Below are 71,354 nucleotides of genomic sequence, written 5' to 3' on the forward strand. Positions count from 1 at the left end.
AGGGAGGGGCTGGAGGGTCTGTAAGAATGGCCTGGGTCTGGTGGGTGAAAGGTACCTCAAGGTCAGTGCCACTGAGGTGTTGCAATGCAAGGACACCATTTACAAGGAAGATAAGTGGCAAAGCCTGGACTTGGGCAGCACGGAGACCCTGCCTGAGGACACTTCACTTAGATGAGCAGCAGGTCACTGGATAGAAAGAAGACAAGAGCCAAGTTAAGTGCTTTAACACTCTGCCAAGCTAACTGCACAACATGAGGCTCAATACCTGGAACACACCAACTTGTGCATCAAGTATGTCACACAACTGTTTTTCCCACTAATAAAAGTTGGCATATTAAAAATGGTGGGCACCATGGGCAGTCCTGAAGGTGTTAGATAGAGTGCTTGTTTGTCTAACATGTTTGCCCATCCCCCTTATTGTAATTCCTATGGGAAACAACCTTCCCAACATACTACTCTCTCACATACACATATGCCTACATACATACACACAAATATGTGTTCTAATCACCTTTTGCTCCAGAACCCATTACCCCCAGGCTCAGCGACTTAGGACAACCATTTTATTATGCTCATAGAGTACAGATTCTTTAGTAAGGAATTTGGGGGAGGGCAAACAGGGTGGCTTGTTTGTTTGCATGACATCTGGGGCCTCACCTGCTGCTGCTGCTGCAGCTAAGTCGCTTCAGTCGTGTCCAACTCTAAGCAACCCAATAGGTGGCAGCCCACCAGGCTCCCCCGTCCCGGGGATTCTCCAGGCAAGAACACTGGAGTGGGTTGCCATTTCCTTCTCCAATGCATGAAAGTGAAAAGTGAAAGTGAAGTCGCTCAGTTGTGTCCTACTCTTAGCGACCCCATGGACTGCAGCCCACCAGGCCCCTCCGTCCATGGGATTTTCCAGGCAAGAGTACTGGAGTGGGGTGCCATTGCCTTCTCCAGGGGCCTCACCTAGGAGGGCTCAACCCAGGGACAGGAATCCTCTTGAGGTATCATCACTCCCATGTCTATGGTTGATGTTGGTTGTCCACTAAGACCACTGCTGAGGCAGTCAGAAAACCTGCCCATGGCCTCTTTAGGTGGCCTGGGTTTCCTCACAACATGACAGCCTTGAACTTCTTAAATGGAGGTCCAGGGCTTCACAGGTGAGTGTCTCAAGAGGCAAGAGGTGAAAGTTGTCAGTTTCTAAAGGCTGAACTTGGAAATGAGGACAGTGTCATTTTTGCCATATTCTATTGGTCAAGGCAGACACAAAGTCTGCCCAGGTTCAAGAGGAAGGGACATAAACTCAACCATAGATAGGAGGAGTGTCAATATCACATTCTAAAAGAGTGTGCAAGACGGGAGTTACTGCAAAGGCCATGTAGGGAAAAACACAATACACACACACTCAGGCTCGGTGTGCTTGTTGATTATGGTGCCCCTGTTTTTTCCCCAGGAGTGGTCACCCCGTCTATGCTGGTTAATGAGATACTCCATCCCTCTGGCAACAGTGAAATGTTCAAGGTAAATATACGACCCAGGCAGGGTCACTAGAGTTCTTCTAGGTGTTGATCTATGCATTTGGGAGAGGAATTTTCTGGAAGGATGAGATTCTGGGTCCAGGCTAACCTTGTTTGCTGCCAGCTGTGGCAAGCCTACTTGCAGAATGATTCCAAGCAGACTCACGCAGAGCCTAGAGTTGGAGAGAGACAGAGTTCTAACAATATTGCTTCTGCTATGGGTAGAGTCATGCCCCCAACCAGGTCTTGTCCAGGATTTCATGTTTCTGACACAATGAAAAGGATTCTTAACAACAGAACCGGGGGTGGGGGGGAGGTATGACTATATCCCAAAGGTGTAAGTGAGAAGGCCGAGATTTTGAGCCCCCAGTCTCACTCTGTGGAGGGAGAAAACTCCTCCAGAGGAAGGCAGAACAGTTTCCAGGGAGCATCTGCCAGGAAGGCAGAACATTTTCCAGGGCTGCTTTGTGGGGGTCTCTACCCTCCATGAAGTCTATCACTCCCATTCCTTCCTCTCCTCCCACCATGATTTTATTCCCCAAAGAACCCAATAATCGTGGAAATGTCCTAGAATTGGGCTAATTAAGGGGAGCTGCTTTTCATTCTTATGATTTTAAACAAACCCCTTAAATCTCTCCTAACCTCAGTTTTCTCAACTAAAATATGGAAATCATGCGTTATTGTGAGGATTAAGTGAGATGGTACATAGGGAACCCCAAGCACAGTGCTGGGCACACTTGCAAACTCTTGAAGACTGAAAGCTGTGATTTGATCTCTTTGGGTGGTCAAGATTCCTCTGATGTTAGTATAAGAATGGAAGTCTCAGCATCTCCAAAACAGCCTCAGCTCTGCCCAGGCTTTGCTCAATGCAGCCTGTGGAATTATTAGAGATGACAAGAGGCTCTCTTGCAGATTTATATGTATGGGCAAGTGGTAACTTCCATAAAAAAACAGGCGCACAGGGATTCCTCCAAGGCCCAAGAGCTGCAAAAGGGAACACCTGGTAAATCAGGAGTGGTGGATAAAGCTCAGTGTGTCTTCCTCCCCTTCCCCATGCTAATGAGCTGGCAGATTCCAATTATGAGCCCAGTGGAAGGGCTTGGCCATGAGGGAATTTGCCAGTGGCCCTGAAATTGAAATAAGAATACATATGCAGTGGCTGTGTGGAGCACAGGAACCTTGAGGTCCTAGCATACCTCCTGAGAATGACTGGAGGGGTTGCAGGAGAGCCAGGGCTTGAATGGGGTGAGGGGAATAAGCCCTTGCAGAGTGAGCTTCTGGCAGGTCCCTCAGGAAGAGTTAGGATTTCTCTGAGTGAGTTGTAAAGGAACCTGACCCCTTCTAACTCAATTTGTAAGTTTGTGACTAATCCTGGTGATCTCATGGTCTCAATTTTCCCATCCTGAAAAGTGGGCACAATGATATATATTTTCTCTACTTTTGGGAGGGGTGGTAGGAGGAGGTTTGGGGGGACCAAAGGAGATCTAGAAAATGGGAAATTCAGGTCCTAGGTCATTGTTGACAGATTTACAGACAGCTGGAGCTAGAGAATCATGGAGTTTAAACAACCCTCCTTATTTTACAGCTGATAAAAATGAGGCCTGGGAAAATAAGGGGATTTGTCTAATATCCTCAAATGAGTTAGTAAATGGCATGAGACCAAGCACCATGGGCTCTGATGCTAAGCAAACTGATCTTTGTTTTTCTTCTCATTGTTCAGTTTGCTCCCTTCCTGGTGGTTGTATGGATGCAAATTCTCAAGGTACTTATGGCTGATGAGCCTAGTTGGTCTTGCTCATTATGCATTTGTGGTCTCTTTGGGCCTTCTAGCTAGTCTGGGAAGGAGCATCCCTGTCGTAGTAATGCTTTAAATATCATATACGTTAACGGTTTTGTTCACCACAAAATTGATAGTATATAGTCTCTCCCATAAGCGTCCCATCAGGTGAGGTCTGTTTCTCAGATGATGAGCCATGAGGAGTGGATTAAGTGCTCTGTATACCCTTCCTCCCCAAGTGGCAGCCCATGAACTGAGAGTTTGGGAATAGTTGGCATAAAAAAGGCAACAGATTTCATTTCTAGATGAGCCAAGTAGCTCTGAAGTATCATTTCACTCACTCTTTCAACAGTGTGCATCCATGCTAAGTCACTTCAATCGTGTCCCTCTCTTTGCAACCCTATGGACTACAGCCTACCAGGCTCCTCTGTCCATGGGATTCTCCAGGCATGAATACTGGAGTGGGTTGCTATGCCCTCCTCTAAGGGATATTTCCGGCCCGCGTCTCTTAAATCTCTTGCATTTGTAAGTGGGCTCTTTGTCTCTAGTGCTACCTAAGAAGCCCCTTTCAACAGTAAATAGAATATAATATGTGACTTTGTGTGTGTTCTCTCATTGTTTAGTCGCTGAATCATTTCTGACTCTTTGTGACCCCATGAAATGCAGCACGCCAGGCTTCCCTGACCTGTTCATGAAGCCCATGTCCTGTTCATGAGCCCCATGAACAGTGTTATCTCGTAATATTTCACAAATGTATGGCATTGGTTAGAGGAAGGACTGGACAAAGGAAGCAGGGACTTCATTTGGTTCATTATTGCATTTCCAGTGCTTAGCACAAAGCATGGCACACAGTAGGCTTTCCATAAATATTAGTTGAATGAATGAAAGAATTCGTGGTACCATATTTTAAAGAAAATGTTTCTAGATAACCCGCCTTTTCACTCTTAGAGTGAATGGTATTCTTGCATCTAGGTTTCAGAAGGAAAGTAAGTTGGGTCCCAGGGGCCCTGTTCTACCCAGGTACTCCACTGATAATTCTGAATATGAGAAACTCCACTCACCTGGGCATTCCCTGAAGTGCAGTTCCCTTGGGGGAACACCTGGATTGGGGGAAGGAGGTAGGGGTGGAAGGGAGGTAAATGTTGCATGTTTTCCAAACCAGTCTTCTCATCACACACACATTTTTAATGCTGACAGAATTTAATTTGTTATACAAAGCTGGAAGCAATAGCGTTGTGTGTAAATAGCAAACCGTGGGAAGAGTGCTTTCTGCAAATACGTTTTGCCCTCCCAGTCTATTTCCAGAACTAGTTAATACACGAGCCGCTGTCCCTGGTGCTGAAACAATCGACTCAGCCGGGAGCCTGCGCTTCCTGCAGGGGCACCTCTATCCACGATGTTGCAACAGCCTCTGGGAGCTGCCCGGCAGCTTGTGGTCACCATGCCCCGACAGAGGTGGGTCACACTGCAATGATAGCTGCTAGAAACCACAAAGCTGGGCTCTAATTCAATTTTCGTTTGCCACCTCTCAAAAGTTCATCCTGGAGCTGCTGTAACAGCCATCCTACTCTGCTCCAGGAAGAGTGGCAGGGCAATGGGATGGTAAGCCCTTTTGTAGCTGGGAGGGGTGTATCCAGCCTCAACTGTGAACCGCCTCAATAATGCCATGAGAAAGCACAGGTGTGACACAGATCACAGATCACTGTCTGCACTCGCCATGACCCCTGTCCACCCAGCCTTGGACTGCATGGTCTGTAATGGTGCATTCAGGGCCCCTGAATCCTCACGTGTGCTATGGGCAGGCATGTTACCAGTTCCCTCAGGGTAGAAAGTAAAGCACAAGCTCTGTGAATGTTGTGAGCCTCCAGAAGTGAAGGACACATGATAATTTAAAATCTTGAGTATGGTGCGATGGTTTAAAAATATTTGTTAAAAATCTTGAGGTGAGGCTTCCCTGGGGGCTCAGTAGTAAGGGGTCTGCTTGCCAATGCAGGAGACACAGGTTGGATCCCTGATCTGGGAAGATCCCACATGCTGCAGAGCAACTAAGGCCATGCGCCTCAACTACTGAGCCTGCGCTCTAGAGCCAGGGGGGTCACAACTACCGAGCACATGTGCCCTGGAGTCCACAATTCAGAACAAGAGAAGCTGCCACAGTGAGAAGCCCACACACCGAAACTCGAGAGTAGCCCCCACTCACCACAACTGGAGAAAAGCCCTCCGGCATCAAAGACTTAGCACAGCCAAAATTAACTAAGGAAATAAATGAAATTATAAAACCTAACAGTTAAGAATTAGTGTTAAAATAAGTGAAAACTTTGGAGGTGTAACATGTAATGTACACAAATCTGAAATATACAACTTAAAATATGTTGTATGTGTGCATGTAATCACCATCCAGATGAAAATAAATAACATTTCCAACACCACCTGCCTGTGTTAACTCCCACTAAGGATAACCACACTTCGGACACTTGTTGGTATAGACCCGTTTTTCTTGCTCTTGAACTATATAAATGGGGTCATTCAGTAGGCTCTCTACTGTGTCTGGCTTCTTTCATTCAGCATGGTGTCTTAGGATTCATCCATGCTCACTTGTTACTAGCTCATTCTTCTTTAGCGCTGTATAGTATTGTTTTGTGTGAACAAAGCACTGCTGATTGATACATTCTACTGCGGATGAACATTTGGGTTGTCTCCAGTTTGAGGCTGTTGTAAATAAAGCCATGAATATTCCTGTGCATGTCCCTTGAGGACAAAGCACTCATTTAGGTTGGGCATGTACTCAGGGGGGTATGTACTCAGGGGGGTATGTACTCAGGGGGGTATGTACTCAGGGGGGCATGTACTCAGGGGGGCATGTACTCAGGGGGGCATGTACTCAGGGGGACATGTACTCAGGGGGGCATGTACTCAGGGGGGCATGTACTCAGGGGGGCATGTACTCAGGGGGGCATGTACTCAGGGGGGCATGTACTCAGGGGGGCATGTACTCAGGGGGGCATGTACTCAGGGGGACATGTACTCAGGGGGGCGTGTGCTCAGGGGGGCGTGTGCTCAGGATTGGAATTGCTGGCCATAGTGGTCACTTTACTTTACAGTCACTAAAAGAAAAAAACAAAAACCATTAATCCCTCCTTCCTGATTTTGCCTTTTCTGCATTCTCTGATTGACAGAGATGTTCTAGGGAAGGTTTGTTTAAGTAATGTGGCTTTAGATTTTTCTGGGACACTTTATTGGTCAATATTGACTAGATGACTATTCTCTACTAATCTCTTTCTAGAAACTAGAGACATTCTTCCCTCACACCGTTCTTCTTTTTCGGTTATCACCATGACTGATTGCTGTAATGGAATCTGAATGAGGTGATGCAAAGTTTAAGATGAATAATTTTCCCTTCTTCCTCCATACCCCAGGCCACAACCTGTCTGAGAGAAGAATCTGGCCAAGGAGAGTAGGGAGCATGGAGTTGACCCCCAGTGCCAGTGGAGAAATCCTGGAGGCGCTACACACGCAAAGGCTAGTTGAAAAATCTGTAAAGAGCTTTGTGCGCCAAGAATGGGAAGGGGGACAAGTAGCAGGGAAAAGAGTAAGCTCTTTCTCCTTTGTTCTGTTCCCCTCTTGCCTTTCCCAATTTTATGAGATTTTATGAGATTTTAGAGCCTTATATCTACTTATAATATACGGTGTTTAAATAATTTAGGGTTCAAATTTGAACTGTATTATAGACAGCTCAACAATCTCAAGAGCACAGAGGGAGCACTTTATGGATTGTCCTAAACATTGATCCATTCATTAGGAGACCAAGTGTCCACAATCCACTCACCCTTGTGAATGTTCTCTCTCTCTCTCCCCTTCTCCTCCAACCTCCGCTTGTCTGGCATATTCTCTGGAGAAAAGATCTCTGGATTTAGAACAGCCAAAATGGCTGGAGAAGAATAAAATGAGGCTCTAATGTCCTTTTGAGATGAGTCAAAGCTTCTCACATCTCTTCAGAGACAGCAGTAGAGACGGATAATGGTTTGTGCCTCATGAAATGAGGGCAGCTGGGGTTATGCCAACAAGAACCAAAGACCTTCCACCCTTCCTTTTCTCTTTTGTTTTTATTTGCTTTTGTTTGGCTGTGCCAGCTCTTCGTTGCTGGGCGGGCTTTTCTCTAGTTGTGGCAAGCGGGGGCTACTCTCTAGTTGCGATGCATGGCCTTCTCATTGCAGTGGCTTCTCTTGTTGCAGAGCACAGGCTCTAGATAGTGCAGGCTTCAGTAAATGCGGTTCCTAGGCTGTAGATCACAGGCTCAGTAGTTGTGGCACCCAGGCTTAGCTGCTTCCAGGATCAGGGATTGAACTTGTTTCTCCTGCATTGGCAGGCAGATTCTTCCCACTGAGCCACCAGGGAGGCCCCACCTTGCCTTTCTTGGTTGGACTGAGGGTTCAAGGACTTGACCCTTGAGATGAAAAGGCAGAGTAGAACACATTTGTGGTGGTACCTAGGCTTGAATGCCCTTGGCCTGGAGAGTTGGGGGTCAGATAGGCATGGTGGGACAAAAGAGGGTGCAGTGTTTATCCTGGGGCCTTGAAGGTGCATGTGGATCCTTGACGTGACTTTAGGGAGCCCCTACAGGACTTGGATTGAGAACCCTGCCTGTCTCAAGTTTCCTTAACATCCCCATCAGCCATCAAGTCTCCCTACAGGTCACACAGGAAGTGTTCTCCAAGTCTACTACAGCTGTAGGATTCTGCTGTGGCCCACCCCAGCCCTCTGGCCCGAAGATGGTTGCTGTCAGCACTTTCCTTCCCTATGTAGATCAATAGGGCCCTTGAATATGACCTCAAGTTCAATTACGGCTTCAATTATGGAATAAAGAGGCTGTTACTGCACACCTACCTCTTATTAAAAACACTGCACTGGGGGCTGGCAGAGACTGGACCTGGGGAAATCATTAGCTTACTAATTTGAAATCAATTTAAAGTGCATTTGCTTAATGGTATGAGCATTGTGAATTATCACTAAATTGTTCATTTAGTTGAATGTCCCACTAGATTTTGCATTTTGGGGTTGGCGAAAGTGTGTTTCCTTCCTTCTCCCTTCCCCTCTTGCTTTCTCTCTTTTTCTGAAACAAAGCTTGATAATCCTGTCTTCTGGGATTCAACCCATAACAGGAGGGTCGAATGAAGTTCAAGTCGTAACAGGAGGTCTTATGCGCAGTCACTCATTCCCCAGGAAGCTGACACTGCCTTGTGAACAAGCCTGGTGAGTTACATGTGGCCTGTGACCCTCGCTCCCCTAGCCTGACACCAGCCAACCCCTAGAGCAAAACCACTCAGCTAACCTACAGCTGACTACACATATGTGGGAGGCCTCTAGGATCAGAAGAACTACCCGTGTGAGCCCAGAATAATTTAATTACCTCACAGAATCATGAGCTAAATAAATGGTTATTGTTTTAAGTCACTGGATTTTGAAGTGGCATATTGGTGGCAATAAATAACTAGTATACTGAGGCGGAGAGAACGTCTGACTTGCACAGGTTGCTCAGGTATAGGTGGTGCCCAGGCAGCCTCATGGTTATATTGCTGCACCACGTGGAAAGGATGTGTCCCGTGGTGTCAGATTCCTCCAAGTCTCCCTGGGACAAGGGCCCTATTAGGTGCATGTGTGCATGCATGCTCAGTTGTGTCTGATTCTTTGCGACCCCAGGGACTGTAGCCCTCCAAGTTCCACTGTTCATGGGATGTTCCAGGCAAGAATACTAGAGTGGGTTGTCATTTCCTTCTCCAGGGGAGCTTCCCAATCCAGGGATCAAACCCAAGTCTCCTGCATCTCCTGCACTGGCAGGAGATTCTTTACCACTGCGCCACCTGGCAAGCCACTAGGTGGGACCTCTGGAATTCAGTGACTCAGGGGACCAGGTGAGAGGAATGTTACACCAGCTTCACCATTTGCTTTGAGACCCTGGGAGAAGTCACCTCACTCCGCTGAGCCTCAATTTTCTCCTCTGTAAAATGGGGTGGTAAGAAGCCTGCCTTGCAAAGTTGTGAGGAACCCATGAGATTCCGAATGTGGCAGGCTTTTGTGAATTTCACAGGGCTGTACACAGTTTAGGGAGTCTCTCTTTACTGTAATAAAGTCATTGGTGCTCTCTGTCCTCATTGACACCACCTGCAACACCAAGGTGCTCCAGGTCATTGCTCTCTGTGAGGGCAGCTGCATATAGTAGAAACTGACCTTGGAGTCGCCAGCCTGGGTTAGACTCCCACTGCCCACGGGAAGGTGGCCGAGTCACTATCTCTTCTGAGAACTACGGACACACCTTCCTTCCAAGGTGGGTTGAAATGAGCTCATGGGTGGGGAGCAGGCATTGGAGGAGACCCAGTTATGTCTCAGCTTCCTCCCCTCCATCCTTCTCTCTCCTGTCCTCTTTCTGCCTGTTCTCACAGGACAAGGCAGGTCAGTCCTGAAGATGCTCCAGCTGGCAGACTGGAGTGAGTGGGGATGACCAGTGAGAAGCTCTTCTCTCCCTAATCAAGCCAAGTGAGCACAAGTAGCATCTCTGTTAGGCAGATAGAGTGCAGAACAAAGGCTTCATTGATCTTCCACTTACAATCTGTGTCTTTCACCTTGAGTCCCTTTGAGAAGAGTAAGGGAAGGAGTCTGAAAGCAAGGAACAGATGCAAGTTGCTGGAGAGTATAAGGTACCCGCTAACCTCTCCCCCAATAGCAAAATAAGATATAGGCATCACTCTGCCCCAGTTCCTTTTTTAAAGTCTTTATCAAGATTGCCAGGAGAAATATCAATAACCTCAGATATGCAGATGACACCACCCTTACGGCAGAAAGTGAAGAAGAAATAAAGAGCCTCTTGATGAAAGTGAAAGAGGAGAGTGAAAAAGTTGGCTTAAAGCTCAACATTTAGAAAACTAAGGTCATGGCATCTGGTCCTATCACTTCATGGCAAATAGGTGAGGAAACAGTGGAAACAGTGTCAGACTTTATTTTTCTGGGCTCCAAAATCACTGCAGATGGTGATTGCGGCCATGAAATTAAAAGATGTTTACTCCTTGGAAGGAAAGTTATGACCACCTAACCTGCCTCTTGAGAAATCTGTATGCAGGTCAGGAAGCAACAGTTAGAACTGGACATGGAACAACAGACTGGTTCCAAATAGGAAAAGGAGTACGTCAAGGCTGTATATTGTCACCCTGCTTATTTAACTTATATACAGAGTACACCATGAGAAACGCTGGACTGGAAGAAACACAAGCTGGAATCAAGATTGCCGGGAGAAATATCAATAACCTCAGAAATGCAGATGACACCACCCTTATGGCAGAAAGTGAAGAGGAACTAAAAAGCCTCTTGATGAAAGTGAAAGAGGAGAGTGAAAAAGTTGCCTTAAAGCTCAACATTCAGAAAACGAAGATCATGGCATCTGGTCCCATCACTTCATGGGAAATAGATGGGGAAACAGTGAAAACAGTGTCAGACTTTATTTTTTTGGGCTCCAAGATCACTGCAGATGGTGATTGCAGCCATGAAATTAAAAGATGGTTACTTCTTGGGAGAAAAGTTATGACCAACCTAGATAGTATATTCAAAAGCAGAGACGTTACTTTACCGACTAAGGACCGTCTAGTCAAGGCTATGGTTTTTCCTGTGGTCATGTATGGATGTGAGAGTTGGACTGTGAAGAAGGCTGAGCGCCAAAGAATTGATGCTTTTGAACTGTGGTGTTGGAGAAGACTCTTGAGAGTCCCTTAGACTGCAAGGAGATCCAACCAGTCCATTCTGAAGGAGATCAACCCTGGGATTTCTTTGGAGGGAATGATGCTGAAGCTGAAACTCCAGTACTTTGGCCACCTCATGGGAAGAGTTGACTCACTGGAAAAGACTCTGATGCTGGGAGGGATTGGGGGTAGGAGGAGAAGGGGATGACTGAGGATGAGATGGCTTGATGGCATCACGGGCTCGATGGACGTGAGTCTGAGTGAACTCCAGGAGATGGTGATGGACAGGGAGTCCTGGCGTGCTGCGGTTCATGGGGTCACAAAGAGTCGGACACGACTGAGTGACTGAACTGAACTACTGAATATGTTACAATATTGCTTTGGTTTTATGTTTTAGCTTTTTGGCCACAAGACATGTGGGATCTTTGCTCCTCAACCAGGGGTTGAGCCTGTACTCCCTGCATTGAAAGGTGAAGTCTTAGCCAAGGAACTCCCTCTGCCCCAGTTCTGATGTGATTATTCCCCTTTAACAGGTGGGCAGATAGAGGCTTGAAAGGTAGGAAATTCATTCAGTCAATAAACATTTATAATGAACACACTGTATATCAGGAACTGGGGATACCCAGGCTTTGCCTTCAGGGAGTGTGTCCAAATGAGGAAAGAGGCAAATAGGAGGTCAGGAAACAGCCAGGGCACAGGAAATACAAAGTGCTGTGAGGTCACTTCCCAGGACAACTGGCCCAGACTCAAGGCACCAATCAAGGCTTCGAGGAGAAAGTTGAGGCCTGAAGGATTAGGAGGAAGCAGGAAGGTGCTTGATGACCCTGGTGGCTCAGACAGTAAAGAGTCTCCCTGCAATGAAGGAGACCTGGGTTCAATCCCTGGGTTGGGAAGATTCCCTGGAGAAGGAAATGGTAACCCACTCCAGTACTCTTGACTGGAAAATCCTATGAATGGAGAAGCCTGGTAGGCTACTGTCCATGGGGTAGCAAAAAGTCAGACACAACAGAGTGACTAACACTTTCATGAAGACGCCGGAAGGAGAGGAGGACCATCCAGGCAGACAGAACAGCATGTGCAAAGCCTGGACCATCAGAAACTGAAAGAAGATTGGTTTGGCTGAAGCCGGAAGGGCAAAGAGGAGGCTGCTGCTGCTGCTGCTAAGTCGCTTCAGTCGTGTCCAACTCTGTGCGACCCCATAGACGGCAGCCCACCAGGCTCCCCCGTCCTTGGGATTCTCCAGGCAAGAACACTGGAGTGGGTTGCCATTTCCTTCTCCAATGCATTAAAGTGAAAAGTGAAAGTGAAGTCGCTCAGTCGTGTCCGACTCTTCACAACCCCATGGACTGCAGCCTACCAGGCTCCTCCGTCCATGGGATTTTCCAGGCAAGAGTACTGGAGTGGGGTGCCATCGCCTTCTCTGAAAGAGGAGGCAGTGGCAGGCAATGGAGACAGGGAAAGTGTCAGTGAGGTCCAAAGGACTGTGAAGGCTGTAGAAAGAATCAACTTTATTATGAATGCACTGAACAATGCTTCCACCAGCTGTTGCTGCAATAATGTGTAACAAATCTCCCCAATCTCTGTGGCTTAAAACAATCATTAACTGATGTCAGCTGAGATGGGGGTGAGCCATGCCAGGGCCATGTGGGCTTGGCTCCAAGCTACCGTTGGGTCAAGTCTGCTCCATGTGTCTCTCAACCTACTGGGCATGCTCGTCCCATGGAGAGGCAGAAGCACAGAGGGCAAGTCCCCTGGGATGGGCATGCTTCACGCCTTTGCCTGCTTGACTCTTGCCGACATCCCAGTGGACAATGCAAGTCACATGGCCAGACCCAACATCAATGGGACAAGAAGACATATTCCACCATAGTCTGAGAGAAATGAATTGGAGAGGGAATAGTTCCTATTTATTGAAGTGCTTTGATACTCCAAGCACAAAAATGCTATCCTGAGTTGGGAGAACTCTGTTCTAAGAACAATGAAAATGATGGTGGTTTAGCAGCTATCGCTATGCGCCAACCCTTGGCATACATTACCTCATTTAAACACAACACTCATGCATGGTAGGTATTATTTTTCTATTTAATGGGTGAGCAAACAGACTAAAATAGAGGAAGGGACTTGCTCTAATTCACACAGTTAATGGAGGCAGAATGAGGATACTAATCCCAATTTCTAGAACGCCACACCACGGGGGTTACAGAGCCCAACTCTGCGCTCTTTCTATTACCCAGCGCTGCTCCCTTCCAGTCATTCCCTCTTTCGGCTCAACTACAAGGAGGTTCGGGAGCAGCATCAAACAATGCCACACTCCTGAGCACTCCAGGGGCTCTGGAACATCACCAGAGGGCCTGATGGTCCACATCTCTACTCAGAGAAGGTAGCAGGGAGCCAGCTGTTACCCTCCCTCCCGGATCCTGGCAGTGTCTGGGTTCAGAGAACTTCAGGTGAGGTTTATTGATGTCTTCTCTGGGAGGGGCACTCCTTTCTTCTCTCCTCACTGCTCTCCACCCTCCTGAGTGCATCATCTATCCCGCAATAAGAATGAGTTTTCTAAGAAGCAAATGAACACCATGTCTCTCCTTTGCTTAAAAAAAAAAAAATCCAGGTAATATATTCCTGTAGTCAAAAAATCCAAGAGTGTGAAAAGATTTGTAATAAAAGTCTTCCTCCCGTGGCTGTCTGCCATCTGCCTAGTCCCCACATCCCAATTCCCACAAGTAACCACTGCCTTAGATTTTTGTGTGTGTTTCCTCTAGTTTCTTTATATATATACAAGCAAAATGAGCATTCTTTCTCTCTCCCACCCATTTTTCAAGGTGTTTTACACACATTTTTTGCAACTTTCTTCTCATTTAATAGAGCTTCATGGTTTTTTTCATACTAGCACTTACAAACCTTCTTCATTCTTTGTTTACAGTCACAGAATATCCTATTGTCTGAAAGGACTGACTGTAACTTATTTCATTGGTTACTGAGCTGAGGGACATTGAGGAATTCCTAGTCCTTGGATATACCAGACAAGGCTTCAGTGAAAAACTTACCCAGTGTAAGTTTCTCTGCAGGATAAATTCTCAGAAGTGGGATTGCTGAATCAAAAGGATCATGCCGGGACTCCCCTGGTGGTTCAGTGGCTAAGACTCCTCGATCCCAATGCAGGGGCCCTGGGTTTGATCCCTGGTCAGGGAGCTAGATCCCATATACTGCAGTTAAGGGTTCACAGGCTACAGCTAAGACCTAGTGCAGTCAAATTAAAAAAAAAAAAAAAAGGATTGTGCCATTGTGATTTTGATAGTTACTGCCAAATTCCCTTCCACGATGGTAGAGCCAGTTCACACTCCACCCTGGCAACCCACTGCAGGACTCTTGCCTGGAAAATTCCATAGACAGAGGAGCCTGGTGGGCTATGGTCCATGGCGTTACAAAGAGTCTACATGACTGAACAGTCTCAGGCAAATCCATGCAGCCTTGGAGGGCAGGGCTGGGCAAAGACCTCAGGCCCTATACCAGCCTGAGCTCCCCAGGCATGGCAGTGTGTGGATTCACAGCCTCTGGCTTCTGGGCTCATATTTTAAGTTTATTTGGAGTGGATTGTTTTTCACAGGGCTCCTCTGAACCTTGAATGGCAAAGGCAATAGTATTTTGCCAGCTGGAGTGGGTAGGAACGCCACTCTTAAGTCCTCTGGAGGCCCCAGCAGGAAAAGGAGACTCAGTTCTGTCTGGGCATCTTTCTCTGCCTGGGCACCTCCCCTCCTCCCTCCCTCCCCTCCCCTCCTCTCCCCCAACTCCCTCCCTCCCCTTCCCTTCCACTCCCTCCCTCCTCTCCCCTCCCACTCCCTCCCTCCCCTTCTCCTCCTCCCTCCCTTCCTCTCCTCCCCTTCCCCCTCCTCCCTCCCTCCCCTCCCCTCCCCTTCCCCCTCCTCCCTCCCTCCCCTCCCCTCCTCTCCCCCTCCTCCCTCCCTCCCCTCCCTTCCTCTCCCCCTCCTCCCTCCCTCCCCTCCCCTCCCCTTCCCCCTCTTCCCTCCCTCCCCTCCCCTCCCCTCCCCTCCCTTCCTCCCCTCCTCCCAGTGACTGAGGTTGGTCTGAGAACCGTGCATAGAGGGCCACTCCATGCCTCCCTCTCGGGTCACTGGGTGGGGTGTGGGTGTGTGACTGAGCCCCTAGAATAGCCAGATGCTCTTTTGACCCAGCCTGTCACCACTTTCCCTGTCTGCAGAAGCTCCAGCCTTAACCCTTAAAATACAATGAATCTGTCCTTTTAGGTCTTAGCATCAGTCTGCAGGAGGCTGTTCTGTGGCTCAAGGAGGCCTGTGCTTGGAGGGAACAACCCTGTCAGAGCAGAGGAAACGGTCCTCATCCTTTAAACCTCCGTGCAGAAGCCACATCCCCAGCGGTCCCTGTCGCAAGGCTTGGGGCCCTTACCCTTCACTGCTCTCCCTCACAGCCCTCTGGCTTGTGGTTATGTATCTGAGGTTCTTTTACTAAAGAGATTTTCCCTACCTCAACTGTAAGGTCCATGGAGTCAGATCTGTGTTTGTTTTTGTGTTTCCTTGGATTACCGAGGTCTGGAACAATATGTGACACATAGTAGGTGTTCAGTTAATCATCGTTGAACAGACAACAGCTCCAATGAGCATCCTTCTGCTCATTGGATGTGAACAATGAGGAGACAGGAGAGGCTCAGAGAAGAAGATGGCCACGGAGGGTGGGCCCTGGGGCAGATTGACTTAGTTCAGTTCAGTCGCTCAGTCGTGTCTGACTCTTTGCAACCCCATGAATCGCAGCACTCCAGGCCTCCCTGCCCATCACCAACTCCTGGAGTTCACTCAGACTCGTGTCCATCGAGTCCATGATGCCATCAAGCCATCTCATCCTCTGTCGTCCCCTTCTCCTCCTGCCCCCAATCCCTCCCAGCATCAGAGTCTTTTCCAATGAGTCAACTCTTCGCATGAGGTGGCCAAAGTACTGGAGTTTCAGCTTCAGCATCATTCCCTCCAAAGAAATCCCAGGGCTGATCTCCTTCAGAATGGAGTGGTTGGATCTCCTTGCAGTCCAAGGGACTCTCAAGAGTCTTAAGATTGACTTAAGGAGACTCAAATCCAGCAGCATAGAAGTGGGAGGAGGCAGAGCCCTGGATTTCATGCTGTCCCCTTCCCACTTTCCAGAGGATTGAAACTGTGCAGTGATTTGCTCCAGGTCACCTTGGCTGGAGCCCAGACTCGAACGCTGGACTCTCAGTCTGGTGCTCTTTCCTCTCAGAGAAGCAAGCAGGTGGACAAACATGAAGGAGGGAGGACCGTGGCTGCCCAGCTGGCCTGGGGCTGGCTGCTTCTGCGAATCAAATCTGTTTGCAGGTGAGGCTGTATTAGAGAGAGGGCATGTACTTAGGAGCTGTTCGCCCTCGGTGGGAATTCCAGCTCTACAACTCACAAGCTGTGTGACCTCAGGCTAGTTACTTCATGTCTCTGGGGTTAATTTTTTTTTTTTTTTGGCTACGTAGGATCTTAGTTGCAGTATAAGGATATTTTAGGGCTTCCCAATTGGTGCTAGAGGTAGAGAACCCACCTCCCAATGCAGGAGTTTGATCGCTAGGTTGGGAAAATCCCTAGAGGAAGGCATGGCAACCCGCTCCAGTATTCTTGCCTGGAGAATCCCATGGAGAGAAGAGCCTGGTGGATTATAGTCCATGGGGTTGCAAAGAGTCAGGCATGACTGAAGAAACTTAGCACACATGCACGCATGGGATCTTTAGTTGTGGCATGTGGGATATAGCTCTCTGACCAGAGAGTGAACCCAGGCCCCCTGCATTGGGAACACAGAGTCTCAGCCACTGGACCACCAGGGAAGTCCCTGGGGTTTGGTTCTTTTTTCGCAGTGAAATGGGACAAAGACATTCCCTTCTGAGGAATGCTGCAAGAACTCCCGAGAGTGAACGGATAGGGCTGGGACATGGCCAGCACTTTAAAGCACTGGCTTTCATCGATTTCCTGGCTTCCAAGGGAAGGAGAGAGAAGCAGGGGCTCAGGGAACCTTTGTAAGTGACAGGGGTCCCTCTCCACGGGCTCCCCTCGGGCCCTCTGCCCCTCCCCAGCCCGCTGAATGCCTGCACATCCTCAGATCCCAGACTAACTGCTGTGCCCGATCTAATGAAGGGCATCTCATTAGCACTCAGCAAAAGCTCATTAAGACCATGAGCTGTGCGTTAGTGGGTGAAGGAAGGTCAAGGTCCTTTTCACGGGAGTTACTGCCTCTGGGACCCTGTGGAGCCAATATTTGCAAACAAGATGAAGGGGGAATTATTTGTAGCCAAGTAGGCAGCGAAGGGGAGAAGGCAATGGCAACCCACTCCAGTACTCTTGCCTGGAGAATCCCAGGGACAGAGGAGCCTAGTGGGCTGCCGTCTATGGGGTCGCACAGAGTCAGACAAGACTGAAGCGACTTAGCAGCAGCAGCAGGCGGTGAAGGGGGTGGCCAAGTTTCCTCGGAGCTCGCAAATAGTCACCAGCATCCTTCGCCTTGTGCGTTTCCCAGGTGACTGACGGTAAAGAATCTGCCTGCCAGTGCAGGAGACGTCGGTTTGATCCCTGGGTCAGGAAGTTCCTCTGGAGGAGGAAATGGCAACCCACTCCAGTATTCTTGCCTGGAAAGTTCCATGGACAGGAGCCTGGTGGGCTGCAGTCCATGGGGTCGCAAACAGTCGGACACGACTGAATGACTGAGCACATATCCTTCCCCCAGCCCTGCCCCAGCCCTCCCCTGAGGAGAGAGAGAAGTACTGACCCAGAGCTGGACAGGGCAGTTGCCATGCTGGGCCTGAGGAACCAGGATATATGATGAGGAGATAAAGAGTACCATCCACAGAGAGTGGACCCTGCAGGGAAGCAGAGATGGGCAGGGACCCAGGCAGCCTGGCCATGCACTGTCATTGCCTCCTCTGAGGCTCACAGTGTTCATCTGTAAAATGGGAACTCCGCTCCAAGGAGCATTGTGAGGGTCATGAGAGAGTTGTATTGATGTAGAGGAGCCCTAGTCACCTGTTGGAGGGAGGTGACAGCGACATCAGGGCCTGGCCTCCTTCATCTTTGACCTGCCTGCCTGACATCCCCAGAGCACCCAGTAAAGATGAAGACCAAGAGGAAGGAAGAGGAGCTGTTTCTTAAAAGCAAGGAAATGGGTGTAGTGAGGGTTTCCTGACAAATGGGCCTGACCTGGACTGCATGCAAATGATATGCAAATGACCATACCTCCACGTTAATACTAGGTTATTGGGAGGGTCTCAGGACAATAGCTTGATGGCAGTCTTTTCCCTGAGCACCTTCTGGGACGTCTTGTCAACTTGCCATCTCCCTCTCTGCCCCACCCCCTCGCACCTGGTCTTTTCCTATAAGTTTGCCTTCTCCTTCCTTCCTGTTGTTGGAAGATGTCCAACTCTGCAGTCATGGCCTTCTGCCCTCTACCTCACCCCCTACAAGTGCTGCTGGAGCCCCGGCTGACCTGCCTAAATCCTTGACCAGCTCCTTCAGCAACAGTGCTCTCTGCCAGGCCTCTGATGGCTCAGGTTTCAGACAGGCTGATGGGGAAATTCTTAGGGGTGAAGTATTGTACAAATTGAAGGGTTTCCACCCAGATTTTCTAAGAAGAAGCCACTTGACAAGTGTGTCCCTGTGCCATCATCATCCTTTGTTACAATTCCCCGAGAGGCTGCACACCCTCAGGGATGAGCACACACTCTGGGACAGGCTGTGTGTGTTAGTCGTGTCCGACTCTGCGACTACATGGACTGTAGCAAGCCAGGCTTCTCTGTCGGTGGCATTCTCCAGGCAAGAATACTGGAGTGGGTAGCCATTCCCTTCTCCAGGGAATCTTCCTGACCCAGGGATTGAACTTGGATTTCCTGCATTGCGGGTGGATTCTTGACCATCTGAACCACCAGGGACAGGCTGGTTGGGGTCAAACTCTGGGTTTACCACCAGCAGCTGCCTGACTCAGGCAAGGCAATGTCTCGAGCATTCGTTTCCCCAGACATAAAATGGGTCCAAGCACCCCCTCCCTAAGGTTAACAACTGAGCTGATGCATGTTGAGCCTTGTTTTGAGTTGAATTGTGTTCCTCCCAAAAGATATGTTAAGGCTAACCCTGGTCCCCATGAATGTGAGCGTGTTTTAAAATATTTTATTTTGGCTGTGCCATGTCTTAGTTGTGGCACATGGGATTTTCAATCTTTGATGCACCATGAAGGATCTTTAGTTGCGGTGTGTGAACTCCTGAGTTGCAGCATGTGGGGTCTAGTTCCATGACCAGGGACTGAACCCCTGCCTTGGGAGTGCAGAGTCTTAGCCACTGGACCACCAGAGAAGTCTCAGATGTGAGCTTATTTGGAAATGGGATCTTTGCAGGTGATCAAATTAAGATGAGGTCATTAGGATCTGATACAACTGAAGGCAATGTGACCTTCACAGAAAGAAGACGGGCAAGTGAAGATGGAGACAGACTGGAGTGATGCCTCTACAAGCCAATGAATGCCAAGGATGGCCAGCCACCAACAGAAAGAAGCCAGGAGAGGGGGACGGAGCAGAGTCCCCCTCAACCTCCAGAACGACCCTCTCCGCCTACACCTTCCATCAGATTTCCAGCCTCCAGAACTGGGAGAAAATAAACCTCTATCTTTATAAGCCACCCAGTCTGAAGCACTTTGTTACTAAGACAAACCCTAAGAAGAGCAACTGGCATGCTAAGAGCTATGTGTCAGCTTATACCATTAACCTGGCGTTTGGTGTCTGTCTTCACCATGGAGAGTGGGAACCAAGATCTGATGCTCCCTCAGCAAATACTGAGCCTCTGTTGGGTGCCAGGCACACAGTGGGTGTTGACAGGTTGTTGCAGGTCTGTCCTGCATGCCCAGCCTCCCTGTTAATATTTACAGATGACCAGGCTAGCTCACCTGGAGACCATCCACCCACCCTAAGGGGTCAGTCCCAGCTCAGTCTGTGTCCAGCTTCCTAATGCCTTGGGCCGATGTCTGTCCCAAGGAAGAAGGTCACAGCACGGTACTGGGAACATTGAAGGGGCTAATAAGTGTCCCGGTAGGGAGCCAAATGGGCTCCACTCCTATGGTGCCCCCCACCCCCAAAAGTTCCCCAGCCTGACTGGGCTCCCGGAGTACTCTGCGACCCTGTTCCCCAGAGGGTCCTGCCCCTTCCACTCCACCTCCATCTCCTTCCAGGCCCAGCGCCCGCCTCGAGCCAGGTTCCCAAGGCACCATGCAAACACTTAGTTATCGCAATTTGAAGAATACAATGGAGCCAGCAATGCTTAAAATGCTCGTGTTAATGGCGGCGGTCTGCAGTTTCATTTCACTTTAATAAGAACTATCTGCTGTGAGCAGGAGGCAGGCACGACCAGCTCCCCATCCCAGGAGTTGCCCCCTCCCCCACATTCCACCCAGAGTCAGGGTGGGGAGGTGGGGTTCAGATCTGTGAGGAAGGCTGTGCTGGGGCCCCATGGCTTTCCAGAGAGCAGAGCCCCTTGAGTCTGGGGCCGGGACAGGACATGCAGTAACCCAGGCTGGTCCTTCTGTCCTCCCAGGCCAGGACCTAAAGGCCTAGGGAGGACCACAGGACCACCCAGCACTGGCCGCTGTAAAACTGATGGGGAGGGAGGGGGCAGGGGGTGTGAGGCCCTGCCCTTGAACCCTCTGTGCTCTTCCTGCAGAGTTCCCGAGGGAGGCCACTCTGGCTGTGCCACTGACCCAGCTACAGCTCAGTTACTTTGCCTTCTGATGCCTTGATATTCACATCCATAGATGGGGGCCCTGTAACAACCACATCAGAAAGTTCTTGTGAGCACTGAGGCAATGTGGAAATTCTGCAGAGGGAAGCCCCCTGCAAAAATCACCTGACCCCCCCTGGGAACCAGGTTCAGGAGGAGGGCTGGTCTCTTCCCCTAACAGGGAGAGGCAGGGCAGCTGCCAGTGTCCAGCAGTGGGGAGCGGCAGCCAGCTTCACCACCCAGCAGGGGCTGGCACTGTGATGAAGGCAGTGTGGGTCACACAGGTGGGTGATGTCTGGCCCAGGCCTGGGAACATAAGGAATTGTAGCCTAGCTGCGAACAAAGTGCCTCTGGGCACCGAGAACAAGCATCTCACCCCCACCTACTGGACCAAAGGTGTGCAAGTCCAGGTGCAGTGCCAGGGCTATAGGGAGGTCCCACTGGGCAGGGGGATCTTATAGCCGCTCCGGAGGAGCAGAAGGCAGGCGCCCAGCCCCAGGGCCCCCGCCAGGAGCACAGCGCCCAGGGCTTTGAGGAAGGAAGTCCTGGTCCGCGTGAAGGAGCCGGGCGCCATGATGCCGAGCAGGGCTGTGCTGACCGTGAGCGTGTAGAGGATGGAGACGCCTGTGTTGAGGGCGACGATCTTGCCGAACTTGGCAAATGGGGCAATGATGCAGAAGAAGAGGGGCACCGTGGCGATGACCGTGGTGAGGGCGCTGGAGACGATGGCCACGCCCACATGCCGCACCGCCTCCAGCGTCCGCCACTGGCGCTGCGAGTGGGCGTCCTGGGGGTAAGTGAGAGAACGCTGGGTCCCCAGAAGGGATCACTCCCTGCCTGGGGCTTGGGATGGGGGTTTGGGCCCTGGGAAACACGCATATGCTGTCCAAAGCCAGGCTTGACCCTGCAGCAGGGCTCTGATTCCCCCTTCATAAATATGTGTGTGTTGGGGGTGGGGGAGGGTGAGAGAGGGGTAATAACAGCACCTGCTCCGACGGCTCTGCGGGAACATAAAACCCGCTCCCCTGCAGCAGTGCCCAGCGCTGGGCACACAGTGGGGGCTGGCTAAACATCGCTACGACAACCGGAACACTGATGATCTGCACGGTAGGTCCTCGAACATGGGAGCCCTGACTGGAACTGATTCCTTCTTTTGACCCAGAGAAGCTAAATGTATAACTGATTTAATTTATGTGTTTATGAATGTTTCACACCCAAACAATTCCAAACTGGGGAAAACCAAAAACTTTATGAGACCCAGAGCTGGTTTTGGCACTGAGTACGTGGGTATGTCTTCCCTAAGCCACAAGGTCCAGTGAGGGTGGGGTGGCCTCAGGGTCACAACTAGAAGGGCTCAGACCTGCTTCCTGGGCTTGAGAATGAGACTGGGAATCAGGGACTCGAGAAACAGGAAGGGCCCTTGGACAGCACCTGGTCCAACCCCTCATGCTCACTTAGGGAGACAGAGCTGGGGGAGTGGACCCATCCACGGCCCAGTCATGCTAGGTGCAGCTGCCTGAGAATTCGAGTCCCCTGGTAGAGAAAGGCCCTGGAAACAGAGGCTCCTGCAACACATGCTGGATGGGAATCGTACACCATGGTGTCCAGCTACCCTTGGGGGCCTTCGTCAGTGGCACTGGGGAGGAAGAAGATCCCTTAGGGATGGGAAGGGCAGGTGGGGGGCTCACCTCAGCCTGGTGAGGGGGCAGACTCTCTCCAGCCAGCAGGTAGCCCTCAACCAGATGGACGCAGTAATCCACAGAGGAGCCGACGAGAATGGACAGAGAGATCGCCTCCACGGCGCCCATCTCCCAGCCGCTCCAGTACATGATGGTCACCACAAGGCACACGATGCCTGCAGGGGCGGGGAGGTAGCTTGGACCTGGCCCCACCCATACAGTCCTGGAAGGGGCTGGGCAAATTCAGAGGGTCTCTGGGGAAGGCGAGGAAGTCTACGGCAGATCCCTCAGCCCTGGGGACTGGTGAGACGAGGAGGGACAGGGCCTGAGAGGGCTGAGGGGGCCTGAAAGAGGTGACAGAGGGGGCAGCAACACACCCTTGGGCTGAGACCTGCCACCTGGTGCCACCTGGCTCCTCTTGGGGAGTGCACGGCCCTACGAACAATTGTCACAGAGGCTCCTTTTGCCTGGGGTGGGGGGTGTGTGTGTCTCGGGAAACCACGCAAGAGATGAGACAGTTAAGGGTGGAGGAGAACTTGAGACCGCCAGTGAGACCCCTGCCCGCTCCGGGCCCCCGGCCCACCTACCCAAGATGCTGAGGAGCACAGGCAGCAGGAGCAGCACGTGGGTGGTGAACACGGCCACGGCGGCCACGCAGATGAGCAGGGACAGGGCCAGGCCATACAGGGCACTCTGCACCCCTGCGAGGGAGACGCAAGGGCCCTCAGCGGGGCTGGAGCACTGGGCGCCCACAACCCCCTCACCCTGGTGGTTCAGAGGTGCGGGGGTCACGCAGGTCGGCACCGCCACAGCCAGCTGTGTCCCTCTGGTGACTTTCAGCCACACGCCCTCTCTGAATCCCCATTTCTTCATTTGTAAAAGGGGATAATGACAGTACCTACTCCCTAGGCCTCATCTGGAGTTTAAAGAGATAACGGGCCAGGCCTCAGCCAGGGCTTGGCATCGAGAAGGCCTCCTAATGACAGATGGTTGCTTACAGCAGTCACTGGTAATGGTAATGACCGCTGGCTATGATGGCCATTAGCATCGTTACCATTTCTTTTTAAGTGGGCAAACTCAGGATCAGAGGATGTGGCCAGATGCCCCCAAGCAGGAGGGGACCCAAACTCTGGTCTCCGATCAGTGTTGGCGGCCACTGTGTCATTCCAGTTCCTCCAGGGCTCTTGGCCAGAATTGAGAAGACAAGCATGGCTCACACAGGCCAGGCCGTAGCCTCCCTGGTCCAGGTCACCTGCTACCGCCCGCTGTGCCAGGGCCCTGGGGGAGGGGCTGCCGCTCGCCTATGATCTCCATGAAGATCTGCTTCCAGTGCTCGCAGGTCTGGAAGCCGTGCTGCAGGGCCGAGCCCTCAGGGAGTGTCTTCAGCTGCTGCTGCAGGAAGTTCTCCCAGCGGAGGTAGTCCGAGTAGGTCTGGAAGGAGGACTTGCCCTTGTATGTGGTCTGCGGGGACACGAGCCAGTGAGACAGGTGGGTGGCTGAGGCCTGTTATGCTGCCCTGGCGATGCCCGGTCAGCTCTATAACAAATGCAGCTGGTCCCTGGACATTTGCAAATGGAGTGTGCTGCATGGAGGGTGAAGGGTGAGCCCATCCGAGACCACCTCCCACCAGCCTCCAGGTGCACGTGTGACTCTCACAGCAGTGGCAGCAGGTCCCAAAGCAACCAAAGTCCCTGCCCCATCCCAAAAGGACCACCTCCAACTCCCAGAGCCCATGGCTTGGAGTCCCACCATTGGCCCATGCTGTTTCCTCTGCCCTCACAGCCGGCTTCTGCCCCTCCTTCAAGTAGGATTCCGTCTCCTCCAGGAAGCCTTCCTTGATGCCCCAAGACAGGCATCCTCTGGGCTCTTTAAGCCCTTGATGCTTTCCCATAATTGTTCTCATCACTGTCTGGCAAGCTGCCCCCACCTTCTCCTGGCTGGACTGTGAGTCTGGGAGGGCAGGTGGCCTGTCTGGTTCACAGTGCCCAGCTCTGGAACTTTCATGTATATTACTTCGTTGATCCAATTCTGCCCTCCCTGAGCACAAACCGATTCACAATGAGTCTGTGCGCAGGTGTGTATCTGAGTGCTGGTGGGGTGGGAAGTAATGTCCTGTCACTTGGAGGGACATGAGCAGGGATTCTTCAAACTGTCTGCGGCTTCAGCCTTAAAAAGGAAGGAAATTTGGACACAGGCTACAGCACAGATGAACCTGACGAGTATCATGCTAAGTGGAATGAACCAATCATAAAAAGCCAGTGCTGTGTGAGGGATGAGAGCGGTCAAATCCATGGGGACAGAAGCAGAGTGGTGGCTGGAGGGGGGCCCTGGGGAGCCCACATTTATCGGGAACAGTTTCACTTTTGCAAGATGAAAGATTTTAGAGATGGACGTTGGTGACATTTGCATCGCTGTGAACACGCTTTATATTACTGAACTATACATTTACATTGGAGAAGGAAATGGCAACCCACTCCAGTGGTCTTGCCTGGAGAATCCCAGGGACAGTGAAGCCTGGTGGGCTGCCGTCTATGGGGTCGCACAGAGTCGGGGTGGGGATGGCTGGTTGCACAGTGGGGTATGGGGATGGCTGGTCCCCTGGCTTCCATCTCTCCTGGAGGGACCCAGCACAGGGGCTCTGTGGCCCAGAACCTGGCCCCTCCCAGTGGCAGAGGAGAGCGTCTTGAACTGTCACCTACCCCCACGGAATGATGTGAACCCTGAGCCTTTGGGGAAGAAGGGAGGTGAGAGCTGCCTGGCGTTCTGTGTGGCAGAAAGGCCCAGCCTGGTGGTCAGACAGCCTGGATTTGCACTTGATGCTGGCACTCATGAATCCCGTGACCTTGGGCAAGCAACTTCATCCCTCTTGGCCTCAGTCTCCCCTCTAAGGAGACCCCCTCTGCTCTGCTCTGGGACGGGGGCTGGAGGTCAGTGGTGACACTGCACTCTGTCAGGTTGGCACGCTGCCCCGTGCCCAGTTGGTCCACCCAGGGCTCACCGACTCGAAGGCCATGGAGATCCACTGCACGCGGCCGTCTTTGACGCCCACGGCCCCATGTGACAGCTGCCCTGGGAGCAGGTGGGGTTCGGGCAGCTCCTTGCACTCGGGGTGCAGCATGTGCAGGAAGGAGGAGATGCTGTAGCCTGCAGGGATGGCGGAGAGGGGGTTGGGGTGCACCTGGTTGGGAGCACCTCTTCCCCCATCCTACCCACCCATGTATACCCACCCATCTGAGTGTACATGCCAGGGGCACACGCTTTCCCCCCAACCTAGTTTTAAAAATGTCTGAAACTACCAGCAATGGCATTGGGAACCCTACAATACCCATTTGCCACTGGGGCAGAAATTGAAATCCTGTGCCTTCTCAGAACCCACCTGCCAGTGCAGGAGACATAAGAAACGAGGGTTCAATCCCTGGGTGGGGGAAGATCCCCTGGAGGAGGAAATGGCAACCCACCCCAGTTCTCTTGCCTGGGAAATCCCATAGACAGAGGAGTCTGGTGGGCTACAGTCCATGGGTTGCAAAGAGTCAGACATGACTGCAGCGACTTAGCACGCAGCACATGCATGCCTTTTCAGGAAGAACCCTAGTCTGACCCAGGTTACTACTGAGGGGTTGGCCCCAGACCTCACCCCCAGTTTTGGGAAAGCTGCTCCCACAGGTGTGCCCTGCACATCGCACACCTCCCCAGGTCTGTGGACTCTCTGCCTGTTCATCCTCAAGCATGAGACTACTCTCATCTGGAAGGTTCACATAGCTCCCACCCCCACGTGGACACATACACACACAGACGAGAGTCCGCAGACACCCCAACTCCAGGCATGTGAGCCCTGGGGGCTGTCCCCACCTTGGACCTCACACCCACCTGAGGGCAGGCACTGGGCCCCGCCCGGCTTCACCAACTCCGAGTTCCCCGCTATGGCCTTGCAGAGGCGACACAGGTGCCCAATTTCTTTGAAGAGGTCAAAGCTGCTGTCATAGATGACGCTGCCCTTTCCCAAGGAGACACAAGCCAGTGCAGCTGCTCAGTGAGTCCGGGACTCAGTCCTGGCCCCACCCTGGGGAGGAGCCTCCGGCAGCTCCTGCAACCATCCTGGCCAGCACTCAGACCCTCTGCCTGGTTGCCCACGGTCCTGCCTGAGCCTGCTCTGCCCCACCCCCCAGCAGCTCCTCTGCTCCCATCACTGCCCACCCCCACGGACCCCCGCAGTCTCCCTTCCTTGAGTTTACTCACAGCATGCTCACCTGGGCCCCGTGCTTTCCACTCTCCCTCCGCACAGCAGAGTCCCACCTGCCCTCCATCACCTGCTTCCTCTCCTCCCCACCTCCCCGTCCCTCCTCTGAAGCCCTGTGGACTCATGGTCCAGACTGGACACAACTCCTCTGACTCCACCTGGCTCTCAAATTACTTTATGTCTGAAGCCCTGTAAACCTGGCTGGGCTGACTTCCCGAGGCAGAGGTTACGACCGAGACCTACATCCACAGTCCTTTCCACCACGTCTCAGCCCCCATCACGTGCCAGGCACAGACCAAGTCACACCTCTGTCTGTCAGATCCTTTCTCCTCCAGCGCCCAAGAGCCCAGCACCAGCACAAACATGTACAAAGAGGGAGACTACCCCAGGCGAGGGCACCCTGGCTGAGGCACACAACAAGGGCTATGGGCAGGGGGTGGGGGAGGGGCCCCCTGCAGGAGAACAGGGAGGGTTTACCCACCTGTTGCCCTCCCCTCTGTTCCACCCCTAGTGATGCAGGGCGGCTGGCTTGGTCCCAGATTCCTGGGTGATTCTAAAAGCTCGACCCTGCTCCATCCTCAAGAGAAATGATGCCCCAGGGGTCCGGGGAGGTCCTGTCTGGGCTGGGTGGGGGTGGGGAGCTGGGCTGGTGGTCCCCGCACTGGTAGCTGTTCATCAGCCTGCTCTGGCGGGGCCCTTTGGCAGCTGTCCAGTGTGGGCACACGCACCGGGTCTCCAATGACGTGGTTGTCCCCCTGCCGTGTGCGGTTGATGCCAATGATGCCAAAGACCACAAAGACCATGGCCCCCGTGTCCACCAGCGGCCGCACTGCTGGCTTCCCGCAGCCCGTGTTTATGCAGGGGTTGAAGCCGAAGGTGGCGGAGAGGCGGGCCTTGGGTGCTGCAGAGGGAGGCACAGCTGTACAGAAAGGCCAGGCCCAGCCTCCCAAGGCCCCATGGCAGCCTCCCTGCACATACCTTTCTCGCTGGGCACGTAGAAGAAGCCTTTGGTCGGCCCATCGGGGCTGGAGCTGAGCAAGCAGCCGGGAGGTGCCACACACACACGCCCATGGAAAGGGGGCTTGTGGGACTGGGCAAAATACAGCTTCCTGTGGAGGCAAAGGAGGCCGGGACTGAGGCCGGGAGGGCCAGGAGGGCCAGGAAGGGCTGGGGAGGAGAGGCAAAGGCATGCAGAGGCTGGAAGAGCAACCCAGGGATCAAACCAGCATCTCTGACGTCTCCTGCATTGGCAGGCGGGTTCTTTACCACTAAGGCCACCTGGGAAGCCCTCCAAGGGTGCAAGAATTCTGAATGACCTCAGGGCCAGCCTTGGGGTCATTGCTCAGAAGCCCCCAGCCCCACCTTAAACTGAACAGTTACAGAGCTCAAGATTCTGTTTGAAGAAAGGATTCCATGGTCAGCTTATTTACCACTGGAACTTGATGTAGCTCTGGGATTCCCTGGTGGCTCAATGGTAAAGAATCTGCATGTAATGCAGGAGACCCGGGTTCGATCCCTGGGTTGGAAAGATCCCCTGGAGAAGGGAATGGCAACCCATTCCTGTATTCTTGCCTGGAGAATTCCATGGGCAGAGGAGCCTGGCTGGCTACAGTCCATGGGGTCACAAACAGTCAGACACGACTGAGCGACTAACACTTTCTTGATGTAGTTCCAGGTGCTTTCTAGAATGTTCTAAGCTCATCCAGACAGCATGACCCCAGTGGCTACTGTGTATCTGCAGAGGGAACCTAGCTCTAGAGGGCAGGCAGAAGGAGCCCCACCTCCTGAGCCAGGTGGGCCAAGCTGGAATGGCCCAGTGAGCCCATCTTGGTCATCCCCCAGCCCCAAGCTGAGTCCAGCCTCAAGTGGGTGCTCACTACCCCAAGGCCAGGCCCTGCCAAACAGACTATGGTCCCTGGTGTCAGAAGTGCAGGCCGTGCACTGCTGTTATCTGGACTGCAACGGCAGCAGGCTCTTCCTTTCGGAGCACGTATTGTAATTTGTAATGACATTGCGCTTGACTTGCTAGCTGCTATCTCCTGCTAGTCAGCCCGAGGGCAGGAGTCACATCTGTCTTGTTTACCATCCCCACCACTAGCCACATGCAGGCCCACTGACAGTGCTCAAGGTTTATTAAATGAATGAATGGATAAGAATAAGGCCCTCAGCTAACACAGCCTCAATGGTCAGAACCTGGGGGAGGAACCTGGGAAAAGATGCCCCCAGCTGGCTTGGAGACCCCTCAAGGCACAGCACACAGTTGCTCATTAGGTATTTGGGGGCAGTGACTTCATGCCAGGCGCTAGGCACGGCGTGTGTATACAGCAGATAAGGACAACACACATGGGCTCTCTCCTGTCACCTTACAGTCTCAGGATGTTAGCCGCTCAGTCGTGTCCGACTCTTTGCGACCCCATGGACTGTAGCCCACCAGGCTCCTCTGTCCATGGAATTCCCCAGGCAAGAATACTGGAGTGGGTTGCTTGCCCTCCTCCAGAGGATCTTCCTGACCCAGGGATCAAACCTGGGTCTCCTGCATTGCAGGCAGATTCTTTAGGGAGGGGCAACACTAAATAAATAACTTCTGAATTCACTGTATGCACTGAGAGTGTGGATTGAGCCTTGGGGAGGTAGGCAGAGTGTACTCATTCTTTCCTTCACTCATTCACCCAGCAAGTGTTTCCTGAGCACCTGCCACATGCCAGGCCCTGGACCAGGTGAGGGGACACGGCAGGAGGCCTACGTTCTCCTGAGCAAAGACAGGGAACGAACCAGCTGTGAGTATGATTCCAGGAGGTGACGGGAACCAGAAAGAGAGCAGCTGGGGGATGTAGGGGGAGAGATGGGGTGTGGCTGTTCCAGCTGTGGGAGGGCGGTCTGGTCAGAGACAGCCGTGGGTGGGGAGTATCTGGGCAAGGACCTAAATCTCGAGAAGGAGTCAATCATGGACTTCCCTCGTGGTCCTGTGGTTAAGACTCTGCCTTCCACTGCAGGGGATGTCGGTTTGATCCCTGGTCAGGGAACTAAGAGCTCACATGCCATGTGGTGCAGCCAGGAAAAAAAAAAAGTCCATTTCTGGAGGAGCTGGGGAAGAGCACCATAGGTCCAAGGAATAGCAAATGCAGGAGCTCTGAGCTGGGAACTGCCTGGTGTGCCGAGGGGCAAGCAGACAGCATCTCTCACAGAGCCATTCAGAGGATAAGGGGCAGATGGGGGAGAGAACTGCGGGCCTGGCATCTTGGTGTTCCCCCATCCCCAGCCCTGGGGAGAAGACTGTCTAAGCACACATGCAGGAATAGGCAGGGGTTTCTTTTTTTAAAAAAGAATTTTTTTTTAATGTGGACCACTTTTTAAAGCCTTATTGACTTTGTTACAATATTGCTTCCGTTTTAGGTTTTGGTTTTATGCCCCTGAGGCATGTAGGATTGTAGCGTCACTGACTAGGGATTGAACTTGCTCTCCCTGCACTGGAAGGCAAAGTCTTAACCATCAGACCAACAGCAAGTCCCTGGACAGGGGCCTGCTCACATCTGGTGGGAGGGGCAAACGAGTGGGAACCGGCTCGTCTGCAAGGCTCTGTTACCGGGTGTGCTGCTGCTCCTTGGCGGCCACGTAGAAGCTGAAGTCAAGCTTCCAGCCCCGCTTGGTGTCGCAGGCCAAGGTCGTCACCATCCACTTGCGGGAGGGGCTCGCCGCCTGGAGCAGCCCTACTGTAGACATACAAGCGGTCAGCTTCTTGGTGAAGTTACCAAAAGGCGCTCTATACACCTAAGCAGTGGATTGACAGAGACAAGACAGGTGACTCCAGGAGGCTGCCTCTGCCTGGGCCGGGCCTCAGGCCGGGTCCCCTCCCTCCTAGGAGAGCTCCCTGCCCCCCGCCCCTGTTCCAGCCCCCAGAGTCAGGGGAAGAGCTCTGGGCAGAACCCAGGAGGCTTGGGTTCGAGTTTAAACATAGGGCAAACCTTTCCCTCTCTCTCTCTGAGCCTTAGTCCTTCCTTCAACTGAGGATTTACTCCAAGCCAGCCCTGAGCTGGGCTGTGAGAATATGCCACTGAACCAGACGGGCTTGGTCCCTGCCCTCCTAGAGCCACCAGTGATGATGGTTTGGCCACCTCATGCGAAGAGTTGACTCATTGGAAAAGACTTTGATGCTGGGAGGGATTGGGGGCAGGAGGAGAAGGGGACAACAGAGGATGAGATGGCTGGATGGCATCACTGACTCGATGGACGTGAGTCTGAATGAACTCCAAGAGTTGGTGATGGACAGGGAGGCCTGGCATGCTGCGATTCATGGGGTTGCAAAGGGTCAGACACAACTGAGTGACTGAACTGAACACTTAAATATTAGGATGATAAGACCCAGGAGGAATGGGGCAGTGGAAGAGGAGGGTGAACTGAGAATTATTTCCAGGACATGGACCAAGGAGGTGACATTACGCTAAGAAACCTGAACGGGGAGCCAGCCGTGCTTTAAGCTGGAAGGCAGGCTCTCCAGGCAGTGGGAATCACCTTGTAAGCATTGGTGTAAAGGTCAGAGCCAGAGAATACCTCACATACTCCGTCTTTCAAATGGAAATACAAACCCTGATCAGATGAGTTGACATGCATTGACATGGGTAACTGTCACCCTGGAGGTGTAACGTGTTAAAGAAACACCAATGATGTTTGAGAGGAAAAAATCAGAGGCCTGGGTTGGCCCTGGGAGACCCTTTTCTGGGGGTGTTAGAACAGAGGCTGAAAACAACAGTCTAACTCATGGCTCCTGTTTACTGAGTGCTTACTACATTCCAGATGTTACAGAACTCACAGGCCTTGCCTCAAGAACCTCCAACAACCCTGGGTGGTACCTTTCATACCCCTATTACACAGATGAGGAAACTGAGGCTCAGAGAGATTAAGTAATCTTCCCAAAGACACTAAAAATGGCACAGCCAGAACTCGAACCCAGGCCTACCTGATTCAGCAGCCCCGCTTTCACCACTCTGCAGGTCCCTGCTGTGGGCCTGGCTGATGGCAGGAGAGGGTCCTCATTTGCCTGGAGCAGGTCCATCCTCGCAGACCCTGCCCCTACCCTGACGTGGCCAGTGCCCACCAATGCAGCACTGAGGGCCCCTTCCCTGGTTGAGGCAGCTCACTGCATGAGAGCCCAGGCTCACCTGGAAGGAGGGCACCTCCCCGTCCCCAAGGGACACGGTCTGCCAAGGGGCAGGCAGGCTGGCGTTGAGGGAGAACCTGTAGACAGTCGGGCGGTCTCTGTTCTTCACCTTGGAGATGTACACAGTGCCTGGGGAGTCTAGGGACAAACGAGGGGTGGAGGGGGGGGACGATCACCTCGGCTGGCATCCCCTGACCCTGCAGCAGCCCAGCCTCTGTTCCACTGGCTGAGGAGCTGAGCCGATCTCAGGCTCATCTCCAAGTGTTGGCTCTGTTCCTGAATACTGGACCGAGCCCACTGCAGTGGTGGGGGGGCAGGTGGTGGTGGACACGGGGATGGCGCAGTGGCATAGATGGAGGGGAGGTGGTAGTGGACACTGGATGGGGAGGTGGCATAGACGGAGGGGAGGTGGCATAGATGGAAGGGAGGTGGCAGAGATGGAGGGGAGGTGGTGATGGACACTGGATGGGAGGTGGCAGAGATGGAGGGGAGGTGGTGGTGGACACTGGATGGGAGGTGGCAGAGATGGAGGGGAGGTGGTGGTGGACACTGGATGGGAGGTGGCAGGCGTGGAGGAAGTGACAGTGTGGGTGGAAGCCATGGTAACAATGTGCCAGCATGGGCTAGGGAAGTGGCAGTGATGCCAATGACGGGAGCACACTGTGAAAGGTGGGGCCTCATTGGTGATGATGACGGTGGGCACAGAGCGGGTGATGATGGTTGTGGGGTGACAAGGACTTATGGAGCTGCTCCAGGGGTTAATTCTGGGGGTTAACTGCCGGGGGTTAATTCCCACATGTATCCTAGCATATCCCCTCTGACAGGGATATGCCAGAAGAGATAAGCTAGGCTCCAGTGTTCAGGAGGCCCCCCTCCCTGAAATCAGGATGGATCTGGCACACAAGGCGGGTTCATGGGGCAGCACAGGCCAGGCTGGGGTGTGGCAGGAGGGGATCGCCTTGTTCTGGCCGAGGAGAGCTGGTAGGACGCTGGGCGAGGGCCTCAAGTTCACTCTCCCACCCCCACCCCCACCCCCAACCCATCCCTGTTGTTCTTGAAGGAGAATCAAAGAAGGGATTTTATCTGTTCTCTCCACAAGACCCCCACACCCTTGTACCAGGACATCCCGACACCCCCACCCAGACAGTCCACATTCCCCACTGACCCTGGAGCGTGGCCTCAGGCCGGCTGGCCCAGGACACCCCAGAACCCCGCTTCTTCTTCTCCAAGGACGTCCGGATGTTGTTCTGCAGGCTGTGGGGCTTCTCCTGGAACAGACCTACCCCCAGCGTCGTGTCAGGGACTCCTGGAGGGCCTCCCCGGCTGGGCTCGGCCAAGGTTGGGACAGTGAAAAATCCCAGGACACGGGCCCTGGAGCTCTCAGAAAAGGGGGTGGTGTCAGGGTATCTGGAGAAAAGGCTTTTTCTAAAACAAACGTGGGGGGAACTGAAGAAATGCCAAATGCATAAGAATCTTAAGGCAAAAGAAAGGTACCTACCAGCCTTACCCAGAGAAAGACATTCAGAAGCTTTCCCTACTCACCCTCATCTTGCCTCACTTTTCCCCTGTCAGACGGGATGACACCCCCAAGGGTAACCTCTGGAGGGTAGTTGAGGGACCAAAGGGGATGCTGCATCTCATGGGCTTAGCAACATGTCAGGCTTGTGCTGAATGCTCCATAAATAGGAATAATTAGGAACAGCAGAGATGAGGGGAGACTGCTTGTTTTGCCCCAAGCATTGTAGATGAATTTTTTGTTGGTTTTGTTTTATTAATGAGCTACATTTTACACCTTCAAAAATGCAATCCTCACAGTAATTCTAGGAGGTTATTATTAACCCCATTTGACAGAGAAGCAAGCAGAGGTTCGAGGAGGTTACATGACCTATAGGGAAGTGAGAGGCGGAGGCCAGCAGGACAGGTCCTGTCTGCCCCTACAGCCGAAGCTCTTTTTGCTACAACATGAAGGGCCCCTTTAAGAGGCAGCTCAGAGGCTGAGAGATACAAGGGGCCAGGGGCTGAACTCTGGCTGTGGTCTTGGCCCTTCTTCAGATGTTTCCAGGGTCTGTCCATCTGTGAAATGGGAGCAGACATGGCTTTTTGCCTCCAGGCCCCAAGGGATGGCAGAAGGCCTTGCAGGGGCAGTGAGAATGGAATGGAATTCAATGCCCAGGCAGGTGGGAGTGGAGGAGGGGATATGGCCAGGTAGCCTCCAATTCAAGAGGGGATCCTCAGGCACCTCCCTGAGCCGCTGCCGATTATCATGCATTCGGCTTGTGCAGTCACCAAGGGGAAGGCCAGGTTAATCTGAACACCGCCCTAATTACATGAAGGCAATTACAGCGGTCAGCGGGTCTTCCCCTAGGAGCTGGGAGCACTCACCCAAGCGTCTTCTCATTTGGTTTCTAACCACCCGGCAAAGCGGTATGACCTTGAGTCAACTTCCCTTGCCCCACCCTGGACCTCATCAGACTAACTCTCAGACAAGCAGACATCTTTATCTCACCTCTTCGCTCATCCCTGGCACATGCTCCATCACCTCCTAAAAACCTCTTGACTTCACTGCACCATCAACCACGCTGGCTCCAGCCCCTACAGTCTCTTGTCAAGATGACTACACCAGCCTCCTACCTGGACTCCCAGCCTGGACTCCCAGCCATGCTTCACGCAGCCCTCCAACCAGACAGCACCTGGTCCTTCTCTGCATAAAGCCTTCCACTAACTTCCAGTGACAATGACAGTGTAATCCAGACTCTGCACTGTAGCCCGCCAGGCCCATCTGGCTAGCTTTGGCTCATGCAACTACCTCCCTCAAACCTGGTCCTAGTCTTTCCCACCTCTGGTGCTCCCCTCTGCCTAGACCACTTCCCTCCTCTCCCCTCCCAGCCAGGCTAAGTCCTTCCCATTCCACGAGTCTTGGCTTAGATAGTCCCTCCTCCAGGAAGATCTCCATAATGCTGAGCTCCCCAAGCACCCTGCTTTTCATCCACAAGACCTCAGATCTACTATTACATGGCCTCCGCATCAGTGGAGTGAATTCCTGTGCTTGGGAAGCCTGTCCTGCCCACTGTGGCCTCCCCAGCACCAGCACAGCTGGTACCCAGGAAGTATTCATTTAATGAAATGTGGAAACACTGAGACTCCCTGGTGGCTCAGATGATAAAGAATCTTCCTAGAGTGTGGAAGACTTGGGTTTGATCCCTGGGTCGGGAAGATCCCCTGGAGAAGGGAATGGCTACCCACTTCAGTATTCTTGCCTGGAGAATCCCATGGACAGAGGAGACTGGTGGGGCTACAGTTCATGGGGTTGCAAAGAGTCGGACTTGACTGAGTGACTAACACTTTTTAGAGGTGGAGTTGATTTCCTAAGTTCACACGGTGATGGGGAGCCTCGCATCTCTAGTCTTGGGGATCTGGACTCCAAAGAGGACACCCCGGCAGGAAACCTTACCTGAACAGGTGATGCAGGAGATGCCCTCAGCACTCAGGTTGTACTTGAGGTCCAGCAGCACCTGGATGTTGGTATCGGGCCGGAAGAGCAGCGGGGCCCGGCTGGCGGGGCGGAGCCGGCTGGCGAACACCAGGGACAGGACGAGGATGGAGACAAAGAGCCCTGCGAGGAAAGGACACTGCACTAGGCAGGGCCAGGGCCCAGAGGTGGGGGGACACATGCGCAGCCAGGGCCTCCAGAGCCCCAGGAAAGAGCTGCTTCCTCTAAGGGGAGGAGGAGGGCAGGTATCCCCAGGGAGTGGGCAGAGGCCCAGCATGCCAGCCTGTGGGTGAGGCTGCCAGCGATCACTCCCTTGAAGGTAGGGGCCGGTTGTCATGCATGTCACCAGGGGTCGGACTCCAGGTTCCAGCTCACATTCCTGGACAAGAAGCAGCCATCAGCTTAGAGCCCTAAACAGTCTATAAAGAGCCGGTACATCCACTTGGCCTTACATAGACCTAAACCTCCACAACAATAATAATAACACACTTAACTTTCATGGAGCACTACTGCACGCCTCACACTGGGCTAATCCTTTACACATACTGTGGTTTCCTCGCAACAGCCTTACTAGATACTCCTCTTCTCCTCAGTCATAGGATAGGAAACTGAGGCGCAGACTAACTGCCCCAGTCCAGGTGACACTGCTAGAACGTGGCAGAGTCAGGATCCCAATTAGCTGAGCTGGTCCAATGCCAGAGCCCAAGCAAGCACTCTGCTCTGCTGTCCAACATGATGACCAGGACATAGGAGGTGTTCCATAAGCAACAGCTATCGTGAGACTGGCTTTATTCTCTGCAGGGAGGGGGTGAGGCTCCGAGAGAGTGACCAACCTGAGCCCGGATCTCTGACCTCCAGTTCATCTGTGGGACAAGGGGCGGGCTCCCAAGACCTGCATGTTCTTTGAGAAAACAGGCTGGGGAGTCTGTTCTCCACATCTCAGGCGCTGGGAGATACTGCGAGATGGGGGAAGGAGAGTGGAGACCCCACTTACCCACAATCACCCAACGGCTCTTGACGGCTGACCACAGGACCCAGTGGTGCAGCAGCTCCTGCAGCTGGGCAATGAGCTGCCCCCGGCTGCCCCCGTCGGGGGCCGGCTGCAAGCCCTCGGGGGGCACAGACACCAGGGACACATCTCCCAGCTCCAGCGACACTGCCAGGGCAGAGCAGCGGCCGGTCAGAGGGCTGGCCCAGAAGTGGGTCAAAGTCCCCCTGGTCCACACCCCCTCCAGGGAAGCTCAGATGCTTGACGGGGATCCTCCTAGGTATCTCGTCCCACCCCCACCTCAGGACCAGATGGTCCTCACACCAGCTCGTCAAGGTACTTCCCCTGGCAGAGGTGGTGCCTGGGTCCCACAGATTCAGCAGCAGGCCTGCACCCCCTCTCACCTGGCTCCTCCACACTCAGCAGGGGGATGTCATCGTCCAGGTAGGGCATGGGGCCCTGTGCGGGCCCGCTCCCAGCCTGCTCAGGAGCCGTGAACACGTCCCCAGGGAAGTGCAGGGAACTCCTGCGGCCGCACTTCTGGTTGCAGCTGCGGAGAGAGTGGGGGAAGGGTGAGTCCTGGGAGTCCGGGCTACATGTCTGGGCTACATGTGAGCCAGGCATTACGCTGCTGCTGACAACCCACAGGACATGCCTCCCAGGCTTCCAGGAGCCTGCGCCTGAATTCTCACCAGTGTCATCTCCCCCAGGGCCCTCGGGCACCACAGTTCCTCTGGGGAGACGAATGGTGAGAGTAGCCATTCTGGGGACAGCAGATGATGGCACACAGCTGCCCAAGCATCGAGGTGACTGCAGCAGAGGGCTCACACCTGTGCTGTTGAGCGCCTGGGGCCTTGAGATCAGGGGGACGGGGAAGCGGGGCTGGGTTGAGTGTGCAGCTGAGGCCTTAGCTGGAGTGAATGTGGGGGACCAAGGCCCACCCTGGAGACTGGGGGCAAGAGCAGTGCCCACGGCGAATGTGCCAGGAGTGCTCAGGGCCAGAGACTGAGCCAGAGCTCCTCGTGGCTTCTCTCATGAATCCCCACAGGGCTGTAGTACCCATTTTACAGAACAGGAAACTGAGGTGCAGAGAGGTTAAACTACATGTCCAAAGGCCCACAGTTCCCAGGCAAGGAGGCTGAGGCTGCATCCCGCACCCCAGACTGGAGGAAGGGGCAGGATGGGGTTAGTTGGTGTCTCGTTGAAATTAGAGAAAAGGAGCCTTTTACTCAAGCCACTTTGCTTCTATGTCACAAAACTGTCATAGAAACAGTCAAACCTGAATGGCCACAGTGCAGACGACTGTGCCTCAGCTAGAGGGCTCTTGTGCAGTGCTCAACCTGAACCACCATACGTGGAGACCCTGAAGCAAAGGTATGCGTGGGAGAGCTAAGGAGTCCTTCCCAGGCCTTAATCTGAGTTCCCTGCTGGCCTCTCATCTCCTTCTGTCCCTCATTTCACCATGGTCAAGTGGACACTGTCATAGACCCCTGACAGTCCTGCATTTGCATGCCCTGCACCAAGGCCAGACCCTCTATCATTCCCTAGTACTCCCAACCCAGACAGCCACTCAGGCTGGATTCCATTTGACCAATGTGCCCCCTGCCTTAACCCTGCAGGCTTGGCCCACAAGACCCCAAAGACCCCAAGCCCTCTTCCTTCAGCTGCAGCATCTCTGTACTGATCCAATCAACTTTGCACCTGGCACACTGGGTCTAAATATGGTTCCTCTCTCAAGAAGAGAACCCAGAAGACATTTAACGTGGTGGCTAAGAGCATGGGATCCAGAGTCAGATTATGGGGGTCTAAATTTCCACTCTGCTGCCTATTAAATGGATAACTTTGAGAAAGTTGCCCAGCTTCTCCAAGCCTTTGCCTCCTTGTCTACAGACATTTTACAAAACAGGCAAAATAAGAGGACCCAGCTCCTAGGGTCCCCGGGGATGGCAGTAAGATCTTGTACAAAAGCACTCTGCCCACTTCCTGGTACACAGTAGGTGATCAAATGTAACTATTAGACAGGAGTGCACAGAAGTGCTAGCATAGGACAGGGCATACAGAAGGTGCTCAGTAGTGAATCACAAGGCTTTTGGGAGAGAGGATGGTGTGCTGAATGGCCCCCCAAGGGTCTGCTATGGCCACTCCGTGAGAGCACGACACAGCCCCTGTGCCTCCCTCACCCGCCTGGCTCACCTGGTCTGGCAGGCACTCTCCAGCGGTGCCATGTAAAGGCTCCAGATGCCCAGGGCTGCGGGCATGGTGAAGAGCACTGCCAGCCAGCAGCAGGACACGATCAGAGACATGAACAGGCCGAAGTCGTGGACAGCTGGGATCTGGCAATGGAAAGGTGGGGGCGATGGGAGGGGGTCAGGCCTGGAGCCCAAGGAGCCCAGGGACTCTGCAGCACTGGGCCCTGACCACCCCCAGACTGCGGCAGGATGCAAAGGCCGAGACTGCTGGAATGAAGGCACTGGCCTAGGAGGATGTCAGAGGGCCGGGCTGGAGCCAGGGGTGTGGCAGAGAGGAAGCGTCCAGCCTCTGGTCGACACTGCAGCCCTCTGCCCGGAACAGTGCTGGGCACAGAGCAAGTGCACCGTAACTCATTACAGGAAGGACAGAGGAAGACACACACTGTCAGAGCAGGGCACACGTTAGCAGAGGGGAAGAGAGAGGAAGCTGTCACAGGGTGTGCCCCAGGAGTGTCACGGGCACCTGCGCAGGGTGTGGCCGTCAGAAGGAAGCTGCAGCCAACAAGCAGACAGGCCTTCCTTCACTGTCTGTGGAACACTTTCACAAGCAGCTCATTCCATTCTCTGATGATCCACACGTGAAGAGAGTGAGGCTCACAGAAGTTAAACAAGCTGCCTAAGGTCACACAGCCAGAAAATGGCAGAGGAGGGATGGAAATCCAGCTCAGCTTGTTTTCTGGCGTGGTTCTCTAGTCAAGTCTGGAGAATCCCAGAGCATCTAGTGGTTTCTGGACAGGATTCTCAGCCCAGGTCATAAGACCTTTCAGACTCAGACAGGTTCACTGCCTTTCAGGCTCTGTTGGCACCCAGGACCTGGCCTAGGATCCTTCTCCCGAGTCCAGCTCAGACAGGAAGGAGTGCGGGGCCCGCGAGAGGGAAGTGCATGCGAGGGATAACAAAGCAGTATGCAGCTGGCGAGTGGAGAGGGCCCTGCACCGGGGTCGGGAGTCATGGGCAGGCTTACCACGCATCAGCTGGGGGACCTTTGGAAACAACTGCTAAACGCCCTTCAGGGCCGAGAGTGGATTATCAGTAATGAGCATCAATAAGAAACACAATTTGTATTACTAGAATTCTCCCATTTGTTAAGTTCTGGTGATGGTGATTAGTAACAAAACATGGACTCTAGGGACGTGGCAAGTACCTTGAGGCGGAAGCTGCGTGGCCCCAAGAGGAGGGGTGGGTGGGAAGAGCGGAGACCAGGGTCCAGGTATGCATGGGCGGGGGTGGGGGGCAAGGGACGCCAGGCCGGGCTGGAGGGCCGGCTCCCACCTGGGAGAAGACGTTAGCCGCATAGGCGGCGGCCGTGGTCAGCGAGGTGAAGAAGGTGGCCTTGCCCGCCGTCTGGATGGTGTGGATCATCCGCAGTTGAGGGTCTTCCAGGTGGGTGGCCTGGCGGTAGGTGTTGATGAACACAAAGACGTCGTCCACGCCTACGGGAGGGGTCCAGGCCAGCGGGGTTACTCTGCTGTCTCCAGGTCAGATCCAACCTAGGCCATGAACCCAAGCCCCACCCTCATGCTGCATGGCCCCCTCCCTCACCAGAACTAGATCGCTTCCTCCAAATCATCACCACCCCTCACCTTTCCCACCATGCTTAACCTTCACCCAGCATATCCACCCACTCCTTCCACCTCTGGGGGGTTCTACCCACCATATGCCAAGAATCACTCACCACTCACACTTTACCCACCCTCCACCCCAAGTCCAAGGCTCTGAGGTCTGAGAGAGGACTTTATAGAGCCCCCATGGAAGCCAGACTTTGCATCCTGTAAAAGGCCCTTTGGGGGTCAAATTCCCAAGTGGAAGGCCCATTACCATGGCAACAGAATCAACTCACCGATGCCCACTATCACAAAGGCAGCCACCCCATTGAGGATGCCCAAGTACTGGATACCGAAGACCACGTGGTACAGGAAGAGCGCCACCAGGCAACTGAGGCCGATGCTGGCAATCCCAAAGAAGGACAGGAACACTGGGCAGGGCAAGGAGCACCGGGGATGGAGTGGGGGGACCCAACAGAACACAGCCTTTCAGTCTGTGGCCTCGGCTGGGTCCTGCCTCATACACCCCCATCCCCAGGAGCACCTTCACCGCCCCATCCGAGCCCAGTATAGTTCTCTATGCCCAGAGAAGGTGCTGGGCAGTAGGCCTGAGTAGCAGATGAAGCCCTTGTTGAGTAAGTCAGGTTGTTCATGGGCCCTCATCTTTGCAGAGCTTACTTCACATGCTAGTAGGGAATCATATTTTTAGCATCTGTCACCCAGTAAATTAGAGGTTCCATGGAGGTTAAGAAGTACATCAGTGATGATCACTACTAGAACTCTGGCACCTGAGAGCATCTGGCACGTAGCTGGTGCCCAGTTAATATTTGTTACATGGATGAGTGAATGTCTTTTCCATTTTTGAAGGTATGACCAATCTCTCATTCACTTGGCCAATGAAGAGTACCTCCTGTATACGCAGAAAGAAGCAGCTAGGGTGCACGAGGAGAGGACAGTGGAAAAGTGAACTGGGAGTCTAATGGCAGCAGGGACTTTAAAACAGACTAAGGATGGGACTTCCCTGGCAGTGGTCCAGTGCTTGGGAAGCTACCTTCCAGTGCAGGGGACGCAGGTTTGATCCCTGGTTGGGGAACTAAGATCTCACATGCTACAGGGCAACTAAGTCAGTGCATGGCAACTATTGAGCCCATGCACTCTGGAGCTCATGCACCATCAACTAGAGAGCCTGGGCGCCACAACTATAGAGAAACCCATGGGCTGCAACAAACAATTTATACTGCAACGAAAGATCCTGCACGACATAATGAGGATCCCACAGTTCACAAGTAAGACCCGTTACAGCCAAATAAATAAACACTAAATAATAATAATAAACAGGCTAAGGAATAATCCATAAAGTGTCCAATACTCCAGACTCCACAAAACTTAACAAGAAAAAGACCGTCAAAGAACAAAAGGTTCAACTGTGGGAGGTCCTGGGGGAGCGGGCCCTGGGGCACAGCTCGATCTGCCTCTGTGCCTCAGTCTCCCTGCCCAGGGTTAGAAGGTGATGTCTGAGCAGCTGTCCCACCGCCAGCTCTGATACAGCGGATTCAAGCCCATTTCCAGGGGAGGAAAGAAGGGGCTGGCTCCATGCGGGGCCATTGGAGAACCGTACCTGAGCAGGAGGTGAGAATGTAGACGAGGGCAGCGATGCAGCTGCTGCTGATGAAGGCCAGGAGCATGTCGTTGTTGAAGGTTCTGCGAACCTCATAATCAAAGAGGTCTGTACCCCCATATAGGACCTGGACTTTGCTGGGAAGGGAGGACACAGAGGGAGGAAAGACAGAGTGGATCAGAGATGGAGGAGGACCACGAACCATACACCTCCTCAGTGGCTCTTTACCTGGGTTGTACTTTATGATCACCTGGGGGCTTTCAAGAACCCTGATGTCCAGGTCATACTCTAGACAAGTGAAACCAGCATGCCTCCGGTGGGAGTGAATTAGCAGTGAGGTTGAGACTGCTACTCCACACAGATAATAGTCAATTACAGCTGAATTCTATGTCATTCTCAATTATCCTCAATTCTCAACTGTTCACAGCAAAATTCTAAATTCAAATCAGCTTCCAGATACTCAAGTCTTACAGTGCTATTCAGTGCCCATTTAACAGAAGCTATTAGAAAAACTTAACCAAGTTGGTGAAGTTGGTTTTTAAAATACCAAGAGGGGTGAGATCTGTTCCTGGTCAAGATGAAGTAACAAGATGAAATCTACATTTCCTCTCCTCTGAAACTAACAATAAAAAAAGGAGAGAGAGAAAATATGTGAAACAAGATTCTGGACTTGACAACAAAGAATGGTGATCTCTAAGAGATAAGAAATAAAATGGGCTTTATGGTCACTCTGACGTACTGGCTTGAGAAAGTTTCCAGGCTTTGGTGCACCCTAATATATGGTGCAATGGTAAAGAGCCTGCCTGCCAATGCAGGAGACACAAAAGTCATGGGTTCGATCACTGGGTCAGGAAGATCCCCTGGAGTACAAAATGGCAACCCACTCCAGTATTCTTGCCTGGAAAATTCCATGGACAGAGAAGCCTGGCTGGCTACAGCCCATGGGGTCGCAGAGAGACACAAATGAGTGAATGAGCAAGCAATATGTGGGTCAACAGACATCTTAAAAGAGCCTGAAAGCTTTCCAAACTTGATGAAAATGATAAACCCCTTGAGTCCAAAAGCTTGAGCAGCAGACCCCAAGCACAGAAAATCGTGAATAGAACAACAATGCACATCGTAATCAAATTGCTCAAAATAAGTGACCAAGATAAAATCTTGAAAGCAGACTGAGGAAAAAAGACGCGTTATGCACAGAGGGACGAAAGTAAGAATGACGGGAGATTTCTCTTCAGAAACTATGCAAGCGAGAAGACAACAGAGCAAGATCCTTTACCTACAGAGGAAAAAAGTCAACCCAGAACTCTATAATTTGAAATATATATTTCAAAAACAAAGGCAAAATAAAGATTTTTTTTTCAGGACACAAAACCCCAAAGAAATCACCGTCAGTACACCTTCACTACAAGAGATAGTAAAGGAAACCCTTCAGGGAGAAGGCAAATTATCACAACTGGAAATATACATCTTCTACACAAGGAATAAAAAGGACTAGAGACGGTAACAACAGGAACAAGTGTATCACAATTTCTTATTACATAAATCTTTTAAAATTATGGCTGACCATTTAAACAGAAATAACAGTGATGTAGTGTGGGGTTTATACCATATATGAAAATAAAATATATGACAACAACAGTATAAAGGTCAGGAGAAAGGAAATGGTGGTATACTATTCATATATAGTATACACTATACCCAGCTTCAATCCCTGGGTTGGGAAGATCCCCTGGAGAAGGAAATGGTAACCCACTCCAGTATTCTTGCCTGGAGAATCCCATGGACAGAGAAGCCTGGTAGGCTACAGTCCACGGGGTCGCAAAGAGTCGGACACAACTGAGTGACTTCACTTTATACACTGTACATGAAGTTGGACTGCAAGGAGATCCAATCAGTCCATTATAAAGGAGATTAGTCCTGGGTGCTCATTGGAAGGACTGATGCTAAAGCTGAAACTCCAATACTTTGGCCCCCTCATGTGAAGAGCTGACTCATTTGAAAAGGATGAGATGGCTGGATGGCATCACTGACTTGATGGACACGAGTTTGAGTAAACTCCAGGAGTTGGTGATGGACAGGGAAGCCTGGCGTGCTGCGATTCATGCAGTTGCAAAGAGTCGGACACGACTGAGCGACTGAACTGAACTGAACTGAACTGATACATGAAGTGGTTTAACATCATTTGAAGGTACACTGATAACTTAAGGATGTATACTTTAAACCCTGAAGCAACCACTAAATTAAATATTTATAGCTAAAAAAAACCAAAGGAAATAAAATGGAATAATAAAAAATTCTCAGTCCAAAAGAAGGCAGAAGAGAGGAAAAAGGAACTAAGAATATATGGGGCAAAGAGAATAAAATAAAATTGTCTTAAGTCTAACCATGTTAACAACATACTAACTGTAAAAGGTCTCAGTTTAGTTCAGTCCCTCAGTCATGTCCAACACTTTACGACTCAATGGACTGCAGTATGCCAGGCTTCCCTGCCCATCAGCAACTCCCAGAGCTTACTCAAACTAATGTCTACAGAGTTGGTGATGCCATCCAATCATCTCATCCTCTGTCATCCCCTTCTCCTCCTGCCTTCAATCTTTCCCAGCATTAAGGTCTTTTCCAATGAGTCAGTTCTTCACATCAGGTGGCCAAAGTATTAGAGTCTCAGCTTCAACATCAGTCCTTCCAATGAGTATTCAGAACTGATTTCTTTTAGGGTGGACTGGTTGGATCTCCTTGCAGTCCAAGAGACTCTCAAGAGTCTTATCTAAAAGCACAGTTCAACAGCATCACAGTTCAAAAGCATCAATTCTTTGGGGCTAAGCTTTCTTCATAGTCCAACTCTCACATTCATACATGACCACTGGAAAAAGCAATTTTCTTGAAGAAATCTCTAGTCTTTCCCATTCTATTATTTTCCTCTATTTCTTTGCATTGATCATGGAGGAAGGCTTTTTTTTAATCTTTCCTTACTATTCTTTGGAACTCTGCATTCAAATGGGTATATCTTTCCTTTTCTCCTTTGCCTTTAGCTTCTCTTCTATTCTCAGCTATTTGAAGGCCTCCTCAGACAACCATTTTGCCTTTTTGCATTTCTTTTTCTTGGGGATGGTCTTGATCATTGCCTCTTGTAAAAGGTCTAAATATCCCAAATAAAAGGCAGAGGCAGTCAGATTAGATTAAAAAATCAAGACCTAGCTGCCTACAAAAAACTCATGTTCAATGTTGACACAAATAGGTTAAAATTAAAAGTACAGAAAAAAGTACGCTGACATGAATCAAAAGAAAGCTGGAGTGGTTAAATTAATAATAAATGAAATAAATTTCAGAGCAAAGAATATTACTATAAATAAAGTCATTTAAAAATTATAAAGGGCCCAGTTTGTTAAAAGAATGCAACAATACTAATTGCTTTGGACCTGATAACAGAGTTTTAAAATACATGAAGCAAAAACTGACAGAAATGAAGAAAGAAATAGACAAACCTGCAATTATAGTTGGCCATTTCAAAATCCCTTTCTCAATAACTGCTAGAACAATTAGACAGAAGATCAGTATGGATACAGAAGACTTGAACAACACAATCAACCAACCTGACTTAATTGACATTTATAGAACACTCCACCCAACAACAGCAGAATACATTTAAGTGCATAGGGAACATTCATCAAGACAAACCACACTCTAGACCATAAAATAAGACTCAGAAAATTTAGAATAACTTAAGTCATAAAAAGTATGTTCTATGACCACAATGGAATTAAATTAAAACACTATCTGGGAAATTCCTAAACATTTGGAGACTAACACACTTTTAAATAAGGATCAAAGAAGAGACCAAAAGGGAAAATTCAGAGTATTTTGAATTGAGTGAAAATGAAAGCACATGTCAAAATGTGTGAGATGTGCTAAAATGATGCTGAAGGGGAATTTTATAGCAATAAACACCTGTATTAGAAAAGAATACAGTTTTCAAATCAATGACCTCAGCTTCTGCTGCAAGAAAGCTAAACAAGAGAAAATTATATGTAATGTAAGTGGAAGAAGGGAAATAATGTAGATCAGAGTATAAGTATATAAACAAACGAACAGAAAGACAATAAATATCAAAGAAACCAAAATCTAGCTCTTTGAGAGGACCAATAGATTGATAAATTTCTAGCCAGATTGATCATGAAAAAAGGAGATAAGACATACATGAAGGAGGTCACACAACTAGTTTTAGTAAATATTCAAAGATAATAAGGGAATATTTATTATGAATTACCTTGCACCAACAAATTTTTACCATTTAAATGAAATGGACAAATTTCATGAAATATACTACCAAAGCTTGTGTAAGAATATAGAAATAATTTTAATAGCCCTACAAAAGTGTTAGTTGCTCAGTTGTGTCTGACTCTTTGCAACCCCATGGACTGCAGCCCGCAAGGCCCCTCTGTCCATGGAATTCTCTAGGCAAGAATACTGGGGTGGGTAGCCATTCCCTTCTCCAGGGGATCTTCCTGACCCCAGCATCAAATCCGGGTCTCCCATATTGTGGGCAGATTCTTTACCGTCTGAGCCACTAGGGAAGCTCTATATGTATATTTTAAAATTGAGTTTATAGGGACTTTCCTGGCAATCCAGTGGTTAAGATTCTGTACTTTCATTGCAGGGGGCACAGGTTTGATCCCTGGTTGGGAACTAATACCCTGCATGCTACATGGCATGGCCCAAAACATTTTTTAAATAAAAAAAATTTTTAATTTATAATTAAAACCTTCCCATAAAGAAAACTCCAGATTCAGACAGTTTCACTGATAAATTCTACCAAACATTTAAGGAAGAATAATACCAGTCCCATACAAACCTTCCAGAAAACTGAAGAGAATATTTCCCACCTCATTCTGGAAGACATTTTGATATCAAAATCAAACAAAGATACTACAAGAAAACTACAGCCCAGTATCCATCATTAACATGCTAATGAAAAAAGAATACAAATAGAATCTAACACTATACAAAAAGGATAATCCCAAGGGGGCTCTGCCCCAAGAATGCAAGGATGGTTTAAACTTTAAAACTCAGTTAATATAATTCATCATATTAAACTAAATATGAAATATGTACGTTCTCTCTCTAGGTGCAGAAAAATATTTGAGAAAAATCCAATATTCATTACCAATTAAAAAAAATAACTTATCAGCAAATTAGGAATAGAAGGGAACTTCCTTAACCTGATAAGTCACTTCAGTCGTGTTTGACTCTGTGCAACCCCATAGACAGCAGCCCACCAGGCTCCCCCGTGCCTGGGATTCTCCAGGCAAGAACACTGGAGTGGGCTGCCATTTCCTTCTCCAATGCATAAAAGTGAAACGTGAAAGTGAAGTCGCTCAGTCGTGTCTGGCTCTTAGCGACCCCATGGACTGCAGCCTACCAGGCTCCTCCATCCACGGGATTTTCCAGGCAAGAGTACTGGAGTTGGGTGCCATTGCCTTCTCCATAACCTGATAAGAGACATCTACAAAAACACCTACAGACTTCAGTCAGGGATAATGAAAGGTTGTCCATTCTCATCACTTTCTTTCAACATTGTATTGGAGGTTCTAGCCAGTGCATTCAGGCAAGAGAAAGAAGTAAAAGAAATCCAAATTGGAAAGGAAGAAGTAAAACTGTCTTTATTAGCAAAAGACATGATTGATAATGTAGAAAATGAAATAGAACCTATGAAAAATTTCTAGAACTTATAAGGGAGCTTATCAAGGTTGCAGGACCCAAAGTCAATTATATTTCTATATGTTGAGTTGGCCAAAACCTTCATTTGGACTTTCCATGGTATTGTTGTTGTTCAGTCACAAAGTCTTGTTTGACTTTTTGTGAACCCATGGACTGCAGCACACCAGGCTTCCCTGTCCTTCACTATCTCCCAGAGTTTATTCAAATATATGTCCATTGAGTTGGTGATGCTATCTAACCATCTCATCCTCTCCCACCCTCTTCTCCTCCTGCCCTCAATCCTTCCAGTATCAGGGTCTTTTCCAATGAGTCGGTTCTTTGCATCAAGTGGCCAAAATATTGAAGCTTCAGTTTCAGCATCAGTCCTTCCAATGAATATACAGGGTTGATTTTTTTTTTTTTAAGATTTATTGATTTGATCTCCTTGCAGTCCAAGGGACTCTCAAGAGTCTTCTCTAGCGTCACAATTCAAAAGCATAATTCTTCAGCACTCAGCTTTCTTTATGGTCCAACTCTCACATCCATACATGGTATGGAAAAACCCCAAAGAACTTTTTGGTTAATCCAATACAAGCAACTAACAACTGGTATACTTTCAACTAACAAGGAAATTTTAAAAAACATCATTTACAATAGAATAGGAATGTGAAATAGGGACAAATCTGACAAAAGATATCAGATTCACCAGGTTAATTGGTCATAAGACTCAATACTGTTAAGATGTCATTTCTCCTCAAATTGATCCAAGTATTTGACATAAACATAATCAGTATCCCAGTGGACTTTTATTTGGAGAAATGGATAAGCTGCTTCTAAAATTCATTGGAAGGGGATTCCCTGGGAGTCCAGCGGTTAGGTTTTCTGTACTTCCATTGCAGGGGGCACGGGTTCCAACCTGGTCGGGGAGTTAAGCTCCTGCACGCCACATGGCCTGCCCCACCCCCCAAAAAGAGAACCAACCATTAAGAAATAATAAATAAATAACATAAAATAAAATTCACAGGGAAATGTAAAGGCCCCAGAATAACTAAAATAACTTTGAAAAAGAACAAAAAGTTGGAAGACCAACACTTGGACAAGACATGGCATAAAGCTACCATAATCAAGATAGTGTAATACCAATGACCAATGTGCAAATAAAATTTTAAAACCTGGTTGATGGAATAGAACAGAGTCTAGAAATAGACCCACATATATATGGACAAAAGACTTTTGTCGAAGATTCTAAGTCAATTCAGTGAAGAAAGAATGATCTTTTAAACAAATGATGCTGGAACAATTGGATATCCATATAAAATAATAAATATCATCAACTTATACTATATATAAAGTATATGTGGTATATGTCTTACACCATATACAAAGATGAACTAAAAATGGAATATCACAGAACTAAATGTAAAGCCAGTATTAAAATAGTCAAAAGATCTAAATAGTTCACCAACAAAGACAAAGGGATGTCAAATAAGCATGTGGACATCACTAGGAAGTACGGAAATCCAAGTTATAATCACAATGAGATATCACTACACAGAATGGCTAATTTAGACTTTTTAAACTGACCATGGACTTCCCTGGTGGCTCAGATGGTAAAGAAGATGCCTGTAGTGCAGGAGACCAAGGTTGAATCCCTGGGTCAGGAAGAGCCCCTGGGGAGGAGTCTGGTGGGCTATGGTCCAAGGGGTCACAAAGAGTTGGACAGGACTGAGTGACTAACACTTTCACTTTCAAACTGACCATACCAAGTGTTAGACAGTTTGTGGAGGAACTGGAATTCTTATACACTGGGTGAGAATGTAAAATGGTACAATTAATTTGGAAAACAATCTGACAGTTTCTTAAAAAGTTAAACTCACATGGGGACTTCCCTGAAGTTCAGTGGTTAAGACTTTGCCTTCCAGTGCACGACTGACGACTTCACTTTCACTTTTCACTTTCATGCACTGGAGAAGGAAATGGCAACCCACTCCATTGTTCTTGCCTGGAGAATCCCAGGGACAGGGGAGCCTGGTGGGCTGCCATCTATGGGGTCGCACAGAGTCAGACACGACTGAAGCGACTTAGCAGCAGCAGCAGCAGCAGGGGATGTAGATTCAAGCCCTGGTGGGGGAGCTCAAATCTCACAGACCTTGCGGCCAAAAAACCAAAGCATAAAACAGAAGGAGTATTGTAACAAATTCAATAAACATTTTAAACAAATTATCCACATTAAAAAAAATCTTAAAAAATACACATTCATGTTTTTTTTTTAAAAAGTTAAATATACACCTATCATATGATCTAGTCATACCACTCCCAGATATTTATCTGAGGCAAATGAAGGCATTTGTTCACACAAAGGCTTTGTAGCATCTCTATCTACAATAGTCAAACCTGGAAATAACCCAAATATCCATAAACAAGTGAGTGGATGAACAAAAGGCGGCATCTCCACACAATGATACTACTCAGCACTTAAAAAAAATAAACTGTCAATACATGCAACAACATGGATACAATTCAAAACGATTAGGCTGAGTGAATGAGATCAGTCAAAACTGTGCATTTTATATGATGCCATATATACAAAATCAGAAAATGAAAACCAATATATAGTGATAGAAAAGAGAAAGTGGTCCTGAGGTGGAATGGGAAGGAAGGCGAGACTGTCAAAGGAACATGAGAAAACTTCTGAGGGTGATGGATCCATTCATTAACTTGATTTGATAAAGGTTTCATAGTGTATACATGGGTCAAAACTAATCAAATTGTAAACTTTAAATATATGCAGCTAGTGAATAGCAACTCAAAGCTGTTTTAAAAAGTCAAGCAGGACACTTAAAAAAAATGTAGAAAAGATCTTTGGATTGACTACTTTTTTGAATTAAATTCAACAAAGGGTTAATTGAGCTTTCATTAGAATAGAAAACTGAAAGTTTGGTCAATTGTTCATTCATTCATTCATTTGTACAGCATTTATAGAACACTTTCTAGGTTCTAGGTCCTCTTTTAGTTTCCAGCTATAAAAAGACATAGGCCCAAACTTCTGCTCTTGAGTAGAAAGGAATAGCTCATGCAAGACCAATATTCCTGCTTAGAACTACTAAGAAATCAAATAAAACTGAGAAATCATCTATTTGATGACATTAGAGATTTCCTGAAGCAATGAAACTAGAGAGCCGAGACTCTAGAAAGGGAAGAACCTACAAAAGATAAGCTTCCCTTCTACAGCTGTGTTTACCCTGGAGGTATCTGCTGATTCTGAACACAGGCAGGAGGCTGAAAATCTAGGCAGGGAGTCAGAAAAACTAGCAGAGCTGTGGGTAGAGACTTGCAGACCAGCAAAGCATAAAACCAGTTTCTTCCACAGCACTTCTGCCAAATACTGGGGCAGTCTGGAGTATGAGGCTACAAACTTAAGCAGGAAGCCTCAGAAAAACCAGAGAAGAGATATTTTTAGCTCTTTTGAGAGACAAAGCTTAGGGTTTGGAACATGTCAGGGGAAACGGGCTCTGCAGAATACACTAGGCTCTCAGCTGAAAATCCTAGAGAACCAAGGGCAAACTAGAGGTAGGCTGTGACTTTTCAGGACTACAAACCAGCCTCAACTCTGTGTAACTGCTGTTTGTTTAAGGTGATCAGCCACAACTCCATCTGCCTAGTGGAGGGAAAGGTAAACTTTCTCTGGAAGAAGTAACATCATCTGAACCTCTATGTTTTTACATACAATACTCATTACTCAGTAAAAATTACCAGGCATACCCACAGGCAAGACCACATGACCAAAAATCAAGTGAAAGAACAGACCACAGGGAAAAAACCAAAAGATATCCATAATAACCTAAGCTGGTGAAGAATTCGCCTGCAATGTGGGAGACCTGGGTTTAATCCCTGGGTTGGGAAGATCCCCTGGAGGAGGGAATACTCCAGTATTCTGGCCTGGAGAATTCCATGGACTGTATAGCCCATGGGGTTGCAAAGAGCTGGACATGACTGAGCTACTCTTACTTTCATCCATAATAATCTAACTTAATATGCTTCAGACCACAGAGGAGAATATGCACCAAATAAATTAAATGGTGAAAAATTTCACCAAGGATTTAGATCTATAATAAAGAATTATTGGAAACCCGCAACAGAAAAACATTAACCTTGAAATCTCAAGAGACATTAAACATCAAATTAGATACAATGGAAGACAGGATCAGTGAATTGGAGTATCTAAACCAAAACATGCAAAGCAAAGAAAAACTTGGAAAAGAGCACTGAGAACATATGGTACTCATATAAGATAAGCTATAGGAATGTACTGTACAGCATGGGGAATATAGCCAATATTTTGTAATAACTGTACATAAAGTATAACTTTTAAAATTATATTAAAAATTTTAAATTAAAATTTTAAAATGAAGAAAGCAGCATGCTGATTACCCAGACTCTTCAGCTTATCTTTCCAGCTCCCATCTTTTATTATCATAGTCATAAATAAAACACATGAGACTTAGAAAATATCTAACATTTATGTAGTTAGAATCCTTAAAGGAGATAGGACAGAGAATGAGGTAGAAGCAATATTTGAAGTCATAATAGCCCAGAAATTCCTAAAAGTGAAGAATTATAAACAAGCAGATTCAAGGTCTGTGCACCTCAAGCAGAACACCATATCAAAATACAATCGTAAGAATGTTGAAAGCAAACACAAAGCAAAATCTTAAAAGTAGCCAGGGGAAAAATAAGACAATTGTTCAAAGGGGCAACAAAAAGATTTACAGCTGACTCCCACCCACTCCCCCACCACCAAATGATGAAAGTCAAAACGCAATGGATTGGTATCTCTTAAAATATTAAAGAAAATAACTGCAAATTCTATACCAGAAGAAATATATTTCAAAAATGAAAGTAAAATAAAGATGCCTTCTAGACAAACAGAGAATTTATCACTAGCAAACCTGCACTAAAAAAAAAAATACTAAAGAGAATCCTTCAAATACAAGAAAAATGATCCCAGAGGGAAACATGAAATTGTAGAAAGTAATGAAGAGCAACAGAAAACATAAATATGTGAGTAAATATGGATTCTGACTGAGTAAAATAAAAATGTAATGTCTTATGAGGTTTAAAATGTATATAGAATTAAAATGCATGTAACAAGGCAAAAGACTGAAGGGGTATAAATGCAAAGAATGCGTTCTAAGATTCTGGTACTATCAGGGAAGCAGTAAAATTGATAATTTGTAGTATTCTTTGTAATAAGTCAAGATGTATGTTGTCATTTCTCAGGTAACAAGTAATAGACTGATTAAAAAAAAAAGATTTTATTGATCTAAAAGAAGGCATTAACGTCAAGACTACAGAGGCCCTGGTTATCACCATTCCTATGAAGCTCTAGGGGGATAGTAAGGGAAAGAGAATTGTTTTTTTAACCCAGGACAGCGGTTTTGTCTCAGCAGCTGAATGTATTAAGCAGAAGTTAACTGTTGGTATCTAAAATCTTGAAGCTCCTTCTACAACCAGCCCTTCCCAGATTCCCAACCCAGCCAAGGACCTTTCCCTAAGGTACCTCCATCCATCCAGCCACCCATTCATTCCTCAAAGAGGTACTGTGCTAGAGGCTACGCCTAAGGAAGAGGAAGCAGGAACAATCCCAGTCCTCAACAAACTCACACTCTACTGAGAAATAACTAAACCAGAAGTTTTCAGAATTATATATCCAAATAAGTCACCTGCAAACTCTATAGGTCTGGGAAAAGCCTTGATAGTCTACATTTTTGACAAGTCTCCAGGTGATGTTAATGCTGATTCGACTTGCACTTTGAATGACAAGGAATTAAAAAGAGTAAAATACAGAGTGACAAGCACTATGACGAAATTGAGGCTCAGAGAGGTGAAATAGCTCATTGAAACTCCCACAATTAGGTGGAGTAACTGAGATCTGACTCCAGATATATCTTACTACAAAGCCTGTGTTTGCTCTTTCCTGCCTGTCTTATGGAGAAGCAAAGGGTCTGTGGAAATGGGTAGGGTGATAATTTAATGCAATCTCAAGTAAATAATAGCCAGATTGGATCTTAGTAGATGAATAGCAGTTTGCCTGGCAATGAAGCACAGCTGCAAGAAGACTCAGTACAGCACCTGCTGTAAAAATACACAGCGCTAGGGCACTGCATTAGAAACCCTGGATTGTAATCCTATTCCACCACTTATGAGCCTCAAAATTTTTGACAGTTTACTAAATTGTGTTGTGCCTCAGTTGCCTCCTCTGTAGGATGGAGAAAATCATAACAGCTCCTCCCTCATCAGGATGGTGTAAGAATTAAGTTAGATGGGTGTGTATAAATGGCTTAGGACAGTATGTGGCACAGGGCAAGCACAATGAATGTTAGCTTTGATTATTACAGTAGCTGTTCAATAAAGGAATGAGGGTATTTCAGACAGAATGATTCCTCCTGTGCCAGGGGTTGACTTGTCAGGGCAAGAGACTGAAAGGCATTGGAGTTATTGCCCCGCAGGACTGACAGATGAACTATCGAATGATTTTACCTGGTGGTGAGGGACCCAGTTGTTTCTCAGACACATGTCCCAAGTACTGGAGGACAATCAGAGCACCTACTGCCCAAAAGCTCTGTCACACCTCTTAACTCTCCTTCTAATGACTGTAGGACTCATCATTCCCATTTTAGCAGTAACAGAGGCCCAGAGAAGTGAAGTGACTTGCCCACTATCTCCTTGGATAGTAAAGGCAGAGAGGAACTCCTTACTCCCTGGTTAATACTCTTTCTAGAAAGCCTTCTAGCACCATTGCAGGAGAAAATCAATACCCAAGACCTCCAGGGCAGAAGTTCTCCAGAGCTGTCATGTTCACTAACCATTAGCACTGATCAGGAAAAGGATACTTTCATCTGTCAGAGTGATGCTGAGGATGTATCTGGCTCTGCCTCTGATTTGAAAAGAAAGACTTCCAGGGAAAAGGTTGCAGAAGGGGATCTGGGATGTATGAGAAAGAACCACCTGGAAACCAATTCCCTACCTTAATACAGCCCTTTCCTGGTACAAACAAGGACAGGCACACATCAGATGCAGCTGGACTGCCTACCTAGTCGACTGTTTGGCCAGCATGGCCACATAGGTGACCACAAAGCTCTGAAATTTTGCCCGCTGCTCCTCCCAGCGATCGTCCACTGAGTAGTAGTTGGGCAGGGGTGCTCCAAAGAGGATCTCGCTGCGTAGGAGGGAGCTCTTGAGGTTTTCTGCGGAGAGGCCCTCGTCCACGTACCAGTAGAACTCTGGGTGAGTCATGGCCAGCTCTAGGGAGCCTGCAGGGGCAGGGGTCAAGAGGTCCAAGAAGCTCAGTAAGTCAGCTCCCACAAACCTTCCATCAGGGTCATCCATCCCTCCTCAACATTTCACCCCTTTTTAAGGAAATGGAAAACCGTCCCAGCTTGGGCTGCCTACAACTGTCTCTAACAGGACAGAGGGATGGTTTAGAGAAATCACTGCTGCCCAAAAAGAGCAGCCCCCAAGATCTGCTCAGGCGGCTCCCACTAAGTTTACACCTTCATTTCAGCTTGAACTTCACCTAATACCAAGGCTCAGTCTCTGTAGTCCTATAACTCCTTCCCATCCCAGTCCCACCTTCATCTACTTAGAACCCTGACATGACCCCCTTAAAAGACATACCGAAGCTCTGCCCCCACAGCCAGTCTCTGTCCCCTCCCCATCCTTTCTCAAGTCTCACTCCTAATGTACCTCAAACTAATCCACCTTGATCTTCCTGCAACCTCAGCCTCTTTCCAAATGCCCAGTGCTCTGTAACCACATGCCAGCTCCCCTCTAACCAACGTCATGCCCAAGTCCCAGCCCAAGCTTTATCTAACTCTGGGCACTCTAACTCTCCCAATCTTCATCAGTCTAGGTATGCACCTCCTTCCTTGCCTCCCTCAGATCCCATCTCACATCCAACCCTCCCTGCCCTTCTTCAATAAATGGCCTGCAGGTCTGCCCAGCACTCAGCTCCAGCCTGACTCCACTTCACAGCCAGTTCCAACTCCATCCTCTTATCAACCTGCTGAGTACTGCAGAGTCAAGCCTTCTTTAAACTCCAAGCCCCGCCCCCACCTTATTAACCACGCCCCTTCACCCCAAGCCCCACCTATTCTCAGTCTCCACTCCTTACAAGCCCCGCCTCCAGGGTCCTTCAAAACAGGTCCCTACAGGCCCCACCCCAGCACACCCAGGGCTGCTCACCCCGGATGTCGGCCAGGTCCTGGCCCATGCCATCATAGTAAATCTTGCCACCCCTCTCAGTGGGGAAGAAGTAGGTCATGAGCGAGCTGGGCGGGGAGCAGTAGGAGTAGGAGCCGAGAGGCAGGTCCTTGAGCACTTCATGGGGCTTCCAGCAGAACTCCCGGAAGCCCGGGTGGTCCATGATCTTGCGCTCAATCTCGTGGATTGTGACCAGCCGCTCACTCGTGAAAATGTTGCGCTCGGCGTCGCCACGTGCCAGGAAGATAAGCTCGATGCGCCAGTGCGCATGCGTTTGGGTGTTGGCGCTCACATAGGAGCGTGAGTAGTCCCAGCGCGAGGCGCCGCGACGGGCTCGGGTCTGATTGGCCGTGGCTGCTGTGGGAGGCGGGGCACTGGGTGGACGCCGCCCACTCTTGTCAGGCCCCAGGTTTATCGTGGCTTCACTTTGGTTGGCTGCTGGCCTCTCCAGAGGTGGAGCCTCTCGCCGTAGACGCCCACTTCGATTGGCTGTTGGCTTCTGGGCGGTGGCAGTGTCCCACAACAAGCCGTTCTCCGTGGCTACAGCGACCACCGTGTGTGGGGCGCGGGCGGCCGGCCGCGAGCGGTTCCGTAGATGTAGCTGCTGCAACTGCTCTGTGATGAGGCGCTGAAGTGTCTCAGAAGTGAAGTCCGCCAGGTCGCGCCGGTTGCGCCCCCAGGACCCAAACTGGGATTTGAGCGCCAGCGCGAGGGCGTCAAAACGCTGGGAGGCCTCATGGTTGCGGATCTCAAAGGCATTGTAGGAGATGTCAATGTCCAGTGGCGGGTAGTAGAGGAACATGAAGGCTGACAAGGCCATGGGGATGCTGCAGCCCAGAAAAAGCACCAGCCCTGCACAGCATGGATTGGTGAAGGCCCAGCCCAGGGTACTCCAAAAGCCCGAGGCCGGGGGCCGGGACGGCAAGGTCCAGCGCCGCCAGCAACACTGCCTCCCTGCGCCAGCGTGGGGCCCCGGCTTCTTCTGGCCCCTCCTAAAGGCCTCACCCATTGTTTCCTCCTCCTCTTCCTGCTCCTCCTCTAGCCACACATCTTGCAGCAAGGGGTCATCCTCTGAGTCCATAGCCTACAGGAGAGGGAGAGGGTGAGCAGGCTATACAGAGAAGGAGAGGATGGTGCTGCCATAGCTGCAGTGGACCACCCTGAGTGTTAGCCTTGCCCACTCATAACCAAGACAGATACTACAATGGAATCGCATCAAACAGGCACTTAACTGCACTTAACTGAATTCAACCACATATGTACAAAACAGAAAGAAAAAATCCTGTTATTTGCCCATCACAGTTCCCAACTAGATCAGGGCTTTCAAGGCCACTGAAAAAGGAGAATCAGCACCCAGTTGCAAACAGAAAAGATATTCCTCCACAAGGAAGGGATATTCGAGGGGAATTTTGATTATGTAAGATTTCCCAATTTTTGCTGCATTCTCTGATTTTAGAACTCAAAGCCAATGTGAGGTGTGACTTCGTCGCAATCACTTTTATTTAATGAGCAACTATAAAGCAGTCCAAAAGTATCAGGGTAGAAGGGAAAGAACACGCTCTCTGGAACTGGACCCTTGTTTGGGTCCTGGTAGTGTGAACACTGGCAAGGGAGTGAGCCTCAGAGTCTTTGTCTTTTAAGCACAGGTGGCCATTCCTGCTTCACACGATTGTGGGGAAGGTCTAGGGAGGAAGCACCCTGCAGTCTGTGTGGTTTGTTATTATATATCACATGAATACATTTCTTTGCTCCTCTCTGGGGACTGTAATGTGCTCAGCCATTGTCCACGTGGCTCTGACAGCGCTAGATGCCTGTCATAGTCCTTAAGAACTCTCAATAGCTCCCCACCCCTCTTTGGGATGCTGCAGCTGCAGCCACTGTTTGTCGGGCTCAGACCACTTAATATGCAACTCCAGGGACGTCAAAACTTTGGGCACAGACAGAGGCCGGGCATCTGTCTCCCCAAGATGTGGGCATAAGCAGCAGGAGGGCCTGGCAGGAGAGGGCAGTCTGAGGACTCCAGCAGGGTGGCCCAAAGGCAGGAGGCCCCCCGGTGTCCTCAGGCATGGCCTGCCCCCTTGTCCTGCTTGCCCTCTGTTTGGACGGAAAGAGACTCATTATCTAGTTAGATGCCAGGCAGTGAGAGGAGGAAGCTAATTATGCCAGCATTGGCTAATTAATGCTGCTTTTCCTATTAACATTCTCTAGAATGCTCCATTTCAATTAGATGGTCTGTCCGGGAAGAGAACAGGCTGCCATCATCCCAAAGAAAGTGAAGAAGAGAGGGCGAGGGGAAGGAGGGAAACAAAGAGAAAGACAGACAGGACATGGGAGAGATGAGAGACAGAGAAAAATATAAACAGGAGACAGGAGAGTGGAGTTAGGGGGCAGGGATTGGAGACAGATGCAAATAGGGAAATAAGGGAAGAGAAAAACAGAAGAGTGAGGGAGACAGCGCCAAGTGTGGATGAGAGAGGAAGGCTTGAAAGGGAGAGAGGCTGGAAGGGGCAGGAACTGCTCCAGAAATATTAGAGATTCCTACGGATGCAATAATTAAACTTCTCATTTCTGATGCCCTAAACCTAGCCTCCTGAGGGGATGTTACCTGTGCTGAGGCTCAGTTTGCATCAGCAGAAACTCGTGGGAGTAAACCAGAGGTAGCTCAGGCTCACCCCATCTCCAAAGGGCAAACCCAAATCTGCACCTGGAGGTGGGGGTTGTGTGTGGGAGCCTCCACTCCACCCCTAACTGCTGAAGGAGGAAGTTGATGGTAGTATAGTGGAGAGGGACACTGGATGCTTGCATTTTTTCTGGGGACTAAATTCATCCATTGGCCCCCAGCCCCTTACCCAGGGTACAGTTTTCAATGTGTTGGCATGTGAGTAGGTCTAAGACCAGGATTCTGGGTCATGTCAGCACTCCCTGAATGATCCTGCTAGCCCATTGTTACTTCACCAGGAATGCTACTTTCTGCTCCAGAAGTCCAAGTTTAAAACATCTTTCAAGACCTTGTTCAAGTGTCACTTCTGCTAAGAAGACTTCCCAGATCTGAACACTAGCCACCCCCACCCCTTCCAAGATATGTGTCCAAGCTTCTCACCACACTTCTGGGATAAAAATTTACTCAAGGACAGGGAGGGAGAGGCACTGTAGCAGTGGTAAAGGCCTTGATTTGGGAGGCAGACAGACTTGGATGCAAATCCCAGCTGTATGACTTAAGGCAGGCAGTATATTTCTGAGCTTCAGTTTTTCCATCTGCAAGATAAGGCTAACAGTACTCACCACAGAGGTTGCTTGATGATATAAACAGCAGGCTGACCATAGTGCCTAGGAGGTATAAATGCGTAAGAAATGATAGCCACTGTTCTTTTACACTCTGCTTCCTCGCAAAAGGCTGTGAACTCCTAAAACATCCATGTGGTGCATTGTATTGCCAAAGATGGCCACGACAATGTCTCCCATCTCACATGTTCTCATGATGTGACTGTAAGACTTCTCCCACCAAGAAGTTATATCTTCATTCTTTCCCTTGACTCTAGATGCTCTGTGACTTCTGAGGCTAGGTTAAAATGGAGATGCAGCTTCTACCTGGCTTTCTTGGGACATTCATCCTTGGAACCTAGCCATCATGCTGTAAGGAAGCCCAAACTAACCCATGCAGAGACTACACATAGGAGCTCCTGCTGACAACCTAGTTGACTGCCATCATCAACCACCAGATATGAGTGAAAATATCTCCAGTGATTCTGGGCCCCTAGTAATACCCAACCTTCTGGTAGTCCCAATTGAGACTCGGGAACTGTGGAGTTGAGCTAAGCCACCCTCTCCTGTGCTCTATTCTGGCCCACAGAATCCATGAACATAGTATATCTGCTGCCATACATCACTAGGTTTGGGGTTAGCTGTTCCATAGCAATAATAAGTGAACAATTGCAATGGAACTCTGTCCCACATGACTTTGTGTCCTGCAGTCTGTGCTTGCTAGATTTAAGTGATGAGAAAATTAAGCACAGCCATTTGGTCTCCCAGTGAGAGCCCCACAGCCCAGTAGACCTAAATTCCAAGGCAGCAGGGACTTGTGTTCCCTGCTGGGTTCCCATGGTCTAAAATACTCCTGCCTGGGGGCCGGGGTGTGTGTCAGTCATTAGCAGATATTTGTTAAATGAAAGAAGGAAAGCGAATCTCAGAAGCAGCAGAAGCATCTGGGTTAGATATTAGGTAGAAATACCCCCTGGACTCTCCTTGGACAGAGGACAGTCAGATACCAAATAATATAAACATAGGGCAGAGAGTGTGGTTTCTTCTGTTTTGGGTGCGAAGGCTCTTGGAGAGGATGAGACAGAAGAGCAGGAAGTAGACCTGATGGTTTCTTTTACTGTCACTGCCCTCCCCCCATCCACTTCCGTGCCCTCCTTCCCAGCCTACTCCTGAAAAGAGAAACTGTCATGTGGGATACCACACACGGCTCCAGATCCAGCTCGGCTTCAAACTTTCCGTGTGGCCCTGGGCATGTCCCGGCCCCTCTTGGTGACCTGTCTCCCCCATCTGGCAGTGGAATGGTAAAAGCCCAGGTCCCTCCAGCTGTGACACCCCCAGACTCTCTGAGCAGCCCTAGTCTGCAGGCCAAGGGGGGATGGGTACAATCTGAGCGTCTCCACCAACCCAGTTAGCAGCTGGGGTCTGACACTAATGCCTCAGCTAACAACACTGTTCTCAGCACCCGCTCCCAGGATGGGCAACAAATCACAAATTTGTTTTCCTTTTTCAAATGATGGGAATTGATTAGCTTAGTGAAGTGCTCCAACTGCTCCGTGGAAAGGAGATAAGGATGGCTTCTTTGATATTTGTCACTGGCTCAGACAAAGAGCCCGAAGTCGGGCTGTGATCACCGGGGGCTGTGATCCAGCCTGTATGATCTCCCATTAGGGTGTTCCTGCTCAGTGACCTGCATGTGTGCTTTCTCCCTCCCTCTCCATCTGTCTCTGTCACACACACTCACACACACTCAGAGATAGTGAGAATTAAACTCTGGGACTCCTGGGATCTCATGAACCAAGGTGGACACACATCCATGGAACATGGTCTCCCTCCTCTTGGGCAAGGCAAATGAGACAGCCTCCTAAAGGGGAACAGCAGACACTGGGGAGCCTTGGAGAAAAAGAACTTGGCCCAGTTTCAAGGGCCAAGCCTGAGGCAAGCCAAGGCCATAAAAAAAAAAAACCAACAACTACATATATATGCATTTTTAAAAACCCATTAATAGTGATTATCTCTGACTAGGATAATTATGGGTGATTTTTATTTTCTTCTTTATACTTGTCTCTTTCCAATATTTCTACAATGATCAGGTACAGCCTGCCTTTTAGAATTATAAATAAATGTTATATAAAAACATGTTTAAAATAGGACATGTATGTATGTGTGTAGAAGGGATTTTGCTAACAGCCTTCAACTCTTTGAGGAATTACTATAATAGGCATGGGAGGAGGTGGGGCTCTGTCCTCCAAAAAGAGAAACCGGAGCGTTGCAGCAAGAAAGACCCTGGTTAGAAAGCAGAAGGACCTAGGGAGAGCGGCAGGTGGTAAATGCCCAGCGGGTGAGTCACTGTGGAGTCTTCTGTTCCCCTGAGACGGACAGGGGGGGCGGGGGGGGGTTCTTTAAAATGACCAGGAAGGAGATCCTGGTGTGGACCATTTTAAAAGTCATACTGAACTTGTTACAATATTGCTTCCATTTTATGTTATGGATTTTTTGGCCATGAGACATGTAGGATCTTAGCTCCCCAACCAGAGATCAAGCCCGCACCCCCTGGATTGGCAGGTGAAGTCTTAACCACTGGACTGCCAGGGAAGTCCCCTCAAGGTCATGTTACAGTGGCCGAGTCAGGGCCCTTGTCTCAAAGGAGTGCTCTATCTGTTCCATCACCAATCTCAGGGGTGGGGTGGGGGGAGTTTTAGGCAGTCCAAGGGAACAACTAGGTCTGGGGAAGATGACATGGGGACCTACAGAGCCAATACAGGGAACCTGTTTTTAAGGTCTAGAAAAGAGGCATTTGTCAAGTCACAAGGCAGATGAACTTCCCAATTTGGACAGAATGGGACTTAAGCTGGGAAGCGGTATTGCCTCAAAGACACTCCCAGCCCCCTACTGGGCCCTGCTCTTCTCCAGAAAGGCTCCCAGGGATGTGGACCCACCCCCGAGCCTGCCTGTATCCCTTTTTACAATGTCCCTCCTTATGGCGAAGGGTGACAGAACCCTTCCTTCTTCATTCCCCCATCCCAGCCAGACTATTAAAATGTAATCAAAAAATCACATTAGCCATGCAGATTCGGCTTAAAACACGTATATGTATATATAATTTAACGGCAATTAGGAGCTAATCAGCTTTTTATTCTTGTCTCAGGGTGTTTTGCCTCCCTGGTCCTTGAAAACATCTTGGGGTCTTTGATTCTCTTACTCTTGGGCTGAGAGATTCGGGCAGAAATTCAAACTGAGATATTTTGAGTCGAACAGTTCTATTTTCTCCTGATGTGCGGAAGTGGAGATATTGTACCATTCTCCACTCCCTGGTTATGGATCTCCCCTTTGGTGAATTCAGCTCATCTGGGTGGGAAAGAGATGAAAGGAAAGAGGAGGATTTAGTCCCTCCTTGGTGCCACTATCCTAAATCCTAATATCCCATCTTCTGAGAGTCTGCCACCCTCTATGTGCCCCAGCTATGTGCCTGCCATCCAGAATTCCAAATTCTTCTCAGAGACCAGGAAACCTCATTGTTCAGATCTTCTCTTCTCGGAGATCTGGAGACCTGAGATGCTCCATCTCAGGCAGGGAGGCTGCAGATACACCACAGACATGGTGCCAGAACTGGGTCAGAATCACACAGATGGGGTGAAGCTGAAAGTCCAACTAGCCCAATACAGAAACTGACACCCGGGAGGAGAATCCTAACATAATTAGCTGTGCATCTATGTGCAAACACCCTCTCTCATATATCAGCCCCGCAGGGGAGGCTTTATAAGTTCCCCATTTTACAGAGTAATAAACAATCATAGAGGTTAAGTGACTGTCTTGTGGTCACACAGCTTAATAAGGGGTGGAACTAGCATTTGAACCTCAGGTCTACCAATCCCAAAGCCTGTGTTCTGTTTACCATTCCAAGCATCCTTGAAGTTCCTTGAGAACTGAGGTGTTGGTTCTCACTGAAGAAACCCATTGCCTTTTAGCAAGACTGCAGCATCCCCATAAGACATGAAATCACACAGGTCTCAGCAATTCACCCTTTGGTAGGTTTCAGGCAGCTCAGGGCATGATGCAAAGGACGGCTCCAGCAGTCTTGGAAGCCTGGCCTTCCCTTCAAGGAAAGCATGGGTGTGACAGTTAATTTTGCATGTCAGCTTGACTGGGCCACGGGATGCCAGCACGTCTGTGCTAAGTGGCTTCAGCTGTGTCGTTTCAAGTCCTTTGACACCCCATGGACTGTAGCCCGCCAGGCTTCTCTGTCCATGGGATTCTCCAGGCATGAATACTGGAGTGTGTTGCTATGCCCTCCTCCAGGGGATCTTCTTGACCCAGCGATCAAACCCATGTCTCATGTCTCCTGCATTGGCAGGCACCTTCTTCACTACTTGTACCACCTGGGAAGCCCCATGGGATGCCACGCATCTGACCAAACATGACTCTGGATGTACAGACTGTGTAAACCAGATAGATGATCCTCCCTAATGCGGGTGGGCCATATCCAATCAGTTGAAGACCTGAATGGAACAAAAGGGCTGAGTGAAAGGGAATCCTCCCTGCTGACTGCCTGAGCTGGGACATTGATCTTTTCCAGCCTTCAGACTCAGACTGAAACACTGGCTCCTCCTGGGTCTCTATAGTCTGCTGGCTTTCAGATGGGAGGTTACATCACCAGCTCTCCTTGCTCTCAGACCTTTGGACACAGACTGGAACTACAGCCATCAGCTCTCCTGGGTCCCAGCTTGCCAACTGCAGACCTTGAAGTCTCAACTTCTCTATCCCTCTATCTATCTACCTACCTACCTACCTACAAGGGCTTCCCTGGTGGCTCAGATGTTAAAGAATCTGCCTGCAATGCAGGAGACCCAGGTTCAATCCCTGGGTAGGGAAGATTCCCTGGAGAAGGGAATGGCAACCCACACCAGTATTCTTGCCTGGAAAACTCCATGGACAGAGGAGTCCAGCAGGCTATAGTCCATGGGGTTGCAAAGAGTCGGATACAAGTAAGCAACTAATGATTAAGCAACGACTAGTATACCTACCTACCTAATTACTTAACCTACTTCCTATTGGTTCTGCTTCTCTGGAAGAATGCTCACTAATATAATTTCCCTAGAGGTAAATTGTGAGTGACGCAGGGAACCCCACTGTAGCATCTGGATCCTACAACCCTCCTAGAAACTTCTCTCAAGAAGCCCCAAGTCCTACCCAAAATCTCAGACAAAAATGGGAACAGAGCTAGCAAAGGTCCTCCAAATCCACAGAAGAAAGAGTTTGGCTGAGTGACTTTCTGAGCCCCTCCCTCAAGAAGACCCTCAATCTACTACCCCTATCCTCCCTGCCCCAGCCCTGAGGAAGTCTGGCTTTGTGGCTGCAGCTGAAGCAAACACCTGTACCTACTTACTTCCCATCAGACCTCCTGCCCCCCAAGAAACACTATCCTCATTGGCTAAATGTGCCAGCAGAGGGCAGAAAACTTAAGAGTGACCCCTTCTTCCCCAAAGAAAATCTGGGCTTATTTATTGTAAGCCCAGGTTGGGGTGGGAGAGGGAAGAGGGTTGGGAGGGGGGCTCTACGGGGGAGCCTGTCCAGACCCCTCATTTCTCAGAGAAGACCAGGCTGCAAAGATGGAGCACATGAAGGACGGCTGGGCTCCCCAGGCTGACAGCTGGTGAGGAAACTGCGGGCACTGACTCGATAAGCCCAACAGCTCGGTATATATCAGGCAAACAAGCTTTGATCTCATCTATATATCACCCGGGCTTCCCTGGTGGCTCGGAGGTTAAAGCATCTGTCTGCAATGTGGGAGACCTGGGTTCGATCCCTGGGTCGGGAAGATCTCCTGGAGAAGGAAATGGCAACCCACTCCAGTATTCTTGCCTGGAGAATCCCATGGACGGAGGAGCCTGGTGGGCTACAGTCCACGGGGTCGCAAAGAGTCGGACATGACTGAGCGACTTCACTTTACTTCAATTCATATATCACCCAGGGAAACATACCAGCACCAGAGAAACCAACATTAATTGTCACAACAGCCTAGGTTTCCCCCATTCCACGTGTTCTCTCTCTAGTGGGCTCAGTGGAACAGAACTGGTCCCCCAAGAGAAGGAGGGATGTCTGGAACTAAGAGCACCAGGGCCTGGTTTTGGGGGAAAAGGGCACCAACAGTCCTGAGTTCAAACTCTGACTCTGCTTCTAGCTGGGTGCCTTGGGCAAGTCTCAGTTTCTTCACCTGTAAAATGGGGTGGTGACACCCTGCTTGCTGAGTCACGGTCATGAAGAGCCTCAAAGATGAGAAGTGCCCCAAACCCGGCCCATGTGCATAGGCAAGTTGGCAGATCAGCTAGAAATGACTCATTCTTTGCTGTATCAGCTCTCCTTCCTAGGTGATGCTAGTGGGTAAAAATCTGCCTGCCTAAGCAGGAGGGTTCAATCCTTGCCTGGATTATGAAGATCCCCTGGAGGAGGAAATGGAAACCCACTCTAGTATTCTTGCCTGGAGAATCCCATGGACAGAGGAGCCTGGCTGGCTATGGTCCATAGGGTTGCAAAGAGTTGGACACAACTAAAGTGTCTTAACACGCTCACACACACACATATCAGCCTCAGACTTTAATATGGATCAGAAGCCGGGCAGGCTTGTTAAAATGCAAACTCCTGGGCCAGGCACTAGATCCCATCAGTCATGCTCGGGGGTGGTACCTAGGAACCTGCATTTATACCACCTCCCATGTGATTCTTTTGTAGGTGGTTCAGGACTATTCTGTGCAATACCCTGCTGCCTTGGCCACCCTCCCAGTTCCCAGTGGCTTCCTCCATCAGATGACTTTGCCTTTGGCCTTCCCCCTGCTGGTGCTCACACTAGCCTCTCCTCAGGCTAGTCCTGCCTGCCCCTGGCTCTGAGGATGGACTCAGGCTCCTGGATCTCTGGCCAGGACTCAGTCCTCCAACCAAGTGCCCCTTCCTCTGGCCCTGGGAGGAAAGAAACGATGACATTCAGGTCTGCCATCCAGCTCTTCCTGGTGGGGCCAGGCAGCAAAAAAAAAAGAGACGACCCTGTGCAAGGGGCTGGCACCGCACTGAGTGCTGCTGTGTGCTGGAACTGGTGCTTTGCTTGTGGACTCCTCATCTGACCCAGCCTCAGCTCTCTAAGGCAGTTTTCAGGAGCGGGGCTGAGATCTGAGCCTCCGCAGGCCCAAGTCAGAGCCCGTCCTTTTAGCCACTGAGTTCCACTGTTCAGAGTATCTCACCCACTGAACCACTCTTGTCCCTCCCTCCCCACTCTGTTCTGCCTGCACAACTCAGGCCTGAAGGCCCAGACTCATCAAGCAGTCTTGCATCTCTGAGAAAAAGGCAATAGAAGCTTAATAAAACCAGCAATACTTACAGAATCTGTGAAATACAGCCAGGCCCCCAGATGGATCAGAAGGTTCCTGAAAACCCCCCACTGCATGCCTGGACCCAACTGTCCAGGTTGCTCCTTCCACCACCTCTGCCCCTGGCTGCTGCCTGGAACTCCAAGAGAGCAGGAGGGCCCATGGGGCCCAGCAACCAGTTGGCTCCCCAGCCCTCTGACTGCTGGATTAAAAAAAAATAAAAAGATCCCCACAAAATACAACCAATAACCACGGCCATAAAAGCCAAATTGGATTCCTTCCTGGCTGATGAGCTCAGAGTCCTTCTCTCTCTCTGAGACCCGATTAACAAATATGTAAAACAATTCCCCTTGTGTCTCCTCTCCAGCTCCAGCCAGCGCTTCCTGTGAGCTGAAGCTCAGGGACAAGGGAGGAGGTGTCAGCATGGGATGGGTCCTGGGGCGGCAGCAGTGGGACCTGCCCTGACACCAGCCTGCTGTGTTACCTAGAACAAGTCACTGAACATCTCTGGATGGGTGGTCCCCCATCTGTCAGATGGTGGGTAGGGAGAAATGCTCTCTAAACCCTCTGATTCTTAGCTGTTGCCCAAGACCGGGAGACAGAGAAAGGAGAGGGGGGTCCCTTTCATCCCTATTCAGAAGTTAATGTATAACTGGGTGGGGGCACACCGTGGGGTCCTGATAAAACATCAAGCCAAGAAGCAGGAAAGGCCAAATAGCTTATGCTGACTGGATGCCATAAGCTTTGCTGGGACATAGTAGGTGGTAACCTGCCAGTTCTTAGCTCTGGGGAAGCTCCAGAGACCACTACCCCGTGTTCCCCCCACCATACACACCCAGATCTCATCTGTGGGTCTGGGGACACTGCAAACACTCTTCTTGGCCCCATACCATGAAAGAAAAGCTTAAGGGTAAATTGAAAGCTGAAAGAAAGCAGACACAAAGTGCTCTAAACCCATGTCAGGGAATGGGGGACACTACAACTAGTTAGGGATGGAGTTCTAGGAAGGGGCTCTATCCCCAGCCTCAGTGCTCAGAAAGAAAGTGAGGAACCTTAGGAGGAACCTCCCCTTCTGAGCGCTGGGGGCACCCCTAGCCCCTGCTGCTAGGCCTCGGGGAAAGCCCAGGAGGCTAGCACCCGATGAAAGCGCACATCAAGGAGATGCTGGCAACCACCGGGGTGCTCACGTCCCCAGCCTTGATCCTGACCTTGATCCTCTCATCCTGAGGGATTGAACGATGCTGCATCTCTGCAGCAACTTACAGCTTGTAGATGATTTTCACACAGGTTTTCTCGTCTCAGGAACTATTTCCAATTTGCAAACAAGAAAACTAAGGCTAAAAGAAGTCAAGGGAGTTATTTGAACCTGACTTCTGATAAGCTCAGTCCCAATCTCACTATATTAGGTTTTGAGCCTCACATGTTGGAAAACTCTCAAGAGTTCTAGAGTCAGCCTTCCCAATCTCCACTGGTGCAGGGGCATATCCCCCCACCTTCCACCCCAGTGTCTGTCCCCAGGAGTCATTCTGACCACGGGCACAACCCTGGCTCCAGGGAAGGGAGAGAAAAAGCACCCAGGGCTGGCGCCCAACCTCACCATCTTGGGTGCGTGTGCTGTCACTTCAGTTGTGTCTGACTATGTGTAACCCGAGGGGCTGCAGCCCCAGGCTCCTCTGTCCATGTGTCCATCTTGGATATCCAGATGGAAACATACCTTCCGTGCCTGCACGAGGGAAGGGCTTCCTGGCTGCCCTGCTGATTGACAGCTCAGGTGCGTACGGTGGAGAGGGAGGTACACTTGGTACCCTCCACACCTGGGACCAGCACAGAGGCCCTGGCAGCATGGGAGGGGAGGGTCTGAGGCTGGCCCTCAGCCCACCTGCCATGATGGTGCAGCTGCCTGTGGAGACAGGAATGGAGGGCTGGAGATGAGCTGCTGGAGCAGAGGGTCCAAGAGGAGAGCAGACCCCGAGTAGCACCTCTCCCTAACTCTGCTGCCTCTCCCATGAAACATTTGGGAGACTCAAGGTCCCAGGAACTCAAAACTGCAGCTCCTGGCACCAGAGGCGAGGAAAAACCTGACAAAACCACCCAAGCCTCAGAATCTCCAGCCCCTTCTGTCCCCCTCCAACCCCACTCAATGGTGCAGTGTTATCCCAGGTCTCACAGGAACCTTCCTCAAATCCTCCCACAATAATAGAGCTCAGTCTCCTATTCACTCGTGACCTGGGGCTAGTCTTTATTCCTTCGTGAGCCTCAGTTTGCCCTTCTGTAAAATGGGAGGGCTGGACTAAATGAGATTTCAGTTATTTCCTAGTTCTCTCACTTTGGAGTCCTCAAAAAGCCAGGACAAAGAACTGTGATAACAGAGAAGATGGGGTGGCTCAGGGCTGGGGGAGCAGTTGGGAAGGTGAAGAGAGCTGCAGACTTTTAGGGGTGCTGGGGCTGCAGCTTCCATCAGCTTTGCAGTCTCCTGAGTTCCAGTCCTTGCCACAGAAAGAGAGCTGGAGCCCAGGGGTCAGAGGGTCCTGCAGGACAGGGTGGGGGCTGGGTGTGCAGTGAGAGGGCAAGGTTCAAGAATTCAGACAGACTACCTCTGCCTAATTCTGAGCTGAAGGGTCTTCCAGTGGACAAGAGCAGTATTCTTTGCCTTGTCAGTACTTGGGGTCAGATCCTACCAAATCCAGGCCAAGGTCAATGTCCATCAGCCCCACTTATCATGAACACATTTACATATTCATTCACTTGTCATCCTCATTCGCTCACTTACTGGTGCTTGCTATAAGGACTTTCTGTTCAACCATCATTATCTTCACCCTGGGATGTCTTGAACTCCTTTCCTCTCCAAGGCTCCAGGAACTTTTCCACCACAGATTTATTTTCACATTCATTAATGCCCAAGAGTGCCCTCAGCTGACACATCCCTGTTCATCACAAATTCCTAACTCCGTTACTCTGAGATCACCCACTCGAAACCTCTGGAAGAGCAGGTCGCCAAGTCAGGAACTCTTGCAGGGAACATGCAGCAGCTACTAACCTGTAACGCCCTTCTGTAGCCAGCCTCTTCCCAGCTTCTCCAGTTGGAAAAAGGAAGGGTTTCCCCCCTGCTCCCCGACCTTGGCTGCTGAGAAATCAAAGCCTGATTTCTCTCTAGCTTAGCTGAATGTCTCTCAGGCCCGGATTGCAGAGCAGAACCAAAACCAACATCCTGCCTTTGTGAAGTCACAAGATGATGTTTCAAAAACCAGCAAACAATATTTCAAACAGAAAGTCTGCACATATGATTATGTCCAGAGGGATGCAAATCCCAGCTGTATCGACATGGGATGAAAAGGGGAAACTTCTGGATGAAAGCCAGAATAACCCTGCCAGTCTTCCAGATGTTGCCTGCATCTGGATCTCTGAAAAGTGATCCGTTCAGTGAGTTGGCCGTCAAGGAGCAAATGGTCAATCCGTGTCACTCTGGCAATCAGGACTCAGCCTGAGCCCACAGGTACAAACTACCCAGATTACTGAAGGATCCAAAAGGTAGTTTGATTTCAGTCCTACTCATCTGCAAGGACCCAAATCAAGGCCAAAGTGTGAGCCTCAGGCATTTTATGGTGGTCATGATCGTGGTACTGAGTCCAGCTTGCCTCGGTTTGAGTCCTATCTCTGAGGCTTACTGGCAGTCTCTTTAGTCCCTCTGTGCTTCACAGTTCTCATCCTTAAAAGAGAATACTAATGGTAGCTATCTCATAGAGCAGGGCTTCCCAGGTGGCACTAGTGGTGCCAATGCAGGAGACCTAAGAGACTTGGGTTTGATCTCTGGGTTGGGAAGATCCCCTGGGAAGAGGGCACAGCAACCCTCTCCAGTATTCTTGTCTGGAGAATCCCATGGACAAGGGAGCCTGGCAGGTTACAGTCCATAGAGCGGCAAAGAGTAGGACACAATCGAAGAGACCTAGCCCTGCATCTCATAGAGCAGGTGTGAGGATGCACTAAGATAGTACCTACAAAGCCCTAAGCCTGGCAGGCAGTAAATAGTCAAAATATGTCGGCCATTATTATAATTGTCATTATCACCAGGTGATCACCCTGCAGAACTCTCCCAACTAAGAACAGGAGAAATCCTCCAGGACAGTGCAAAAGCCGATACCGTGGGGAGACAGGGATGAAACACTTCTCCCCCAAACATCCTAGGAACACCAGTCTGCTACAACTGTTCCAACTCCGAGCCCCATTTAAGCTGCCTTCCCCCGAGACAACAAGATCACCACATTCTCCTTCATGACAGGAGTGGCTTCCAGCTGGCAGTCATGTCTCCTCTATTAACAAGGTTTGGCAAAGGATGCATCATCCAGGTGCCAGTATGTGTGTTGGATGCCTCGAGCAGATGGCTGGGTGGGAATGAGCTTTCGCTACCACGCCCCTTCTCCCACCAAGACATCAAGCCAGGGAGGGCACCCAGATGCCACTCACAGGAAATTTCCTTCTCACTGTGAAGCAACCACTTGCCTGGATCATGTTCTCTGAGCCCCAGAGGACACTTGGGTCCCTCTTCCACTTCTGCTGGGGGACCTGGGTGAGCTCTCACCTACCCATTACCTCTGGTCGAGGCAGGGGGTGTTAGGGCAGGCCTGGGAGACTCTAGTGGGCTCTGCAAGGACAGAGACTGAAGTCTTTCCACTTCTGCATGCCTGGCACACAGTGGGGTGCTCAGGTAGACACTTGTGGGATGGGGGATTAAGGAGAAGGCTTTTTCTGGTAGAGGAGATTTAAGCCTCTGGACACTGTCTCCCAGGTCATCATTTCCTAATTCCAACGAATGCTCCCTATAAGAGACTTGGATGGCACCTACTGGCATCTAAACTCAAGCCAGTTCTTCCCATTGTCCCCATCACCTCCTCATTCCCAATGGTCAAGTTCACTGATACAGCAAGACCCTAATCTCCACCCAATGGCCCTTTCCAAATTTCCCAGGTTCTCAGTCTACTTCCCTCAGAGGGGGAAGCAAGGAGAGAAAGCAGGATGCCAGAACTAAGGGTGTCTACAGGAGTTCCACATGCCTAGCAGGCT

At 50.0% G+C, this 71,354-nt stretch overlaps 1 protein-coding gene across 1 annotated transcript; it reads right to left on the reverse strand.

The window, feature by feature from the left end:
• Positions 1-21,191: 21,191 nt before the first annotated feature.
• Positions 21,192-56,764, reverse strand: DISP3 (dispatched RND transporter family member 3). Its single transcript, XM_068986567.1, has 20 exons — positions 55,666-56,764; positions 54,515-54,734; positions 41,728-41,864; positions 40,406-40,540; positions 39,838-39,998; positions 38,510-38,649; positions 36,721-36,866; positions 36,323-36,484; positions 35,290-35,451; positions 33,004-33,117; positions 31,840-31,976; positions 30,267-30,451; positions 27,662-27,792; positions 27,412-27,584; positions 26,314-26,440; positions 25,445-25,590; positions 23,748-23,907; positions 23,034-23,147; positions 22,456-22,622; positions 21,192-21,554 (listed from the first exon to the last, which is right to left on the reverse strand). The coding sequence occupies exons 1-20, from the start codon at positions 56,762-56,764 to the stop codon at positions 21,192-21,194; spliced, it is 4,179 nt and encodes a 1,392-aa protein (XP_068842668.1).
• Positions 56,765-71,354: the final 14,590 nt, after the last annotated feature.

This window comes from Capricornis sumatraensis, chromosome 14 (genome assembly GCF_032405125.1).
Source record: "Capricornis sumatraensis isolate serow.1 chromosome 14, serow.2, whole genome shotgun sequence".
Lineage (NCBI taxonomy): Eukaryota > Metazoa > Chordata > Mammalia > Artiodactyla > Bovidae > Capricornis > Capricornis sumatraensis.

What these genes read in the sequence shown, in the direction of transcription:
- DISP3 (XM_068986567.1), bottom strand. Translation starts at nt 56,764, where the DNA reads ATGGACTCAGAGGATGACCCCTTGCTGCAAGATGTGTGGCTAGAGGAG. An exon ending in CGGCTAACGTCTTCTCCCAG is followed by an intron (nt 38,650 to 39,837) that starts GTGGGAGCCGGC and finishes TTCCATTGCCAG; the next exon opens with ATCCCAGCTGTCCACGACTT. An exon ending in GCCTGAGGCCACGCTCCAGG is followed by an intron (nt 31,977 to 33,003) that starts GTCAGTGGGGAA and finishes GTTTGTCCCTAG; the next exon opens with ACTCCCCAGGCACTGTGTAC.